This window comes from Castor canadensis, chromosome 3 (assembly GCF_047511655.1).
Source record: "Castor canadensis chromosome 3, mCasCan1.hap1v2, whole genome shotgun sequence".
Taxonomy (NCBI): domain Eukaryota; kingdom Metazoa; phylum Chordata; class Mammalia; order Rodentia; family Castoridae; genus Castor; species Castor canadensis.
The window spans coordinates 128,029,743-128,101,831 of NC_133388.1; positions in this window are offsets into that span (position 1 = coordinate 128,029,743).

A 72,089-nucleotide genomic window follows, 5' to 3' on the forward strand; every position below is an offset into this window, starting at 1 on the left:
TATATTTTGCCCAAATTATCTTCATTATATCCTAATGGGCTCATTTACTAGATGTCAACTATGAAAGTAGCACCTGAAGAAATATGATATGATAAATAGGCTGATTTAATCATACAAAAATGCTTTTCCATTCATGGTAAAAAAAAAGCTACGGTCAATTAAGCTGAGATTCAAATATTATTTTGTTATTACTCATGCATGTAATATCACATTATTATATTAATACATGTTAATGAATAAGAAGTTGATTGTATCTTTTTAATAATGAGCATACATAGATAGTTGGATTTTGAATTTACCTTTAGAAGAATTGAAAATAATATGAAGATTAAACTTTTAAGAAATAAGCTTATTGCCCATTTCTTATGCAAAGATAAATATTGTACAACCATTTCATGATGGGGAAACCTATATTAAATCATTTCATAAAAGTATCCATATAATGCATGAGTATTCTCTTATACTGAAATGAAGAATTCTATTAAATTGATTTAGATATTTTCTTTGTGTTTGCCTTAGGATCGGCTATTGATGAATTTTATGCTGATGATGAATAATGGAAACCTAAACATTTGAACCAATCACATTTCTGCTCTCCCCAACCTGATATAAAGATATAGCATTAAATTTATAACAAAATATCACAGATGATATGAGATTAGATTTTATTCATAGCCAAGATCAGGAATCTGCATTTTCTTATAGTATCTTATTATCTCATTATATAAGTCCTTTAAATTTCTACTGAATACTTATTTATTTTTTTTGAAAAAGCACACTTAAAGATGAATAAAATATTATAAATATAAATATTTGTATTTTGGATATATAGCTTAAATTAAGTATTGTCTCTTCAGGAATTGTCCTAACGAATTTGTTCTAAATGCTTGAATCTGAATGTGAACTTGGCATGTAAAAATAAAACATTGTGGCTGTGATTATTTTTCTCATCTCTGTATGCTGTAAGTTTCTAAATAGAATACATTGGACTTAAATGAGAAAAATAACTTGTTAGATATATTACTACAGGAGAAGAGTTACTTTATGATGCTTTTTTCCTAGAAGTGATGTAGATTTCATAATGAAAAGGCATCGGAAGACCTGGAATGTCATCAAAAGCAGGTAAAAGTGACAAGTTTCCACCAAGAAACAAAAGTAAATGAAGTGGAGTTCACCATTATTTGACATACTTTTAAAAAGTCAAATAACTCATACTGTTCACTACCATGTATCCCATAGAATATTCTCCCTGTTGAGAATATCTCCCTTTCCTTCCATTCTTCTTGTACTTATTAGTTATAAAAATATAAACTAACTTAAATGTTAATAAATTAAAACTCTAACATACTGCTTTTTGCATAACAGTTCTCAACAAGGGGAATAATGAATGATTGACATTAAGTAATAAACTCAAATATATTGTTTTGTATTACTGGTGACATTGTTCATTTTAAAACAGAAATCAAAAGATTATGATAGAGTCAAATCTGTATAAAGTCATGCTACAATATGTAATTATATGCCTCAACCCAGGAAAGATGGTAAAACATAAATATTGAAAACTGAGGGGTTATAGGTACTTGACAATGAAGATTCTTATGTGTGTGCCAAACATAGGGATGTCAAATGTCCTTAAATTATGATGGCACTCCAGTTGTCATGAGTTCACACCAATGTCCCCTGAAGCCTGTTATATATAACATCAAGAATCTATATAAAAAACAGCAGTTCTCATCACTGTAGCCTAATGCCTTTCTTTGTTATTCCTTGTGGGTTTGAGTAAAAATAACTAAATTTTCTGTTTGTCCTCACCCATTCATTCAATTCCCTTGCTTTTTCTCACAGGCATGAATCCTTCAACAGCAGTATAAATTCAATGGATTGGATAAATGTCTCTAAATATCACTGTGGTATAGCCAGAAAGCCTTGCTTCTCAGTGTGTCACTACTGAGAGGTAGTAGAAGGTGGGGCCTAGCAGCAGGTCTTCAGATAACTGAGGGAGTGCTCTTGAAGGGAATGTTAGGATTCCAGTGCCTTCCTCTTTTTTTTTTTTCTGGTGAGGACGTGAATAGTTTTATTCTATTATACATTTCTGCCATGATATGCTGAGACAAGCCCGAAGCAATGGGTTCAACGCATCATGGACTGAAACATCTAAAACTCTGAGCCAAACTTAACCTTTTCTCTTTATAAATTGATTATCTCAGGTATTTGTTATAGTGACACAAAGCTGATTAATACAATGGACACTAAACCAAATATTTCAAAATCACTAACTTTTCCTTTTGGGACCATAATTTTACTCCATCTTTCTTATTCTAGCAGTGCCTTGGTTTCTATATAAACAGAGCCCTTGATCTAGGTTCCCTAGACATCCAAGCAGATTTTGAGTTCTATAGTGAAACTAAGATCACACTTAATATACTTGTTGCAAAATGCTCTACCAAACCCTAAGCAATTTAAGAAATCTTCTATTGCCATTATTTACTATTATAAATTATCATTCTGTTCTAACTATAAAATATAATTCACTAAAAACATGATTGCATGTTTAAGTAATGCCTAGGCAGTAAAGTTAAGATCACAATTTTGCTTACTTTCATTCATAATCAATCCTATTAGTTTCCTTTTTCCATTTCCAAAGCTGCTGTGGCTAAGAGCAAATATCTTTACCAGGAAAGACTTATTAAAAATAGTTAATTAGGTTTTGGTAAGCACTAATTTTCTCAATGCAGATCTTTTTAGCTAAAAATTTTTTTGCCTTTATTCTGTCTATTCATCTTCACAGTATTTAAAAACATAGCTGTTAAATTCACATATGTGCTTCATTTTGACATAGGTAATGAGTGCAGATAATATCAGGGTAGATAGCCAATATTTGTCCCTCCAAACTTACTCTCTCCTCTGCTTGCTCCAGTACATGGTTGCATGGGAGAGGTGCTTTATTCTAGGTCTTCCTATTAGGTCCAACAATTAATGAAGCCCTGGCAGGAAATCAGGTAGAAGGAAGAAAGTGTAGTGAGGATATATAATTCCTCTGATTTGCTCCCTGTGAAGTTGCATCCTGCTTGCTGTGACCCTAGACTTAGGGGATTGCTTCTCTCAAGGCAGCCCTTTCTACTTAACTCTCTTCTTGTGGGTCCCAATACTTGTGCTCCCCTTGTCCCTTTGCACTTATGAGTGATTAAAAGCTGCTCCATTTCCAGCCTTGAATGACTGTACTTTTATAGTTCCTCTGTATTCTGGCTGCATTTGGTAAGTTGCCCCTGTATAAACAAACCCTTTTAAAATTATACTTGAAGGAGAAGTTTTTTCTTATCGAGCCCCTAACTAATATACTGAGTTTACTGGGCTGAGGCATAACATCTTAAAATTAGTAACAGATTTCAATCTTATAACTGTAAACAGCTTAATTTATAAATCCCTGGTTTATAACGATCCATATAATGAAGGCTGATCTTATACTAGAAGGAAATAAAGTAGTCATTGGAAAAGAAATGATACTGATATTTGGCTTTTTTGTCAGTGATTAAGGTTTTCTGGCCAGTCACAATCATACTGCAGCTATCTGATTTATCATTCTATTATGAGAGAGTTCATGTTTCATAAACCTCTAATAGTCACTCTGGTGCTTTTCTGAAGATATTTCCATTACCCATAATTAGAATTTCCTATTTCTCTTGCCTACCTGTGTAACAGAAATTTAGCACCATTCTGACGTCCCCTTCTTTCTTACTACAGATCAAACACAAAACCTTTGTGGGTCCATCTCCTACTCTGGAACATTCTCTCCATCCACTCTACTACTAAATTAGTTTAAGCTATGTTTATCCAAAATAAATCCTAAATTGAAACTCTGGACACCTATTTCCTCTTATTATCACTAATAACTTCTTTGCCCGTAGGATAAAATACAAATACCATTGCTAAATTACAAGACCCATTGTGATTTAGTTCATCCCAATGACATTTCTCAATGCATGTTTCAGGTGCCAGTCATGTTAATTTTCTTTCTTTTTTTTTTTTAGAATTACTCCATCCTGTACATTCTTTTAAGTGTGAGCCCTCACATTATCTCGTCATGTTGGGAAGAATTGATTTATTTATCATTAAATATCTAACAAATAATGGTGTATATCATAAGGATATTTATTGTTTACTAGTATGCTCCTAGGATAACATTTCCAGTTTGGTGGCAGGCTTGACCAAGAATACTGGCTCTTCATACTTTCTGTCTTGTCACATTCTCAGAAGATATCTTGAATTCATGTCAGAAAACTTCTCCCTAACTTCAGGTGGCTTTCTCTAGGGGCTTTCATCCAGAACTGGATGCTTTGTCTACATTTAACCAACCACTTGCCTAACATTACTGCAATTGGCTTGTATCAGGAATGATTCACATTCTAGAACTAGGCATTCTTTAGTCCTAGAGGAAGAGGAAGTGGCTGTAAATAAGCATTGTTAAAGTCTTCAGTCCCCGGATTCTTTTTGTAGCCTGCTTCTTGGTGCTCCAGGATTCTTGCCTTCCCATGCTCCCAGAGTCCTCAACCTCTTCCCACACAGACTCTATATTCTAGCTATATGAAACTTCTTAAATTCTAGAATATTGCATGTTCTCTAAGCCTCGTTGTCGTGTATGCCTGGAATATTTGTTTCCAAATGTCCTATGCCTAACTAACATCTATTATATTTCAGGTCTTAGCATCAACATTATTTGCCCTGCCATGACAGTCTCTGCCCACAAATCAAGGAAGTGACCTTCTGTGTACCTAGAATTTCTCCCAGTAATCAAGTCTGCTAGACAATGCTTTCTATGTGAATATTCAAGGTAACAGACATACCCCTCTTTCTCATTAATATTTCCTTAGGTCTATCATACCCTTCATATTTTGACAACAAATTCCTAGATTTTCTCAGGAAGAGGATGTTAGAAAGAAGCCTTTTGAAATTTAAAAGCTTAGGTCAAAGGAACTCAGAAGACTGGGAATTGGGGCAAGCCTTCTGGTATCTCCTGTTCCTAGTCCAAAAGTGGATTGGTATAGGTAAAGGATGTTTGGGGAAGTCCAGAGTGGCTATATGTTGATGTGTATCTACAAAAGGAGCCCCTGCATTATAGTGAGTAATGTGTACTAATTGATGTTTGGCCCCAACTGACATTGAAGCAGCAAAGTGAGTGCTGTGTCCCAGAGGGGACAGCAGATGCGTGAGAGCCTCATGGGGCTTTGTGGCTAGGAAGAAGATCCTCAGACAGACGGTGAGAATTAATGAAGAAATGCTTTATATGATAAGGATATTTCAGGGCATGCTGCTGTTTATACGGGACAGCTCATAACACAACTGCCTTGCGATCCCTGGGCACGTGAGCTCTTAAGAATAGACAGACTACAGGAAAAGCACAGAAGGAGGTAGAGAGTTGTTAGTAAACTGATTAAATTTCTATCAGTTAATATAGTGGTGTGATGGTTTTGGTTGCCAACCTGACTGAATTGAGGAATGCCTAGAGAATTGAAAAAAAATTAATCTGGTTGTATCTGTCAGGGTGTTTCTAGAAATGACTGGCATGAGGTTCTGCAAACTAGGTAGGAAACACCTGCCCTGAAAAGTGGCTACATCATCCAATAGGCTTGGCAAGATGGAATGAAATGGCAGGAGAAGGGAAACCTAGCTCTGGCTCTCACTCTTCTTTCCTTAGTAGGTGCATTTTCCCACTGCTGTTGCCCCCCACATGCCCCGCCCCCTGACATCAGGCTGAAGACTTCAGGTTCTTCAGCCTTTGAATGAGAGCTTGCACCAATGTCTTTCTTGGGAATTTTAGGTCTTTGGTCTTGTATTGGGACTGCATCATTGGCTTTTTTCTCTCATTCTGAGGTTTCTTATTTCTTAAGACTGAATAGCCACCAGTTTCTCTGGCTTTCCAGCTTATGGACAGCATTATAGGATTTTCAGTCCCTGTGATCATGTGAACCAATCTAATAAATTTCTTTTATAATTCTATATTTTATTGGCTCTGTTTTTCTGGGGAATCCTGGATAATACAAATGAAGACTTAGGAATTCAATCATTTTGAAAAAATTATATTTCTGTGTGTTGAAATTCCTTCCCATGATGTCTGAGTTTAGGTCCTTGGAGATGGGCATTTGTTTACCATTGGAAAACCAGAATATGGCATGGTGCAGAGCTGACACAAGCATGAGAGGTACTGATTTCATGAGTCGGTAAGAACACAGGATGGAGGCCACAATGTTCTAGGAGCCAGAGAGTATTGGATAAAAATAAATAAAATTATGTCTTAAATCTCTATTTATTGTGGAAACAAATGTTCAGATTCGTACCACTATAATTAATTTTAAAACCAAAATACCCTCCAGGAAGAAATTCACTAAAACATTAAGTGTGTTTTTGTATTTTTATGTAATTCACACTCCATGTTTTAAAGACTATCGCAAAACTTCTTCAGAAACTCCATAAATGTGTAATATGATGGGAGTCATATACTCAAGGTAAGCATTTATTCATATGTAGATGTATTTGCATTTTGTAAATATATATGTATATATGTATAATGGAAATCAGACAATTGCCATATATGTACTCAATTCTACTGAATTTAGACTACAGAAATAAAATTTCAATAGTTTAAACTCTATCAGAAATACCACCATGTTTCCAATAAAAACTGAACAAATTCAGTCTGAAAACAGCTCACTGTTAGAGAAAACTAGTAACCTAATAACCAAGAGCTTTCAGGATTCCAATAAAATAATTCCTTGTTATAGTCATTATGAACCAGGCTTTATGGTTACTCTTTCTTTACCTTTTACATGGGGGAAAATGAAAATTATAACTTCCTGTTCAAAGTATTCAGAAATAAAAATAACTCAGCAGCTTCGAGCAAACTTCTTTCCAACTTGAAAACATTATATATTTATATTGTTCTTCACAAAATGAAGAAAGTTAACTTAGAAATAGAAAGGGAAAAGCAAACAAATAAAATAGAGGAAGTAATCACACAACATATTACAACTTCCCATACGATGTTAGATTATTGTGGGAGAGCCAGCTGGTGAAATTATTGGTCTTTCACTCTTTCTCTGCTAGTTTCAAATTTGGTTTGTGTCTCTAGGGAAATGAGTTTGAATGTCTCATCTCATTCCTAGAAGCAACAAATCTCAGAAAAAAAATCGGTTCAATTCTCTGAAGGAGTTTGCACTGCATATGAAGCTGTGAAGGCCTATAGTGTGTGGAAGAATTGGCTCACATCTTACCTTGAGGTCTGGTGAGGCCGGGTAGGTGCCTGTGTAGATTTTTCTAGAAAAATTAATTGGCTCCTCAGAGTCTCTTCTCCTCCACCTGGATTTCGAGGGTGATTTTTTTCCAGTTATCCCAGAATATGCCCATTTGGTAATATAACTTTTCCCAAATAGCTTCTTTCCTTGGAAAGAATTAGTGATACTTGCTTAAATAAAATAAGACTGGGGACAGGCACTAAGAAAGAATGCTGTGAGCCAGTAAGCCAAGATAGCTAGTCTCATCTCCACCCTCCCAGTGGATGGACACTTAGTGTGCCCAGGTCTTCTCCAAGTGTCCCACATGCAAGAGGAATTAAGTAGCAGGTTATTAATTCTTCCTGCCACATGTCTAGTCATGTTTTATTAGTTTTATACCTGTACCTATTTAAGTCTATGCAAAGCATCCCTATGAAATAAGATCCTGCCTCACTTTTCAGTTGAAGAATCCTGACTTTTCCAGTTAATAGAATCAGATAGGAACTGGCTTCCTCACTCTTGGGTCAGCCTTCTCTCATGACACTGATATAAGCTAGTGTTATCTACCTTGATTCACAAGATAAATTAAAAAGTGTGTAATATCAGTTATAATACCCTTATATAAAACCCAATGTTGTGCAATAACGGTTTATAAGTCCTACGTTAATAAAAAGAATTAGATACTGAGAGATGTGAGGTGTGTTTGTTTGGAAGCTGGATTTTCAGCATCAGATTAGAGCCATCGCTCAGCTGGGGAATCAAATGCTCAGTGATGGTTGCGCCCTTATTTTCAATACAATTACAAAACAAAACAAAACCACACAGTGATGATATTTCTTTCTTCAATTATGTAGTTAAATTGTTTTTGAAGATTAGCTTCCAAATTCTAGGCTGTGGTCAATTATTTAAACAACAAAGGCACAAAGAAATTTATTTTTTTGTTAAAAGAATAAAATATTTCATGTAAGTGAGCTTTTGAAATGCATAAAATATGTGAGATATTCCATCATGACAGTCGTATTTGAGCCTTGTCACCATCCACATTCACATCCACATTTTTATTTTGGCCTATAAACTATTCCTCCATCCTAATGAAGAAATGGCTTTGGGTATATTGCTCTGTTTTGTGTTCTTTTTTTTCCTTAGTAATGAATACATGAGTTTGATATAAGAGAAAAATCTATTTTATATTCCTTTCCTGGCATAGAGTTATGAACAGATACTCTAGCATTACTTACAAAGTAAGGAACTTAGCAAAACTTTTGTGCTTTAATATTTTCAACATTTCCGAGTCATTGTATTCCATTTAACTTGTGTGAATGAGCATAAGAAGTATATTTTAGGCTCACAGCATATTTAAACAGCATGCATTCCCTTGGCCAGTTTTGACTTGATCACCCACAGTTTTACTTTTCCTAATAAGCACTGCCAAGAAGTTCGTGAGAACTATCAGTAGAGCACCATCCCTTGAAAAGTGGCTCATTCTCCACTGGCCATGTCTTAGTCTGTGTTCTACTGTTGCAACAGAATATCACAGACAAGGTTATGTATAAGCAACAGATGTTTATTTTGCCCACAAATCTGGAGGATGGAAAGTCTAATATCAAGGTTCTAACACCTGGTGAAGGCCTTCTTGCTGCTTTTTGACATAGTAGAGGACGTCACATGTGACAAAAGTGCACAAGGTCAGATGTCTCTTCTTATAAAGCCAGTAATCCCATCATGGATACCTTACTCTCAGTACCCCACCTAATACTAATGACCTCTATAAGACCCCACCTCTAAATGCCATCAGCGTTATGAATTTGGAGATTAGGTTTCCAATACATGAACTTTGGAGGCACATTGAAACTATAGCACTCTGGCAGCCAAAATAGCTTTCAATTCATCAGTTGTTCTTTGTTGGTAGTAGGTAAAGGCTTTCAGGGTAATGCATGGACAGAAGCACTTACAATAATCTGTTTGTGAAGAAACATTGTCACCAAGGCACATATATTTTCATTTCCTATTATCTTTGTTAATAACTCTTATAACTTCGGTCCATCTAGAATTGATCTGGAGTGGTGCTAGGTGTGAGAGGCTGGGACAGTGGAAGCCCCATCCTGCTAGGGGATAATGGAGGCACAAAGGAAACAGAGTCACAGTAATGATGTAAGCCAAACGCCATGACTAGCTCTGCTACAGTGAGAGTGGTTTAGGTACCTTGCTATGACATTCCTTCCTAGGAATCTGGAGTGTGGTCTGCCTGCAAATAAGGAAAACACTCTGTGAAGAGAAAAACTGTTTTGAGGGTGCTCCTTTCTGCCTCCTTAGACAAGACTCCTAAAGAAGAAAGAAAGATGGTGCCTTGTGACAGTTACTTTAGGTGAAATGAGGGGTGGTAAATCTGGCTCCATAGAGGGAATATCTGTGCCCCAGACTCAACTTGCAAGTCTAACACTTGCCACTTTCCATGGACACATTTCATTACACTTACCCAGGTGCTGTGACCCTGGGGAGCCCAAGAAAGGGAGGTATTAGAAAACTGGTACTAACCTAATGTGACTGACCCTCTTTCTGAAGTGTTTAGGACTAAGTTCATGCCTATCACAGGGAGAACTCTGCTAACTACACATCCATCCATTGTCCATTTCAGATACTTGGAGGCACATGACCAGGTATGTCACCAGGTGAGTATTATCAAGATACTCACCTTCAAGTCCTTGAAATCACATACAACAATTTGATAGCTTGGCAAGACAAATTTTATGATGATGACAGATGGCTTCACACCCCAAGATGTGTCATCACTTTATTTGCAAACAAGTGTATTCATAATTGTCAACATGATAGGATGAATCACATAGCTAAGGTTTTTTCATCTCATTACAATATGCAGAGAAAAAGCCAAAATTATTATTAACTTTCAAAATGCTAGAAACATCACATACCAAACATGTGTTCTAAGCAGCTTGCCCACCTACACCCAGGCTTACAACATTCTGTGTAGCAGGCCTAAGTTTCATTGTATTCTCTGGCCTTAAAACTTTCCAATGTATTTGTCTTATTCAATTTTGTGTACCTATAACATAATGTCTGGGGCTGGATGTTTTATAAGGGAAAGAGGTTCATTTAGTCCACAGTTCTGGAGGTTCAAAAGCATGCATAGCTTTGGTATCTGCTTAGCTCTGGTGTGGGCCTCAATGGTGGATGACATCACAATGGTGGCCATGCACATAGAAGAAATCACATAGTGAAACAGAAAGCAAGAGAATGAACTGGGTCCAGTCTACTACTTTTTATAACAATCAGCTCTAGGAACTAACTTAACTTCATGTCTTCAACATTAATTCCTTCCTAGAATAGTGCATTATGATCTCAGCACCTTATACTCTCCTCCTTCTTTCTTCCTTTTGTGGTACTGGGAATTGAGTTCAGGACTTTGTGCATGCTGGGCAAGTGCTTTACCACTATTATATACTCAGCGCTTGGGCCCCAATTTATAAATGTTTCACAACCTCGACATTGCCACTCTAGGGCCCAAGCTTCAAGCATATGAACCTTTGGAGGATAAACCATACCTAAACCACAGCAGTACTAAATTGAGAGGGAACCAGGTTATTCAATTCTAGTTTGAGTCTTGGTATAGCCCTGATCCACTGACTTACTGACCCTGGAGGTTGGCTGCTCAGCTACCTTCCAAGGGAATCTGCTGAGAGGAGCAGAGGTAGTGGAAGCCTCTAGCTGCTGTACCTTCAGCTCCACATCCATGTCTGTTCCAGGCCACATTCCTCTGAGCCAATGACTCAGGTCATAGTGCCTAAGTATTGTGTCTCAATTCGGGACCCCTTGGACTGGAAATCTTTGCTCTGTTTAGCATTCTTTTGGCCTAGTCTTTCTTTAATTTCTTTCTCTTTTTATAGCTCTTCAGACCCTGAGGAGTCTGTACACCTACTTGTGTTCTGTTTTCCCTTTATCCTTACTAGGTTTTCCCTTCAGTGTGTGTCTTGCAGGCTGCTTCTTAGAGAACCTTGATGATCACTCACCAGTTAATATTGGCTGAACTCTCTCTTGACCCTGCTTCCACTTATGGGTTGTTCTATTTGCCTCTCTCAGGGATCCTTGAAGCCATGGATCCTGGGGTCATATATTAGTGCATGTGGGATGATGTAATAATACCATAGAATGTGTGGATTAGCAATAGAAATGAGTTTCTTCACAGTTTCAGACACTGGAAATCCAATTAAGGTGTCAGCAGGGTTGGAGTCTGGTGAGGTCTCTTTCTTGCTTATAGACAGCCATAGCCATTCTCTCTATAATCTCACACAGCCTTTCCCTGTGTAAGTGCAGCCACAGCTCAAGCTCTGGTATCTTTTTCTTACATATCAGTTCTATCATATTAGGGCCCATATCTATGACATCATTTGGCCAAATTACCTCCATATCTTGTCTCCAAATATAATCATATTGGGTTCCAACATAAGAACTTTTGGGGGGACACAATTCTGTCCATACAAGTAGGTTTCACATAGTAAAAATTCTCTTATTAATTGAGTTTAAATGAACCTCTTTGGGCCTAGTAAAATAATAGGATTGAATAGTGTAATAAATCTATGATCAGTAGAAAGGAATATACTTCTGGAATTCAAATTTCTAGATGAGAACCGTAGAGTGGTTATTAACACAATTTTTTCCTTTTAAATAGGGCCAAAAATGGGAGAATATAAATAATTCCCCAAAACCAAGGCTCTTATAGAATTTCAAATCCATCTCCCTTTTAATTGCAAAGGATCAGTATGAGTTCCTTTGTGAAGAAACGATTTTGTTTCTTGTTTTCTATCCAGTGAGAACTGTCTTGTACAGTTGTGGAATGGACTATGAAAAACAAACTCTGTGTGTGTGTGTGCATGCGTGTGGGCACGCATCTGTGCACAAGCTCATCAAACAACGCTAACAATTGCTCAACAGCAAAGCGATACCAAGTGTTAGTGCAGGTGTCAGATTTAGCTGGCTACCATTGCCATGTTCTTCTTGAGACTGTGGGCAGCTAGACATGAATTCAGCATGAAGTAGGCACTCTGCAAGTGGTTATTGAATAGAAGTTGAATAGTGAGTGAACTATAGTGAGGTTTTTAGATTTAATAGCAAAGGTGATTCTAGCTCTTATATATGAGTAACTGTCACAAGGTTTAACACACACACACATACTGATTGCTTTCCAATCTTTCCTGCGGTTGGATGACGTCTTACTGTCAGTTTAATTCTATGCATTTGCTTGGATTTGTTAAACCCATGAATACAAAAAAAGTACTGCTCAATTAGAAATAGTGCTTTTGTGGTTCAAATTATGTTTTTAGCCATTTCAGTAGAAAATTCTCACAATATAAAATCTCAATAAATTGTCCTATTGATTAATGCAACATTAAAGTAATTATATTATTCCTGATTATAGGATTACATGTAATGTGAATATATATTCTAGTAATATATATGGGCATATATAGCGAGAATTCTGTAATAGCGAGAATTACAGAATCTAATGCTAGAAATGGTGTCTTGAAATGAGTAGTGAAAAGAAAATATCATTTTTCCCAGAAACTCTGAATCTTTTTCTTATTACATTCTCAACTGCTTATATTTTAGATAGAAAGTAAGAATGAGTAAAAGGGAATATGATATAGTTTTCAATAAAATCAAATTCACTGCTGAGAGTGGGCTCCACTCCTCTCGTTTAGGAGACCAATCACACAAAACAGTTCAAGTAAAGGTACTTAGAAAGCACCCTTGTTTTAAAATGGCATCTGAAGAAAGCTGATGATTTATATAAAGGAAAATCCTTAGGAAGCTGGACAACTCAACCCAAATGTTCCTTTTTGTCACTGGAAGCACTGTGAAAAGCATTCTCTAGTAGGACTAATGCCAAGAGAAAGAGAGTAAATGAAGCTATCTCTATCGTGCTTTGGTATTGTAAACATACATGCATTATTTTCAAACACTCAGGCTAACTTACTTACTGCACAAGGCAATTAGATCATCACCAATCACATGTGGAAAGAGCTCAGGCTAATCTAATCACTTCAGGGACGTTCCATTTATTTCTGTGTTTCTGATGCCTTTATGACATTATAACTGATCTGTAAACATGCTCTCCAGTGAGGAGGGCTGCTTTTAGGCATAGAAGTTCAGTAGATTATAGTTTAGGGAAAATGACAATATTTTATCATGATTCTCAGATTTGGGGAAAAATAAGCTCTCCAAATAAGAATGCTGCTTCTCCCTGGAAAGCACAATATTGGTTTATTATTTAACTGGAAATTTGAGCTTTGTTTTTCAGATTTCATTGAACTTTTCTGACTACATCATTCCTAAAGAAAATATGAAAGTGGTTATGGGGAGACAAAAAGAAGTTTAGGTTCTATGACTTTAGCAAACAGTGTAGAGGCTCTGTGTAGATCCATAGCTGTCCTATGGCTTCCTCACTAGGGAGGGCTAAGATTTGATGTGGGCAGGAGAAGTTTTCCCATTAAGAATAACTTTTATGGTAGCTCTCTGAGGCCCTCCTAAGTCTCCTGGACTTTCTTTAATCACAGGGGCAGAAGTGACAACTAATTGCGGGCCATTCTGAATAGAGTAATACTCACAGTTCAACTTCTCATTGGAACTGCTTTGTCATCACTTCCTTCTCATTGCTGCTAACCCTTTCTGTGATCTTAGGAACACACCCTAAAAACTACAAAGTCTATACTATGAGCCCATTTTCTTCAAGATCATGCTCTTTCATTTCCAGGCCTTGACACTTCAACTAGATAGCATTGGAAGTGATGCACAACTATTGGTTGGTGTATGAATAACTTGGAAATTAAATTTCCAGTTCCATAAATCTGACCTTTTTCATTTACTTGAAGGAAGGAGAGACAATTACCATGTAAGAATGAATTATGGAATTATGGTCTTGTTTTGCAACAGATTGTATATGACAAAATATTTAGTAATATTTATTAAGATTAAGCACTATAGGAATTGAAAAGAATATTCTCATTGTTTCATTAGTACTAAATTACTTACTGCTACTCTTTTTTGGCAGAATTATAGAATTTTTAATATATTTTCATAAAGTATATATATATATAAAATAAATATAGAGTCAGCATAAGGCTATGAGGTTAAACCCTAGTACCACCAAAATTAAATAAAAACAAAATCAAGTATTTTGAGCAATAATGAATAGATTTTTGTTATTTAGGAAAAGAAAACATTATATCTTTACAATTTTATAAAAACATTATATTTTTATATTACAAAAATATTATAACATTATATCTTGTCCATACTTGTATTAAAAACATCTCAGTAACAAGAAGAATATCATAAAGATTTCTTTATATAAGTGCTATTTAGTATGTAATGAAGTGCGGGTGCAGATTTAAGAAACTTTAATTACATAATAATAATAAAGACATAATTGTCTTTATTCTTCAAAGTGACACATCCAAGGTCAAAGGAAACAAAATTTGGTCTAAGACAAGAAGATACCTTGATGTATCAACTAAAGATAATTGTCATGAAACTCAATAGAAAATAAAATACTTTATAAAAGAGAGAGAGAGAGAGTAAGAAAGAGAGAGAGGCAGAGAGACAGAGAGAGAAAAGCTAATTTAAGGAGTAGTAAAGCCTGCAGTAATAACAGTAGAATCAGTTTCCTTAAATCCTGTTTTAATATGCTCTGTCACACAGTATTGATCAAACTCTTTCTTTGCCTCATATTACCACTAAAAGGAAAATTAGAATGGTTATACAGTAAAAATGATGGGAGTAACTTCAGAAGGCATTTAATATAAGACTTCATGTGATGCTTGTGCCTATTATATTGCATAATTCATTTATTCTTTTGCAAATTAAACAGTAATTGGCTATAATTGTATGTCTGAGTCAGCCTGGATCTAAGTTCTGGGGATTAAAGAGGAATAAGATTTTCAAGACATTTTGGACAAGTAGAAAAAAATATAAACATATATGTACAGTAACTGCTGTGAGTTGAATAAGGTTTAAGTGTGTCTCCCACACCCAGAGTTCACATGCTGGGAGCCTGGTCCCCAGTGTAATAATGTTGAAGCTGATTGAACCTTTAGGAGATGGGACCTAGTAGGAAGTTCAAGGGTTATTGGAACAACTGTCTTTAAAAGAGAATTCTGGTCTCTGGAGTGCATTCTTATGAGGGCCAGCTGCTATAGTAGCCTGAACCTGGCCCCTGAACTACTCCCTGGTTCTTTTTTGTGACATGATTTGTCTCTCGCATGCTCTCCTGTCATCCACTATGAGGTCCTTACCAGAGCCAAGCTGATGCTGGTATCAAACTCTTTGAATAATTACAAATATGAGCTAAATAAAACTCCTTTCTTTATAAAGTTAGCTTACTGTGGGTGTGCCATTCCAGTAGTGAAAAATGGACTATTTCACTCACCATATAATGATTTGTGGGCCTAATAAAAGTGGGAAGAGAAAATATAGGAAGAGTACAAGAGAAGGATAGAGTAGCACTCTTCACAATAGCCAAGCTATGGAAACAGCCAAGATTCCCCACTACTGACAAATGGATTAAGAAAATGTGGTATTTATGCACAATGGAATTTTATTCAGCCACAAAGAAGAATGAAATTTTGTCATTCTTAGGTAAATGGATGGAACTGGAGAACATCATATTAAGTGAAGTTAGCCAGGCTCAGAAGGTCAAAAGCCACATGTTCTCCCTCATATGTGGACTGTAGACCTAAAACAAATTCAGCAATATAATGAGACACGGGTCACACTAAGGGGAGGTCACACACTGGAGGCACAAGGCAAGAGAAGGAAACTGAAAACTTGAATGAGGTTGATGTGCTCACTGTACAGGAATGAATACAGAAATTTTAAACTGGCTGGAGCTACCATGGGAAGTGGACTAGGGAGGGTTGAAGAGGACTGGTAGAGATGAATCAACTGGGGTTGTAATACATATATGCATGGAAAAAACACAAGGAAACTAGCAAAACTGTCATGTTTCTCTTATTATCTTTTTGTTTTTCTTCTACAAAATTGGAGAGCAGGAGGGTGGAACAGGTTCTCCAGAAGGTTAGGGGATTGGTACAGGTGGGAAGGGAGATGAGGCAGGGAAAGGGGTAGGAGGATGAATATGGTGCAAACAATGATAAACATGTATGCAAAAATGACACCTGTTGAAACTGTTCCAGATATCAGAGGAGGGAGGATGGGAGAGAGCAGTGGAGGGGGTGAATTCAAGTATGATATATTTGATACATTGTAAGAACCTTTGTAAGTGCTACAATGTACCCTCACCCAGCACAACAATAAATTTAAAAAAGAAGGCTGAATTGTGCTACCAGTTAGTCCAATAAAAAAGGCAGGATCAGAAAAATAACAGTACTTTAATACCTCACGCAAAATTTTTAGTATTTATCCACAAAGATATTAATAAAGAATTTTCAGAAATGAAGCAACGTATCATATATGAGGATAGAAAAATAGATCAGGAACAATATTCAAGAGACATATTTAGAAGTCAAAAATCTGTTCACATTGTTTTTTTTCTTATTAACCCAGGTGTGAAATAATGAGAGTCTATGCCAGGACATGGATGTTTGAATGAAAACAAATGCACAAACTTAACAGACTTTACAAGGCTGGGTTGACAATCCCTGATAGTCAGTGGGATGCTGACAAGTCAAGGGTGAGGCTGAGGAGTCCATTTTGAATAAAAACTTTCAGGTCAAGTCTGTTATTCAAAAGAAAATTCCAAGAGTAGGACGTGTTTGTATTAGAGGAAGGAGGGATTGATAAGTGATATTGAAATCAGTTTAAATGCCTGCTGTAGAATCCTGTAATAGAATTCACTTACCTGTTGAGTGCAAGATTTATTAAAGGCATCTTAGGAAAAATGAAATAAATGAAAGGTTCATTCCAGCTCATATCTCATCATCAGCCCTCTCTATTCTCCTGTTTATAAGAAATGAAAATTCAAATGGCCAAAAAACACATGAAAAAATGCTCACCATCTCTAGCAATAAAGGAAATGCAAATTAAAACCACACTAAGATTCCACCTCACCCCTGTTAGAATAGCCATCATCCGCAACACCACCAACAACAGGTGTTGGCGAGAATGCGGGGAAAAAGGAACCCTCTTACACTGTTGGTGAGAATGTAAACTAGTACAACCACTCTGGAAAAAAGTTTGGAGGCTACTTAAAAAGCTAGACATTGATCTACCATTTGATCCAGCAATACCACTCTTGGGGATATACCCAAAAGACTATGACACAGGTTACTCCAGAGGCACCTGCACACCCATATTTATTGTGGCACTATTCACAATAGCCAAGTTATGGAAACAGTCGAGATGCCCCACCACTGACGAATGGATTAAGAAAATGTGGTATCTATACACAATGGAATTCTATGCAGCCATGAAGAAGAACGAAATGTTATCATTTGCTGGTAAATGGATGGAATTGGAGAACATCATTCTGAGTGAGGTTAGCCTGGCCCAAAAGACCAAAAATCGTATGTTCTCCCTCATATGCGGACATTAGATCAAGGGCAAATACAACAAGGGGATTAGACTTTGAGCACATGATAAAAGCCAGAGCACACAAGGGAGGGGTGAGGATAGGTAAGACACCTAAAAAACTAGCTAGCATTTGTTTCCCTTAACGCAGAGAAACTAAAAGCAGATACCTTAAAAGCAACTGAGGTCAATAGGAGAAGGGGACCAGGAACTACAGAAAAGATTAGTTTAAAAAGAATTAACCTAGAAGGTAACACACAAGCACAGGAAATTAATGTGAGTCAACTCCCTGTATAGCTATCCTTATCTCAACTAGCAAAAACCCTTGTTCCTTCCTATTGTTGCTTATATTCTCTCTTCATCAAAATTAGAGATAAGGGCAAAATAGTTTCTGCTGGGTATTGAGGGGGTGGGGGTAAGAGGGAGGGGGTGGAGTGGGTGGTAAGGGAGGGGGTGGGGGCATGGGGGAGAAATGACCCAACTCTTGTATGCACATATAAATATATGAATAATAAAACAATAAAAAAAAGAATTGGAGATTTCAGCTAAAATATTGTTTACAAAACTAATATATTTATAGTCCTAATGACTTAACACTTTATAACTGTTTTTAAAGAATTGGACCTCTTATCCCTTTTTCCTACTTATAGATTATTTGAAAATATTCAAAAGTTTAAAAAATTGTTATGGTTTTTATTATGTTAAATATACATAACAAAATTTACAAGTTTCACCATTTTAAGTGTACAGTTATGTGGCATTAAGTACTTTCAAAGGTTGTGCAGCCATTCCCATTTCCACAACGTTCTTACCATCCCAAGCAGAAACTTCCTGCAACTCAATATTTATACCCTTACAAATTGGATATGTGTTAGGTACTTCTAATATGACCTTCAGTTTTCTTCCCTATTATTGTATTCATGACATTGTGTTATTTTTCCTTCCCTTGAGCATAGATTGGGCCTAATGATGCATTTATAATGAATGTGGCAAAAGTGCTGGAATGTAACTTTGAGGTAAATGTGCAAAGAGATTGTGGTCTCTATCATAGATGACTTTTTTGTTCATTCTTTCTTAGATGTGAGCATTCCAATAAAAAATGCACCTAGGTTGTTGAGAAGCTGAGGACTCAGTCTAACAGACATGAGGAACAGAAACCTACCAAAATTGACTTGAGGGAGATCAGAAGCAGATCTTTGGGTTGATGTCAATTCTTGGTAACAGTCTAATCAACACCTTGACTGTCACCTCATGAAAGACCTTAAGCCAGAACCACCCAGCTAAACTGCCCTTGCAGTGCTCACACTCTGAAATTGTAAAGTGAGTATTTGCTGATATAAGACACTAAATTTTGGGGTAATTCACATTAAAATATTACCCTAATTTATTGTGCAGTTTTACTTTGCAAAAAATGCACAGCAATAGAATTTTTTAAGTTGAGGTAAAGAGCAAATAAACAATATTTTTACTTTGTAACTACCTTTTGTTATGACTAAAATATTATGTTAAAAAAATTTTATTGTTGTGCTGGGTGGGAGTACATTGTAGCATTTACAAAGGATCTTAAAAGCAATGTTTCAGATACATCATACTTGAATTCACCCCATTTACTGCTCTCTTTCATCCCCCCTTCCCTGATTCCTGGAACAGCTTTAACAGGTACCATTTTTTGCATTTATATTCATGTGTATACATTATTTGCTCATTTCCATCCATTAAGTAGTGTGGTTGAATATGAGCAATAAGTTTTTAAACTCTTAAACTTTTGCAATGCTGATTTGAAGTTCAGCTTGTTTTATTCTTGACTTTAATGTCTACCATACATTTAAAAATACTTCTAAGATAGGTAAAATGAAGGAGTATCATTGATTGTATTTACTAAACCAGGATTTTTATTTTTCAATATCACAAGTGTTTTTTTTTGAAAGTTCCATTAATTTTTCCTATCTTTCTGGATAAGAATTATTAATATCAAAATTCTATAAAGTTCTTCATTTTAATTTTTTTAGGATCTGTAGATTTATTAATAGTATTGCAATCATGTTAATTTCCTGGTTTTGATATAAGAAGTTAAAATCTGAGGGAGCTCTATGAATGGTATATGAGAATTCTGTTTTTTATTGTTGTGCTGGGAGGGGGAATATTGTGGCATTTACAAAAGTTCTTAAGATACTTCAATATATACTTGAGTTTACCCCCCTCTGCCATTTTCCTTTATCCTGGAATAGTTTCCTTTATCAACTCCTGGAATAGTTTCTGTACATTTTTTCCATTTATATGCATGTATACACAATATTTGCACTATATTCACACTACCATGTACTTTCCTGACCTCCTCCCCACTCACTGGTACCAACTCCTCCCCACTGAAAGGACCTGTTTCACCCTCCTGTTCTCTGATTTTATAAAAGAAGAAAGTATGACTTTTTTTTTTGCTTAAGATAGCTACACAGGGTGTTTCCTTGTGACATCCCCAAGTATATATGTATTTATTATAAACCAAATTGGTTCATCTCCTTTGTTTTTCTTCTTTCTACCTTAGTCTCCTTCTTACGGTGATTTTAAGAGGTTTAAAAATTCTATGTTCATTCTTGTATAGAGAGTATATCACCCATATTCACCTTCTTAACTTCCTCCTTTATCCCCTCCCCCTTGTATGTGACCTTCACTTAGTGTGACCTGTTTTTCATAATATTGCTATATTTGCATTAGCAAATTCTGTCTTCTGTTTGTTCTAGTCTGCTGGAGTAGCTTTCAACTGTATTTTTTATTTGACTTAAGGAACTTTTTTTTCCAGGATATCTGCTCAAATGTTTTTTTCTGAGACTTTCCATATCTTTGTTAAACTCCTCTTTCATATCTTGTGCTGTGTTCTTTATTTCATTTCTCTGTTTATATAATCTCTTTAGTTTCAGTTCAGAGTTTGTTAAGATTCTCTTTGAGTTCATTTAGTTGTTTCTGTGTGTTCGCAAGGTTTTTTTGTCAGTTTACTTTGTGCGCACCCTATGTATTGATGGTAGTTGGCAAAAAAAAATCCAGGTTACCTGATCCATGCTACCATAAATCTGAAGTATTTTTCTGGAATCATGGAGCTCAGAGCTCCAGGGTCCTTCAGATAGCCACCATCTTTGTCTCTCCTTTCATTTTTATTTTTTAAAAAAGCAATGATGTTTTAAAGTTTCTTAACAATATACTGATCAGAATATTTATAGTACTCACATATTGTTTTTGGCAATAAGTAATATAATGATAGAATTATTCAAAACATTGATTTTAAAATATTCTCCGTAGCATTTATTTCTTTTAAAAACAACACATTTTCTTATTTATTGTTAACCATTTTCTTTATTTTGAAAGGCTCTATAAAATGTGTTTATTTTTAAATTATATTTTTATTTGCTCTTTGACATCTATGCATCACTACCAAAGATATCAACAGAATTAAAACATTTGTTGATTTATTTTTAATTTTTTTTATTGTAGTGGGGGTATATGGTGGCATTTACAAAAGTTCTTACATTATGCCAAATATATTGTATTGAATTTGCCCCCCTCTATCATTCTCCTTTCTCCCTCCCCCCCATTGCTGGAGCAGTTTCAACAGGTATCATTTTTCCATTTACATACATGTATACACAGTATTTGCACCATATTCACCCTCCCATACCCTTTCTCCATATCCTCTCCCCTCCCACTGGTACCAACCTCCCCAGACAGTACAGCTTCCACTTTCCTGTTCTCCAGTTTTGTAAAAGAAAAAATGATATTCTTGTTTGTTTAAGATAGCTATACAGGAATTATCCTTGTGACATTTCCACATATATATGTATTACAACACAAATTGCTTCATTTCCTCTATTCTTCTTTTTACCTTAGTCCCTTTCTTATGATGATTTCAAAAGGCTTAAACATTCTATATTCATTATTGTATCCAGAGTACATGAACCATGTTCACCTTCTTAACTTCCTTCTTTTACCCTCCCTCTCTCGTATATGACTTCCCTTTATTGTGACCTAAGCTATCTACCTATTTTTATAAACAGCTTCAGCAAAGTAGCAGGATACAAAAGTAATTTACGAATATTAGTAGCCTTTCTATACACCAAAACAAACAGACTGAGAAAGAATGTAGGAAAATAATTCCATTTACAATAGCCTAAAAAAAGAAATAAAGATAAACTTAACAAAAGACCTCTACAAGGAAAACTACAAACCATTGACAAAAGAAATCAAAGAAGACTACAGAAGATGGAAAGATCTCCCATGCTCATGGATTGGGTAAAACTAATATTGTGAAGATGGCTATGTTACCAAAAGCAATCTCTATGTTTATTTAAAAAGAGAAAAAATGGGCTGATAGTGTGGTGGAGTGGTAGAGCACCTGCCTAGAAAGCATGAGACCCTGAGTTTAAAACCCTGTACTTCTCCTGCCCCAGGAAAGAGAGATAAAACAATATAACTTAACTTTAGCAATTCCTTTTTAATGCATTTTCCATGAAAAAACTAGAAAGAAGGCTAATTATTTCAAAAGAATATAGTGGCTATGCTCAATCTCATAAGTATCTAAAGACTTTTTTTGTATTTTAAAGCTCTGGATTTGATTAAATAGGTGTATTGACCTTTTTATAGCATCCTATCTGTCATTACTGCAATAACTCCTCTGTAATGTTATGGATAATTTCACTTATATCACTATGTCTATATACTTGTTCTAGAAGCAATAATGCTGCTATTTTTATTTTTGTCAGAAGTATTCCTCTATATTCTTTCTTGTTCTTTTAAATATCATTTCATTAATAAAAATTTTAATTTTTGGAAAATCTTCTTTCTGACCACTCACATTTGATAACTTAAAGTAATTATTTCTATATGCATATTTTATGGACACAGAGTTTAGAAAATAACATTATAAACCAGGTGCAGTAGCCATGCCTATAGTCCTAGCTATTCAAGAGGCAGAGATGGGAGAATAATTGGAGGAGGACAGGTGTAGCAAAAAATAAGTTTGAGACCCCATCTCAACCAATTAAAAAAATTGCTGGGTGTGGTGGTGTGCAACTTTCATCCCAGCTATACAAGAGGCATGATTTGAAGGACTGCAATCTGCCCAGGCATAAATGTGAGACTCATTGGAAAAATACCTAAAGCAAAAAAAGCTGGGGCATGGCTTAAGTGATTGATCACTTGCCTGGAAAGCAGAAGGCCTTGAGTACAAAGCCCAGTACTCAAGGAAAAAAAATAACCTTATATATGCTGAGACCGCTTTCTTGTTATTGAACTGTTTGGTATACTCCTTGGATTACATAATATTTTATAATTTTTTACAAATGTACTTTATGCTTTGTTCAACAGTATTTACTGACTAAAATTTATTTAGTTTATTACCACATTTTCTATTTATTATTGAAAATACTTTTACCATGTTGGAAAGAACAATTATTTTCCCAATGTGGGATAGCTTTTCCTCCTTTTAATTATTTATTTTAAAAATTCACCAGAAGCTTCCAAATATTTATTAAGTTTAATATAATTATGTAAGGTATTGAATCAAGGGATTTTCTAAATAATACCTGAAACAGTATAAGCATTGCTTTCATGTTCTGGATGCAAAGTGTTAAATGTCTTCTAAAGAATACTATAATCCTATTCATGTTAGCTAATTTAGGGTGTAAGGTTACAAATCCATATTGAAAACACTATTTTTAATAATTTTGTGATTTGGAGGATAACTTTTTTATCCAATTGAAATAAAAATATAATCAAGGATGTATGTATACGCACACATATATTTGGTCAGGATATCTGTATCTATACATCATATTAAAATATTTACATGCTACTTTTCTCTCACTATAATAAATACCTGAAATAATCAACTTAAAGAGAGAAAAGGGTCTTTTTGACCCACAGTTTTGGAGGCTCCCGTCCATAATTAAGTAGACCTGTTATTTTTAAGCCTCTTTGGGGGCAGTAGAAGGAGTGTTTGGTGGAACAAAACTGCTCACCTCACGGAGAGGTTGCAGATAGAGAAAATGAGAGGAAGTGGCCAGTGTCTCAGAACCCCCTTTGTGGGCACGCACCATCAGGACATAAAGAAATCCCACTAGGCCCTACCTCTTAAGGTTCTACTGCCTCACAATAGTATCACAGACTGGAAACCATGCCATGAACACTGGACCTTTTGGGGAGAATCCAGACACAAACCATAGCACTGTATCTCCTTTTATCAAAACAATCTTAGTATGTCTGAAAGAGTTCATATCATGACAAAAAAGTCAAATTTACTATTTTCTTACTTTCCAGTGCTGGCATTATTCACTTTTGGTCTAGAGATTGTAAATTGACATTCGGTAACCATTCCATTTCCTACCAGACTTTCCTTTGTATTGAAAAGCCTGTAAGATTTTGCTAGACCCCTTTGCCTATGTCCGGGGCTCTGGATATGTTTTGGTTCTCCCAAAAACATGCATGTCAGAAGACTTGGAAGGTGGATGTGTGCTCCAAGTCATTCTTTCTGCCCCCAAGTGCTGGTGAGCTTTGACTTGACTCAGATAATGGAGAGTCATGGCAAGGACTGATTAAATGCCATCCTCTCATCACTGTCATCTCAGGGACATGGGGCAGTGGTGACTGTGATATTCGTTAGTTCCTATACTTCCTGATCTTTGGAGGGCATTGGCCATTTCCTAATTTTCCTCAACTGATGAAAACTAGTATTGGTCCATTGATTCTAATCTTTCAACCATTCTAGGAGTTTTGAGATTTAGTCTATTTCTGCTTGAAATACTTAAAATGATGTATTTTCCTCCTCTAACCTGGGATTATTTAAAGTCGCTGGTCCATTTTTGAGAGATTTTATTTCATAAAATTAGAAACAACAACGTAAACATAAACCCATAAAAGACATAACAGAATGCCTACAAAAAGACACACTAAGGGGTTAGTGTACTCCCAAAAATAGATACCAGAAAGGGTTAAAGAGAAGGTTAGGTGAGTGCACAGTGAGAAGGCATCCATCTACAAGCCAGGAAGAGAGTCCTCACTAGAATCCAACCATGCTGACCCCTGATCATGGCTCTAGAACTGTGAGAAAATAAACCTGCTGGTTCTGTCACATGGTCTATGGTATTTTGTTATGACATTCTGAGGAGGGTAAGAAAATGAAGAATCCACAGAAAATCAAATATTTTCTGACTTCAGTGAATTTAAACTCTAATAAGAAATAAATAATACAAGTTAGAACAGTCCACTAATATTATAGAAAGTTAGAAAAGAGATATCATTTTGGCTTATGCCAAGGGTAAAAAGGTATTACAAGAAAAATTGTACTCCTTGTGTATTGTGCTATTACCCAGCTGATGACAAGAGGCATAGGGCTTGAATTTATTCCAAAGTGAGGACTTTACCCTGCAAAATCCATACCGCTCTTATTTTTTTATTTCTCTTTCTTTTACATTCTCATTTCTCTGCTGACCTTTTTGTACTCACCAATGTATTTCCACATGCTGCTGTAATGTGACTGATAGTGTGATGGAAAAAAGATCCACTAAGAAAAACTGTGCTTACTTTTTTATTTTAATGATGAATCTGGAAAGCTTCCCAGATGAAACATTTATTATACTAAATGTATTCTGCTAAGGAGGAAATTGACCAGAGAAGCATCAGGCAACTACATGTATTTACAGTATGTTGACCTCTCTTCTTTCCATTTCTGTGAAACATCTGTGAGTGATCTTGCCAACATTTTTGGCCTATGACTGGTTATTTAAAATCAGACATTTGAATTTCAGATATGTGCATTTATATTTATGCCACTAATGAGCTATCTTCATAAGACATTTTGAAACCAAAATGCCAGTTGCCTTGTTTAATGGAGATTGACAGAAAGTTAGATTTTTGTTTATTTGTTTGTTTTTTGACATGTGCTAAAGTGACATTCTTTTGTGCAAAAGCCTTAAATTTTATACAAGTGATGGTAACAGTGCATTTCTTTACTTATCAGTTATGCAGAAGGGAAAGTCCTCACTATGCTATTAGACATTGGCAAAGAACACTTGGTCGTTTCCCTGAGGCTCTAGGGTTGCTGTGGTTGTGGAGAAAAGACTATTTCATTAACCCAGGGGGAAGTCTGTGGTCTGGGAACAATGAAAGAGACTATGATACAGGTTAAAAGTGTCCCTAATTCAAAAGTCCAAAGTATGAAATGCTCTAAAGTCTGAAACTTTTTGAACACCAACACTACACAAATGGAAAATGCCACCTGACCTCATGTGACAGGTTGCCACATGATGGTGCCACCAAAAGGTAGATACATTAAAAATATTATACACATGTAAGCAAATATAGAAATGATAAAATAAAATTTAAAAAAGAATTTAAAAAATAAAAATAGTGCATAAAATTACCTTCAGTCAATGAGTATTAAGCGTTTATAAAACATAAATGAATTCCATGCTTAGACATAGGTCCAACCATCAAGATGTCACATTGTGTATATGTAAATATTCTAAACTCCAAAAAAATCTGAAACCTGAAACATTTCTGGTCACAAGCATTTTCATAGCCATACTCAACTGGTATTGGGCAGATGAGCTCTCAATAAAACAGACTGTGAAAGAATGTTATTTAGGGTTTTACACAAAACTTTGAAATGATGGCTCTCCTTGAATCATTTAGAAAGGTAGGCATATTCCAACCAGGTACAATGCAGTAGTTCTGAATCCAGTTCCATTTTCTGTAGACTTCTTTCGTTGACCAAGAGTGAAACTAATCATATAATGTACTGATTCATTGCTCAATCAAATTAGATTTTAAGTGGGTAAAAGGAAAAAAGCATAACTGTTAGGAACCAAATATGAACTCCAGCTACGAAACTTGATGGTCCCGTAGTTATTCCTAAGGCAAAATGCTGTGCTTTGAATATCCCTGGTTTGTCAGATGCACCTGGAACTGAGACCTGGATGTCACATGGATGGCCATGTTTCTTATGGGTATTTATTATTATTCTATAAAATTATCTAAATAATCAACTATGTATCTATAATAAATATGGCATTGACAACAACATGAAGAGTCTAAGATGCTATTCTGGTAGTGTATTTTTTTTAATTCCATATTTCTAAAGGCAATGAGATCTTTTGGTCAGCAATATTCACTAAAGTATGATCTTCTTCCCTTATGCAGGTCTTAAAGCAACAGTTGGAGCTGTAGCAAATATCTCCAATAAAATACCTCAGCTCCCTGAAGGAAAGCATAGCATTTAAGTCTGTTTTCTAGATGAAATGTAATGATCTGGACTTATAGTATGTTAAAATCTTTTGTCATTGAGTAAATTCCACAGTAGGCAAGGTACACTGTATGTCACAGAACATTAAAATGATCATTCAACCAAAAGAAAATAATAAACTGGATAGGCCATAAATCTCATGCACCCTTGGTGACTATTAAAATATGCCCAAATTCACTGTCTAATGATGTGATTCCAATCAACTCAATTTATCAACCTTATGGGCTGATTAAAACTATATTACTCCATTAGGATTAACTCTTTCCTTTTGGGAATTAGGATTCTGTGAAGTAAAACACCAGGCTGATAGCTTGGGATCTAGTAGTGACGGATTGTTAATAGAAATTGTGATTCTTAAACTTTCACCCAATTCAGGAACATAAGTTTTTACATTTTAATGCTCAAAATACCCTGTTATATTTCTTCTGTGGTTTAAAAGCAGGCATTTATCTTGAAATCAGTACCTTTCTCATTATTCATTTTCAGAAAGGATTCAATTCAGTCCAGAAATATCCCATCAACCCTGCTCACTATGTCTGCAGTCTTTGAGCTCCTCAGGTATATAATCAGAAGGTGTCTACTTACATATTGGACAGGGAGGGGGATCCATTAATCACATAAGAGCATTTTTTATGTAGGCAAAAAAGGGCTCACTCTACGGTTTTTCCACATAAAGATGTGACATTCAAGTAGAAATGGATGGAATTTGTTTTTATGAATAGGGCCCTTGCTGACTAATTCTTTTCTGGTGAGGGTAATGGGCAAATGTTATCCAGATGCATTCCTCTGGAACTATTCCCAGTTTGGAGAAGTGAAAACTACTGTACTTGCAGTATAATAAAGGGCAGTAAGAGAAACATGATATCTACATAAATAGTGCAGTACTGTTCCTCTCCCTCCAGTCTGGTGTCATAAAGTCAGAGCTGTTACAGAGACCTTCCATGTCACACTGATAACTTAGATTCATCTACCATTATTTATTCCTTCTTATACTCATCTTCGAACAGCAGTAGAACTGCATTAAAATGGAATTAAAGCCATGTGAATTTTCTGAAAGCAAAAAACGAGAACTATAGCAACATCTATTGGGTGTTTGACCGATTCAAATCTAGACAAAGGAAGACAACTTATCCTCCCTCTCCTTAGAAACATTGTCACTTATTATAAATTTCTGTCAAATTATATTCTTTCTCCTTTGATCTTCAATTTTCTGCCTAGATCTCATTCCTTGCCTACCTACTGAATTAAAGGCAGCTCATGGTTCTTTTGAGTTTTCATCTCATTCTTTTGCCCTTTACTGGCCATCTTTTTCATACTTATTTCTAATTGAATATTTATAACCTTGCTTTTTTTTGTATTATTTATATATGGGTTTGTATATGGGTTTAAATATTTGAGCAGTATTTTTTTTTTTTTTGGTAATTTAACCGTACAAAGGCTCTTGTGAGTTCTTTCTTTTTCCCATTTTTATACTGGGGGAACTCATTGTGACATTTGTGGATAGCTTTAAACTAAACATTGGTTAGGTTTGCCCCCACCATCTCTTCCCCTCACTCACTTTTCCCCACCTAAAACAATTGCAAAAGGTTCCACTGTTCTATATAATATATGCATACAAACATAACAACCATGTTCACACTCCTTCATTTCCTCCATTCCCCGACACCCTCCTAAAATTACCCCCAGGACCCATGTTACACACCCGTCCTTCATTTTCAATTCCAAAGTCAGTGTTCCAAGGGGTTTCCTGATGTATCCCAGCTGTGAATGTACTGTACTTTGGTTAGTTCAGCCCCTTCTGTTACTCTCCTTACCCCTTTCCTCCTATCCCCTACTAATCCACAGCTTTTACTATGTATTATTATGTCGTCTATCTGCACAGATGCAATATATTTCGATATTATTGACTCTTCTTCTTTTTTCCTTTCCCACCCACCCCAAGTTCCATAGAGTAGGTCCTCTATTATAAACATGTTCTATATGTAAATACATATATGATCATGTTTGTTTTTGCGTGTACATTTATCTTTTGAGTCCATCTTCTATATGAGAGAAAACATGTGGCCTTTACCTTTCAGAACTTGCTTGTTTAACATGATGTCCTCCAATTCCTTCCATTTACTTGCAAATAACATAAATTCATTCTTCTTTATGACTGAGCAGTACTCCACTGTGTGTATATACCACATTAATGAGTTCTAACAGCAATTTCCAGACCCTCCTCACTGTAACTGTTGATCACCCTAACTTAGTGGGGCAAAGGAAATAGTTCTGGTTGAGAGTGGAGTCATACTGTTTGGATCTGGATCCCTGATCTATAGCTCTTCATGTCATGTAACAATTCTGCCTTAGTTTCTACTTGGGGAAAATAAGTAAGGATTTAAAATACATTAAAAACTACTCAGAGTATATCTAGGAGATTTGATATAGAAGAACAATTCTAACACATATCTTATTGTATTAGTTAGTTCAGGCTGCCATTACAAAGTACCATAGACTGGGTGACTTAAGCAACAGAAAAGTAATTCCTCACAGTTCAGAAAGCTGGAAGGGCTGGAAGTCAAGGATGAAGAGATCAGTATGGTTGGTTTCTAATGGAGACTCTGCCTGGCTTGCCCATGGTGCCTTCTCACTACATTTTAAGAGTATTATGGTGACTCTTTCTCTTCCTATAAAGACACCATTCCTATTGGAGTCTCTACCTCCAAATACAGTCATATTGGGTATTGGGGCTTCAACTTATGAATTATAGTGGGGCAAAATTTAGTCTACAATACCTAATAAGATTATTAAACTTCAAGATAAGGATGTAGGAGGGTGAATATGGTGGAAATATGCACTGATGTATGAAAGTGGAAAAATGAAACCTGTTGAATTGTTCCAGGAATGGGGACAGGATGGATAAAGAAGAATGATGGAGGAGGTGAATTCAACAATGATATATTGTAAGAACTTTTGTAAATGTCACAATATACCCCCAGTACAACAGTAGTGTGATAATAAAAAAGGGAACAAGAATAGAATATATATCATAGTACCATTGGTGGGAATTATATAAATTAATATATTTTGGTAGTCTCTCAAGTTATATTGTAACTTCAAAGTCTACTGCTAGCTAAGTACTGGTGGCTCATGCCTGTAATCCTAGGTACTTGGCAGGCTGAGATCAGGGCAATCATGTTTCAAGGTCAGTTTGGGGAAATAGGAAGTCTATTTTACAATTCAATAATTTAACTTTGGCAATTCCTCCTGAATTACCAAAGGAGACTCATTATTGGTCTTCTTTTTTCCTATTTTGTTTCTTATTTATCCAAAAGTCATTTGGTAGTCAGGTTCACAAAATTCATGAAAGTCTTTTTTAGATTTGAGGACACAGTACAAGTTTTCTAGTATGATACATAATTCAGTGGAGAAAGGATAGGTGAGATGGATGAAGCCATTCTTGTTCTGCCCAGCTTCTCTAAATTCATGGTGCAACAACACTAAATCATTTGTTATTTAATGAGCACATTAAGGACTGCATATATTGGGTCTTTTGTTCATGCATTTTCCCCTAAATTGAGTATTGTTTTCCACAGTATCGTCTCAGAAAGTTTCTAACTCTTCAACGTTATTCTGGACCTCATTTCCACCCATCCCTATCACACTCATGGTCCTTACTTGAATTCAGTGCTATATTCCTGTTACCAAAACAGTCTCACATGTCATGTTACTTTTGCATTTGTTTATCTCTCCTGCCTCTTATTTTGCCATTATATAGTTTCTCTTCATTTCTTAAGCTAGCAGAATGTCTAATTTATAAGAAGCAATCAAATGTTTGCCAAAATGTTATTAAGTTGATTTCTAAGTAATTGTGGAGGGTTTTTAAACTCATTCTTCATGGAGGGTAAGGATAGATTGCCAGAGTGAAACTTTTATTTTCTTTCACATGGTTAAAACTAAAATATATCTTTCTTCTCAGTCTTGTGAAACTCCATAACTACCCCTTCTTTAATAAATTCTAAATATGCATTTGTTCTGTGGCTGAAAACTATGCTTAAGAGAAGTGTAATACTGTATACTTCCAGTCTGAGACTCACAATTTCCTCATGATAGTGTACACCTTGTCTTGAGGGAACATAGAATATTTTTTATACCCAGGATTTCACTGAGGCATTGGAAATTCATCATGCAACCAATATTTCCTCAAAATCTGTATGTTATTATAAATACTATACTTATAGCATCATCTACCTAGCTATGATCCTGTGGAAATAGGAAAAACTCTCCTGTGAACTCCACTGCAAAATCTTAAGTTATAATATGCCCCCATGAAAAAAGTTTCTCATTAAGTCATTTTATCACCATCTTGGCTTATAAGCAATCTGACATAAAAGGAACAAAATTAAATTGGGTTTATTCCTTAAATCTTGTTTGTCATTTTTCTTAGAATATATAATGAGTGTTATTGAGAGAAGGCTTGTAAGGGCTTGTTACACCTCTATGTTATATGTCACTAGAACAACAAAAAATGGTCATTACTTTGGACCAGTGATATGAAAAGTGGGAGGAACACCTTTGCATATATTTGGACCCATGCAAGCTTCCTTTATGCCCAAAGAGGAGACATACTCCACTCCAGTGTTTATAACAAAAACCTTAGCAGATTGCAATATTTTGGAGAAAGAGAAAAACAATGCTCCAACTGGAACCATATCCCAGCTTTTTAGGGGAAGAGAATACCAACTTTTTCAAAGACAGAAGCATGAAACCAGGTATAAAATCAAACTCCTAGGAAGGTGGGGCTAAATCAGTAAGTAACAATAAGCAGAATTCCATAGTATTTTCTGAGTCTTGATTCAATTTTGTGTTGAGGTTTGTTTATTTAAGTAAAATGTATAAACTCAAGTTGAATAAAGGCACAGGAACAAAGTAAAAAGAAAGAATAGTTCTGAGATATGGGATTAATTGGAATGAATGAAGCAGTGTAAAACCATGCATATGTCTAGAAAAATATTTAAGGAATAAGACACTAGTGACTGATGAGCAAAATAAGAGATCTTTGGAATTTTTGTGACAAATAAACTAATACACAATTTACATTATTGAACCATCTATTCTTGACACCAAATTTTGAAAGTACAGAGTATTTCAAATATAGGAATGCATCCTTGTAAGCAACACATTTCTCCTAAATAACTAAAAACGATTTTCCTCTTCCATATCTTGATGTTTGGACACCTGTATTCCCACCATTGGAAAATAGAAAAAAAATAGTGAATGATTCAAAGTATATAATTGATCACCCTGTACAAAAATCAATTCAAAATGGATCAAAGATCTTAATGTAAAATCTGGAACTTTGAAACCACTGCAGGAAAACATGGGGAAAACTCTGGATGACATAAGCATAGTTAATTATTTTCTGAAGAAGATTTAAATCACCCAGGAAATAAGAATAATAATGACAAGTGGGACTGCATCAAATTTAAAAGCTTCTGCATAACAAAGGAAACAATTACAAGAATGAAGAGACACCTCACAGAATGGGAGAAAATTTTTGCCAGCTATTCATTGGATGAAGATGTAATATTCAGAATATAGAAATAGCTTAAAAAATTAAACACCAAAAGAACAAATAATCCAATTAATAAATGGGAAAATGAATTAAACAGACAGTTCTCAGAAGACAAACTATGAATGGATAATAAACTCATGAAGAAATATGCTCAACATCTTTAGCCATAAAGGAAATGCAAATCAAAACTACATTGTGATCCCATCTCACCCCAGTCAGAATGGCAATCAAGAAAAACAACAAATGCTAGAGAAGATATGGGGGGAAAAGAAATCTTCATACATGATTGGTGGGAATGTAAACTAGTACAACCACTATGGAAATCAGGATGAAGTTTCATCAAAAAGCTAAAACTGGACTTACCTTATGGCCCTGCAATCTGACTCTTGAGCTTATATATGAGTGTAAATCAACACACAAGAGGAATGCCTGCACACCAATGTTTACCACAGTATTATTCATAATAGCCAAGCTGTGGAATTAACTTAGTGCCCTATATATACACAGTAGCGTATACATACTCTATGACTATTACTCAGCCATAAAAAAGAATGAAATTATACCACTTGCAGGAAAATGAATGATGCTGGAGATCACCAAATTGAGTGAAATAAGCCAAGCTCAACAAGTCAAATATTGCATATTTTTACTTACACGTTGAATCTAAACCTAAAATAATAATAATAATGGGGTTTGAGTGTAAAAGGGACACTTTCAGAGGGATGAGACATGTAGACATAATAGGGGGTTAAGAGGATCAAAGTTATATATATGACCAAACCAAAAAATGTTGTTTTTCAAAGGAGGGTTTGAGGAAGGTAGGTTAAGGGAACATAATACATAATACAGGGGTTAACTTGCTCAAAATGCACTATTGGCATTTATAGAATTTTCACATAAAACCTCCCTTTACTATTAATGAATCATAAAACAAAAAATAAGGTGTATTCTTGAAAACTCCTCACAAGATATGGTGTAGATTGAGGAGATAGGCAATGCAACATACAATCCTAGAGAGTCTGAAACATTTCTCACACTAATTGTACCCAGGAACATTTATTTCATAGTGTGAAGTTCATTTGTTGTGCCATAATTATGGATTCAGTCTCTTCAAAAGGCCAGTGGCAAGTTAGATACTTCTCCAAAGAAGAAAAGAGTTATCTATGGAAGAGAGTATGAATTTATTCCAAATTCTTAAGTGCCAGTATATGACCCTATGAGAGCCCATTATATGCTGTATATAATGTCCTTATTTGCTGCTCACGTACCAGGTGTCTGAGAGTCTGAAGACCCAAATGCAAGAGTAGTTTGCATTGTGTCTCGGACTTGCTGTGAATACCTATTTTCTACCACTCAAAACCAGTAGTTTTAAAGATTACTCAGTAAATAGATGGTGTATGTTTCCTCTAAAATCTACAGTAGAAGGTGTAAGATGCAAAAAATAGTACTTTCCTCTAGAAAGAATATCCTTTCATGCTCGAATTTATATTTTCAATGGTAGAATCCCTAATTTCATAGTAGACTTTCCATTCTCTGGCATAATCATGTTTGACTAAGGTACCATGGTGCTTATTGCATGCTACTTTTTTTTTTTTTGGCAGTACTGGGGCTTGAACTCAGGACCTCACACTTGTTAGGCAGGTACCCTATCACTTGAGCCACTCTTCCAGCCCTGCATACTACTTCTTGATTATCATATTTAATCAGTATGATGTCATCAGTATAGTAGGCCAGTGTGTCATTCTTTGGGATACCAAGAAAATCAACATCTTTGTTGTCTAATTTGTGTCAAAGAGTCAAATAACTGGCATTATACCAAGGCAAAGAAGAGGAATATGGTGTTGTCTCTACTAAGTGAACACTATCAGATTTTGGTGGTGTTTTGCAGAGATCTGATAGAAAATAAATTCAGGATGCTATGAGATCAATTACACATACTTCACAGGGAAATGTTATAATATTTTATTTGTTCTTTATACATTAGCACCAATATTATGCCCATTCAATAAGCACATTGATCAAGTGGGATTTATTACATTACATTATTCGAGGAAAACTGGATTTATGGAGAATCCAAAATACGAACACAAAGCACAGTGGTAAGAAAAAGAAAGTAGTCTTTGGCAGACTTAGAGGAAAGAATTTTTCTGTTACTTCATCCTGTACTCCAAATTACTCTGCCTATTTTTCTTCAGCTACTTTTCTACTACTGTCCTATCAGAAAGACTTTTAGAGAAGACAGCTGTCTTCTTTTCTTTTGTCTCTGATTTCCAATAATAGTGTGTGGTTGGTGTTTTAGTGTTAGAAGCACTAACATCATTAAGTCCCCCAAATTTAGGAATTAGTTATATATGCTCATAACAGGTCCACTTGACAAATAATCATAGAGATCTTCTGTGCTTACTTTACATTACCACTTGGACACAACTGCTGTCTTTGTATTTGAGGTACTGGTATTATTATTTGCAGTCCGGTGCACAAGTTGAATGAAGAAATCAATGAATCAATTGCAGTAGTAATTAAAATCAGAAGGATACAACTATCAAACCTTGAGAATTATTATAACAAACAGTTTGGTAAGTATAAGTAATACTGATAACACACACACTAGCCTACCTTGAATTGTCACTTTAACAACTTGGCAATTGGTAATCAGAGCAATCCTAATTTAATTAGCCATCTTTCTTTGTATGTCTCTATCAGGCAAACAGTACACTAATGGTCTATTCAAGATTAGAAATTCCTGTCCTTAAGGAATATCCAGGACATGGCTTAGTACTCAGAGCTACATTTTGTTTCTGGGACTTTTAAGAAGTTTGTTCATTTTCTAGGTTCATTTAATCTCTGGCCTCTCAACTGAAACTGTTAATTCTATGGAAATATTCCCAGTGACCCCATTACTGCATCATGTAGGACTTAGGGACATATATGTTGAGGATTCCATCATGGATATCTGGCTATGAAATAAGGACAGATACTATTAACTACCACTTGTGAGTACCATTGAATTTGAAAAAACTTGTTAAATGATAATGGCTTCATAATCCATCATCAATCTCCTCAGCCATCCTATTCCCTTCTGTTTAGCTACTAAAATAAGTTTACCATTGATTCATGGCAGAGAAGGGTGAAATGGTTAGCAGTTTCAGTTTTATTTAGTTGACTGTGCATAGAAAATTATTTTAATGAAGTCTTCAAATTAGAAATGGGTGATTTTATAGTTTAGACTATTGTAGAGTATAAAAGACATATAAATCCAATATTTATACAATATTATTGTCTGTGATAGCATATGGATTGCAACTTAGAATGTGTTTTCCAATTTCTTTATAAATTCCTTAAAGGAGACTATGAGTGATCTTGCCCATTTCCAATGTACAGCTGAGCCCAGAGAAATGGGATCCTCTGATTGCCTATTTATGTGGATGCCTGTTTTGTAGGAGAAAGTTGTGCTTTTTGATTGACAGTCTTCCTCCCTTTCTCCCCTCTATTGTGTAAAGGTAAATATCAAAAAGAGGGTGGTGGATATCTGCCATAACTCTCAATCCTAGCAACATTTGGTTTGCTACAACCTGGCCAGTGAATACAAAACGACTATGAGTTTGTTTTTTTGTTTTTAAATAAAACACTAAGGTGAGTTTCATTTGTACTTACTTCCTATTTTGAGAAATGATACAGATGAAGAATTCTATGTCCCCAAATGAGCAGTGGCCAGAATTTTTATTAGGGAGTACACAGGCTTCAGCATGGATTATTTCAAGAGCTGGAATGAGAAAGCCCTACTTTCTGTAGATATACTTAGAGTAAAATAACATTTAAAGTAGATGGGTAAGTTAAATCCTAATTTATGAACTGTGACTATGTAGGTAGTCAACATTTATATTTTCTGCCATTGATAGTGAATTTGGGGAGGTAAAAAAAATCTATTATTAGCAGTCTTCAACTACGAGAATTTCCATTAGCCAGTCATGTTGTATTCTCATTTAAAGCAGAATTCATGGAAAGAACTTATACAATGTTTGAATCTTATTCATTGCTCTATAGTAAATATCATCCCACACTAAAAATAGAAAGTTCTTTTATTTATAAATAGGGGTGTACTCTGATCTATAGCTTTTACATATTTTGACTATTAATTATATTTGCCTATGAAATATATTATGCAACTTTAACTTTTCTTTGTAAAAAGTATGTATAAGAAGCTATGATCAGAATCCACAGGCAATAGGTTCTTCCAATGTCATCTGCAATAAAACTATAATTTCAATAGTTTATATCTTATCAATTTTTAAAGGCTAATTATTGTAATTAATTGAACCACACACACATTTATTTATAGCTTAAGTGATGATATTATTCTAGTCCTGTCTTCCTGGCCTTGTACATGAATCTCTGCCCATTTATTTGGATATTCTTTGTTTTCTTTCATCAAAAGTTTGCTATTTTCTCATATTTCTTATCACATCATATGTTAGATTTATAATTAAGTGTTTCTGTTTGGGGTACCAATGTGAATTATAACATTTTCATAATTTCAACTCCTTATTGCTTGTTGATGATATAGAGGAAAGTGACTGGCTTCTGTAGGTTCACCTTTTATCTTATGACTTTGCTATACTTGCTTATTGGTCCCTAGAATTTTTGTGTTGAATCTTTGGAATTTTTTTTTTTTACATAGACAATGATTTCATCCTCATGAATGAAAGGAAAGTTTTAATTCTTCTTTCCTTTCTCTGTCTTATTGAAGCAAGGACTTCCAGTCCAGTAAGAAGGAGCATCCTTTCCTTGTTACTGATCTTAATCAGAAAGTATTTTTTGACAATTAAGTACAATGGTAACTATTGATTTTTAAAATATACATCCTATGTGAAATGGTTAATCTTGATTGTCAACTTTATTGGATAGAGAATCACCTGGGAGCTTAGTAAAGCATATATCTGTGTGTGTCTGTGATGGTGTCTCCAGAGAGGATTAACTAAGGGGGGAAGGCCTGCCCTCAATGTGGGCAGCATTACCGCGTCAGCTGGGAGTGTGGATAGATAAGAGGGGGACAGAGAGAAAGCCTTTTAGTTAGTGCAGGTATTCCCTTTCTCTGCTTCCTGACTGCCACGAAGTGAACAGCTGCAGCCACACGCTCTCACTACGATGATGTTCATCCTCACCAAAGGCAGGCACATAATCAATGGAGTTAAAGATACGGAAAACCTGGAGCCAAAATAAATCTTTCCTCCCTAATGTTTCCATCATGTATTTTTCACGATGATTTGAAGTGTGACTAATATACTATGTCATGTTCAGGAATCTCCCCTCAATTTCTCATTTGCTAAGATTTTTGTTTTGCTTTCTTTTGCTTTTTCAAATAATGAATGGATGTTAAATTTGTTCAAGTGCTCTTTCTGCACCTGTAAATCTTTAACTTGTTGATGTGATGGATTGCATTAATTGCTTTCCAAATTATTTAATACATACCTAGAAGAAATCTACTTGTTTGTGGAACACAATTATTTTAACATATTATTGGATTCAATTTCATGATATTTTATTGCAAATTTTTGCATCCATTCTTGTGACAGCTCTTGATCAGTAGTTTTCTTTTCTGATAATACCTTTGCTGTTTTAGATATTAGGATAATATCTATATATGGCCTCATAGAATGAAGTAGGATTTTTTTGTCTAAGAAAATTATTATACAAAAATGATATGATTTTTGAGTGTTTGGTAAAGCTGACCCCTGATTTCATCTGGACCTGGTGCTTTCTGGCTTTTTGTTTGTTTTGTCTTTTTGGGTGGGACTGGGGTTTGAACTCAGGGCTTCTCAAAGCATGTGCTCTACTGCTTGAGTCAGCTCCAATCCATTTTCCTCTGGTTCTTTTGGAGATGGGGTCTTGTGAACTAGGGCTAGCCCCAAACTGTGATCCTCCTGATCTCAGCTTCCCAAGTAGCTAGGATTACAGGTATGAGCCACCAGCACCCAGCTTGGTGTTTTCTGTTTTTGAAGAATATTAATTATTGATTTGATTTTTTCATAGATGTAGACCTCATCAGATTATATATTTCTTCATTTGTGAGTTTTGGCAGATTTTATCTTTCAAGAAATTGGTTAATCTCATCTAGCTTATCAAATATGTGGGCACAGTGTTTTTCATAATATTCTTTTCTTTGTTTTTTGTTTTTTATACTGGGGATTGAAGTCAGTGCTTGAAGCACTTTACCACTTGAGCCATGCCCTTCTGATGTTTTTGCTTTTAGTTGTTTTTCAGGATTTCAGTAACTTTGCCCAGGCTGGCCTTGAACTATGATCTTCCTACCTCTACCTCTTGGATAGCTGGCACCACGTACCACCCCACCCAGCTTGTTTTGGAGATAGTGTCACCAGCTTTTGCCTAGGCTGGCTTCAAACCACAGTCCTCCTGCCTTTACCTTCTGAGTAGCTTGGATTATCAGAGTATGCTTTTAGTTGGCATGGAATCAGTAGTGATAAAGTGTCTCTTATTTCTGGCATTAGTAATTTCTGTCTTTTCTTTTATTAGCCTAGATAGAGGTTTATCAATTTCATCGATCTTTAAAATAGCAGTATCACATTTTGTTGATTTTCTCTATTGATTTCCTGTTTTCATTTTAATTAATTTTTCCCTGTGCTTACTGTAGAATTAATTTTCTCTTCTTTTGTTATGTTATTGAGGTGAAAGATTAGCTTAATAATTAAGAGCTTTCTTCTTTGCTAATAAATGAATTCAATGTTAGAAATTTCCTTCTAAGCAGTGCTTGCACAAATTTTGATAAATTGTGTTTCATTTTAACTTAGTTTGAAAATATTTTAAAACTTCTCTTGAGACTTCTTGGACCTATTTGCTATTTAGGTGTGCAATTTAATATTCAAGCATTTTAGGATTTTTCAGTTATCCTCCTGTTATTGATTTCCTTTTTAATTCCATTGTGGTCTAACAACATACCTCTGGCCCAAACTGAGGTCTATCTTGGTGAATGTTCTCTGTAAATATGCATTCTACTGGTATTGGATGTCATATTCCATAAATGTCAAACAGGTCCTGTTGATTGATGTGTTTCAGGTCAACTATGTCTGCTTTTCTACCTACTGTATCTGTCAATAACTAATAAAGTTTTGTTGCAGACTAGAATGATGTGTATTTATCTGTTCTTTCTTAATGTTCTATCTGTTTTAGCCTTAAGTATTTTGTTATTCTATAGTTAGGCATAAACACATAAGTACTGCTATGTGTTTTTGGAGAATTGCGACTCCTTTATCCTTATGATTACGTGCTTGCCTTTGTTCCTAATCATTTTTCTTGCTCTTAAATTAGCTTTGTCTGAAATTACTATGGCTATTTTAGTTTTCTTTTTTTTCTTTTTTGGCAGTAGTGGGGATTGAACTCAGCCTTGTGCTAGCTAGGGAGGTGCGGTGGCACTTGGGTCACTTCATTAGCCCTTTTTACATTGGTTATTTTTGAGATAGGGTCATGTTTAATACCAGGGTCAGCATCGGACCCTGTGACGGTCCGATTTGTGTTTCTCCTCATAGTTGAGATGTTAGGTTTGCACTACCATGCTCAGCCATTGGTTGATTTGGTGCCCCTGAAGTTTTCAATAGACATTCAATCAATCCAAGTCCATTTGTCGCAGCACTATTGTGTTTCACAGGTGTGACTTCATTGCAGAGTGTTCTCAAATCCTCTCTGTAAGTTAAAGTTGCTGCACACAGTGTTACTATTATTATTTTGAGCCCACTGTTATCTATTAGATCAGTTAAGAATAAGAAAATTTTTTAAAAATTTAACTTCACTGTTTTTTCCTTTCTTTATGGAGATCTGAGTTTCTAACCTGTATCATTTTCTTCTCTCCGAAAAATTCCTTTTAACATTTCTTTCAAGTCCACTGGTGACAAATTCCCTCTAGTTTTGTTTGTGTGATGAAGTCTTATTTCTACTTCAGTTGTGAAGGATAATTTCATTGGTTATGGAAATGTAAGTTGGTGTCTTTTTTCCCTTCAACTCTTATTTCATTGCATTATTCTGGGCATGATTTCTACAGAGAAAGCTGATGTAATTCTTACTCTTATGACTCTATAAAATAGTTTTCTTTATATTCTCTTAAGATTTGCTTTGTCTTTTATTTTCTGCAATTTGAATACCACATGCCTATAAGTAGATTTTTTTCTAATATTTATTTTGCTTTTTGCTCTCTGAATTCACTAAATCTGTAGTTTGTTAATTTGGGGAAATTCTGTCATTTTAATCTAAAATACCTTGCACTTTTACTCTCTTCCTAGTATTTTTCACTTTCTCTCCTCTCCATATATGTATATATATTCTCTCTGATTATATTATCTGTCTTTTCTTGTTTGTTCATTATTTTTTATTAGAACTCAGCATATTAATCACAGTTACTTTAAATTACTGGTCTGATAGACCTATTATACATGCCATGTATGAATCTAGTTCTGATGTTTGTTTTGTCTCTTCAAATCTTTTTTTCTTTTTTGCTTTTTAGTATGCCTTGTAATTTTGCTGTTGTTGTTTTTGGAAAGTGAGTATGAAGCTATGAGTAAAAGTAATTGAGGTTATTAGGGCCTTAGTGTGAGGGTTAGGTATGTATGAATAGAAGTTAGGAAGTTAGATAGATTACTATTTACTCTAGCTGTGTCAGAGGCTCAGTTTCCTTTGGTATCTTTTTCTGTCTGCTTTGTTGTCTTTAAATTTCCCTAGATAATTTATTTTATTTTTTGTTGGTACTGAGGTTTGAATTCAGGGCCTTGTATTACCTAGGCAGGTGCTTGAGCCATACCTCTAACTCTCCTTAGAGAATTTACATTAGATCTTAGGCTGGGAATTCTTCCAGTTGTCATACCTTATTATTTAGGAGCTCTGTTGGTATAGTGATAAGGTATGGGATGAAAGATATTTTTCTATAGTCCTAGGATTGCGTTCAGTCTTTTTGTGAGTCTGTGCCTCTTGGCTATGGCATTCATAAATAATTCTGGTTTTTTTCCCTTCTTTAGGTAAGACAGGAAGTTAGGGAGACTGGTTTGCCTTCTTTCTGTGTTGGTTAGGTTCTTTTAAAATAAGTTGCCTTCATAGTAGGCATTTTCCAAGATGAATAGAGTTATTTGGGCATATTTAATTTGTTTTTTGAACAGTATCCATTTTTTGGCTTCTTTCTCTTCTTGCTGTTAGAAGCTCAAGGAGATTTTAATCCAATCTATACCTTGCAATCACAGTGGAAATCTTTTAGGGAAGTCTTTGGTGATGCTTTTATGACTGGGTTTCCCCTGTAGTACAAGTTTCATGACTGTCCACACTGAGACTCCAACAATTCATCAAAGGCAAATGACCAGTGGTTTGTTTTCTCACCTCAGTACTGACTCCACTGGCTAGCTTCTGCCCAGGGAGACTGTGAGTTTTTCTTTGTATTCTTCCATGTTTCCACTTTGGGGATTGCCTATCTGTCCCATGACTGCAATTCTCTGAAGGACCTAAGAAAAATTGTTGATTTTCAGTTTGTTTAGTGAAATGTGTGCCCAAATATTTGATCAAGCATTATTCTAGGTGTTTGCAGATAAGATCAAGATTTGATCAAGAATGAGGAAAATTGATTGCTTCCCAAAACCCCTGTGGGTGGGTCCTATAAACAAATTGAAGACATGAATATAACAAAAAATCTGGCTCTTTTCTTATGAGTAAATATGAGAGTTTCTATAATCTTTTGTCTTACATGTTACCTATTATAGCTATGTATTTGGAATAGAGTGCATTGTCTAAGTGTGAAGTCTATGTGGCATCTTCAGCTGATAAAAATATTACCTTATACTTTCCATATTTTAATGTACGATTTAAAATTTTTTAACAACATGCATATTTTTAAAATTAATTTTTACAGTCTAGTAGACTATTAAATGGTGTTCTTGGTAAATAAGTCCAGGTAAATACAGAAACAATCAAAGATTTTTATTTACTGACTTCATCAAGTTTTGGTGCTCTAATAATTTGATTTGTTGTATATGGCAATATTTTTCTATAATTGACTTTATCCAAATATACATTAATATTTTTTCTTTGTATACTCTTTTAACCTTGTCATTGTTGGAAGATTTAAGGAGCTTCATATCTTGTGCTAGTTACCTTCCTGTTGCTATAACAAAATACTTGCGATAATTAACTTATAAGGAGAAAAGGTTTATTTTGCCTCCTAGTTTTGGAGGTTCCTGTCCATGATGATTGACTCCATTGCACTTAGGACTGTGACAAGGAAGCACATTGTGGCAGGAGCACGTAGTGTAGCAAAACGACTTATATCACAAGCTAGGGAAGAAAAGGAAGAGGAAGAGACCAGGGTTCCACAATTCCCTTCCAAAGCATGCTCTAATGACCTGAGAGCTTCCCACATGGCCTTACCTTCTAAAGGTTCCACCACCCCAATAACACCACATTGAGTGCCAAGCCATCAGCCTACAGCCCTTTGGTAGACATTAAGGAACTAAACAGCATATCCTACTTTGAGCTTTGTGAATTAAAAATAATTTCCTCATCATTGTTTGTACCATAAGAGTGTCCTTCTACCACTAGTTATGGGAACTTTTCTCGTCTTAATTCTTTCAAACTGTTAGAAGCCAAGTATATACATTTTAGGAACAAATGTTAAACACATGTCTAATAAAAAGAGAGAAAAAAATGAAAAGAATGGATACATTTTAAGCAAATCATTTACCAATAAGCATTTAATATCAGAATTGAATCAAATCTGCATATTTCAGAAGGAAACTAACGTGCAGTATTTGTCATACCGATGACATACCACATAAATGGACAATTTCAACATTGGAAACTATACCACAAAGCATCATAAGAAAAGCTTTTTGTACACTGAGCCAAATCTAAATGATTATATTCAATACTTCTAATTTTAGATTAAGAAGTATGCTTAGGTAAAGATGACCATGTAATGCTAGAAAGAGCATGTTACTCTTCATAAGAGTATCACTTTTAAAGAAGAAAAACCAGCTCAAATCCTCTGAAATGTTTGTGAAGCAGCCAGATAGCTATTTCTTTGCCTGTGCCAACATATTTTTCCTAAAATGAGGTGTCCGCATGTTCAGCCAATCAAATAAACTGTCTGGCTGAACATCCTAAGGTGTTTTAAAATTCAGTAAATAGTACTAATCACTTCCATTTCAGTATTGATATTAAAGGCCCTATTCATGCCAAAAAAGAGTGGAATGCAGCTGTTCTGTGCTTTGCTTTAGAATTTGTATGTGGGAGTTTGCTTGCATAATGAGAAATATGCCTGTATTTTGTGTTCATCTGCAATGAAGAGGTTTAGAGTAGGACTGCATAAAGACATAGCAGTGGTGCAGGAGCTTGAAGGACTGCACCTCTTCTGGGTCAGAAGGAGAGTGGCATGGAAGGGGGTGCTGAGGGATAGTCAGAAGTAGATAGTTGCCATTTTCATTAGGACACCTCAAATATTTAATTGGTCAATGCTGTCAAGTGCATCTTTGCAAAATTTTCAAAAATATTCTTAAATGAACACTGAGCTTTAAGTGCCTGATGCACTCAAGAATTTTTAGATATGTATAGCACCTTTTTTTTTTTACTGGGATTGGAACTCAGGGCCTCATGCTTGCTAGGAAGATGCTCAACCACTTGAGCCACACTTCCAGCCAAGCACAGCACATTTTTAATGGCAGAAACCTTATATCTATATTGAACCTATAATAGTGGTAAAGTATGCCCAACATTAAGAATTTTTTGTTAAGAAATCACACTTTAATTTTTGTTCTGTATATTCACCTCCTATTTTGTGCTATCCATTGATTGCAGTTATATTCTTTTAAAAATTCCAATTCTATTTATAACATATAATTTGGTAGGATGCATACTTATCCTTTTGGTGTTTTGAATAAAAGAGTATAATTTCTCACAAACATAACTGTCAAAATACAAATTTCGATTTCTTTAAACTTTGTTTACTTATAGGCAAGAATTACTCATGCAAATTTGCATTTGAAAAGCACAGACCAAAGTTTCATTTGACTTTACTGGAACAAAGATTCAATACAATGAGAATGAATGAAAATTCTTTCAAAATTATTCTTGCTTTTTAATATACCCTTTTGCCCTTTGGCATAAGGTATAGGAGGAATATTTGCTCAATGTCACTTGCTCATTAAAATTCTTCTTTTTATAATACTCTGCTATAGCTTGATTTTTAATGCACCCCAAAGGCTCATGTGTTAAAGGACTAGTTGCTAGCATGACACCATTGGGAGATGGCTTAAAACTTTAAGAGTGGGGCCTAGTAGGAGGTCTTATGGTACCTGAGTACCTTCTCTTCTTTTCTTTGCATGTGACCTTGAAGTGATTGGCTTTACTTCACCATGTTCTTCCTGCCATGATATGCTGCCTTACCACAGGCCCCAAAGCAATCGCCTGATTGACTGTCACAGTCTGAAATCTCTCAAACTGTGAGCCAAAACAAAACTCTCCTTTTTTTAAATGATTTTCTCAGGTATTTTGTTAATAGCAACAGAAAGCTGACTAATCCAGAGTCTAAGCCTTCTCTTCAACTTAGATGACAAAAAAATGATTTTCTGAAAAAAATAAGTTTTGACAATGCTCTTAGAAGTTACTTTTGATGAATTAGAGAGGGAGTGAAACATGCATCACATTTCACCTTTTCTTCAACTCTACATCTGAACCTCAAATACTTCATTTTTCTCCATACTTCTGGGTTCCTTCACCCACTCACCCTGCCCTGCCATCTGCTCCCCAGTGACATATCCTTTTCTCAATATATAATGCTGGTACTAAAGCAAATTGCATATTTTATTTTTAATTCACAAGTCTTTAGCCTTCTGGCAAAACGAGTCCACCCTTTACTTTAAAATCGAAAGAAAATCCTCAAATTTCTATTACATGCCCTGGAGAAAGACCAGCATGTAGCTAAGTCTTGAGGGCACTGTATGTTCTGTCATCATCTTTTTCTATTTTACCCCTCAGCCAATTAGTAATCCCATATGCTATTTTACTTCCTGCATCTGTTATTTCTTCCTTAGATTGTTCTGAGAGTGGACAATCTTCCCCTTTTGTCATTCCCCACAACACCATTGACACAAAGTTGTTTGTCTAACAGATTTTCAGTACATGCTTGCTAATAATAAAATATTATTCTAGATCAAAAGAGGAAACAATTTTCTCTTTTTGCATATTTGCTATCAATTTTCCCAGCAACCAAGTTAACTTTTCTTAAACTCTTAGGAGTCAATCCTTCATGTCACTGAGTCTTGCTTCACTACCTTGACATTTTTCTCACCTCTAAGGATCAAGAAACCTCCAAAATTCTGATTTATTATTTCATTTCTTTCATCAAAGTAATTCCTTATCTAGCCCAGTCAATGGCTTGTCTAACAATTTTAACTGAAAAGACCATCAGATATTTCTGCCTAGGACAGTTGTCAATGAGGGTCTTCATAGACTCACTAACACAAAGAACTGCAAGTCATCTGAGATTAGATTTGCTTCATAAGGAGGGTAAAAGAAGGAAATTAAGAGGGTGAATATGGTTGATATGCTTTCTATATAGGAATGAATATAGAATTTTTTAAACCTTTTGAAATCCCATAAGAAGGGACTAAGAAAAGAGAAAAATAGAGGGGATGAACCAATCTGGGTTATAATACATGGAAATGTCACAATGAAACTCTCTGTGTCATCTTAAACAAACAAAAATGCCTTTTTTTTCAAAAAATGGAGAACAGGATGGTAAAACAGATCCTATCTGGGGGTGGTACCAGTGGGAGGGGAGAGGATATAAGGAAAAGCTGTAAGATGTTTAATGTACTGGAAATATTATGTATTCATGTATGAAAATGGAAAAATGAGACCTGTTGAAACTATTCCACGAATGGGGGGGGAGAGGGATAAAGGAGAATGATGGAAAGGGTAAATCCAACTATGACATATCATAAGAACTTTTGTAAATGTCACAATGTACCCCCAATACAACAATAATATTCTAATAAAAAATTAATAAAACCCAACATACATAAGGAATCATAAAAAAAAATCCTAGACTGAAGTGAATGTCGAAGTATGTGTGTACTCTTTCAATACCAATGGTTTAAGTGAACGGAGAATAACTAAAAAAAGAAAGTGGTGCTTTGTTTTTGTTTTCAGAAGATTTAAGTAGTTTGGGTTATTTACCTTCATATTTCATATTTTTCCCAACAGGTTTGCCCTGGGAAATATGTAAAAGTAGCTTAACTTTTTGAGTACGAGGATTTCTCCTCATATCAGAACTTTTGTGTACATTCACATGACAGTAAATGTGTTTCTAGAAGTACTAAAATATAAGGAATTCTATGAATTCAGTAACAGTAAACAAAAAGTTGGTTTTGTTGTCCTCAGAAGGTTTCCATACAAATGTATGTGACTATCAACCATTTATTCGTCTACAATGTGTGGGTTATGTTCAGAAGTCTTATGATAATTTTGATACAGCTGAGACCTGAGGTCCATAGATGGGGAAAATTGTCCCTGATTCATCCACCTGGTTCAGTTTTCTTACATCACTAAGCTACCTGCATGTAGGTCTCTTATGTAGCAAAAGAACACAAGTCAGCATGTTGGACTCTTTTGCCTTTTCCTCTCCTCCTTGTGCACCAGAAAGCATGAGCATTTTAATATTGGCCTTTGGGCATGATGCCTTAACTGAAAATTAAATTTCTAGAGACTGAGATGATAATTCCTGGTAGTGTTAGCTCTATTGTACTGCTCTAATCATGGCAGTAGGGAGGATATATGTCCAGGAAACCTTTGGTATTATTTATCCCAAGTTTGTTTTATGCAGGCTGCCAGCTACCTGTAGAGAAAGTACTGTGGCTTTTCAACCTGTATACAGCACACAACAGAGCCTCTGTAAACAAAGCTATTAAAGGAAGCTTTTAATAATATATCATTGCAATTGGAAATGTCCTGTTTTAAAATGTAGATACTTTATGAGTTGGCTAAGTAATAATAATTACCTAATCTTCCAACACATGGCCAAATTAATATGGCTTATTATATTCATTAAATGTGGTATATAATTTCATGCCAATATGTATAAATACAGAAAATCTCCCTTAGGGTGATTAAATACAAAGTGAAAGAACTTTTAGACACATGGAAAAAGCAGAGTAATACATCAAACATCATCTTTATTGACTTTTTTGTAAGATTTCTTTTTTGCATTCTGTAAGATCTTCTTAAATATGACACAGTACTTCTGAGGTTGTAGCACATACTATTTTGTGTGTATTGCAGTCATAGCTTTAGGTTCACTCCTGCTATGAGTTTTTGAAACATTTAACTGGAAAAGTCCAATAAGGCTAATCTAATGGCTAGATTAGCGTGAGTGAAGAGCAGTGATTATGTTACACATAGAGAGAATCTGTCCCACTTGCAGAAATAAGAAAGAATTGAACTGCTTTTCACAAGCAATTAAATGATTCTTTCAAAACTACAATGCAGATATATGAAATTTTTATAGATGTTATCATTAGGATGTCTAGTCCAGCAATTAACACTCTTTGCTTCATGGAAAAGGACTTTTTTATGTTTTATGCTATTCTGAACATCTTAAATCTTTGTGAACACCAATCTTTGATCTATAAAAAATGATAGACATTTTAAGATACAGCAGAGAAAAAGTAGGGCATTTTAGAAGAATTGTAATCTTCCAAATGTCTCTTTTTGTTAAAGCAACTATGAATGTTTTAGAAAGCAAATGTTTTAGAAACCCTTTGTAAGGGTTGCTGGGTATCTTCATGTCTTCACTCTAAAAGAAAAGAAAAAATCAATGATATATAAAAATAACTTGAAAAAGTTTCAAGAGAAAATTGACTTAAATTAAGCATTTTATAACTTCTCCTAAAGAAAGTCAAGTCTACATAGTTTTATTTTGAGAATAAATGAGACAGAAACATCAATTTAAGAAACACATTTTGATCACAGTCCTCACACACTATAAAAATAAGTTTTACATTGTTTTTGTGTCCTGACAAATAATTCTGATTCTCAAACTCATCCCTGTCTAAGAGGCAAAGAGATCTCTCTAAAGGGTTATGCTCAACCTGACTCTTTGGGGATATATACACAGCTTTCCAAAGCAACCAAGGAGGCATTCAGATGAACATTTGGAAATCATGGAACATTATCCTTTCTTCAAAATTAAAAACAAATTTTACTGATGCAGCATTGAAGGTGGTCTGTGTGGTGTTTTAGTGTATAACTTGCTAAATATCACTAGGCTGTTGTCCTTCCTGAAAAAGAACATCAGTAATTAATGAGTTAGATACTTTGTGTGCAGAGGTATGTTTTTATACTAGGTAAATATAAATCAGGTCTATTATGAACAATTTTTTCTATAGAGTCATAAGAGATTGAAAAGTACAAAAATATCACACAAAAGATAGATCTATAGTTAATAATAGGGCCTCATAGGACAGTGAACACATAAATAGATCTAAGGCAGAGAAAGAAGAGAGGCAGAAACTGGGGAGAGGTAGACATAAGGGAAAAAGAACTTGGTATCTGTTCTATGGGCAGCTATTCAGTACCTGTCCCTGGCGAGCTATCATAGTGGGTGCTGGTATAAACCATAAATAACGCATTCTTCCTACCCTCAGGAAGCTCACAGGCCACCACAGTGCAAGAAAGCAAGCTCCATGATAAGATTATACACACAACACTATAGGAACACAGGAAGGGAACAACTGGTAATTGCCCACTGACTTAGCATAGAGTCACAGTCCTTTTCTATTTTTGGCCCTTATATTTGTTTTTCTTTTGACTATTCTTAAAGCAGGGAAAGAAAAGGAACTGATGAATTTAACCTTATTGTAAATTGTTGGATAAAACCAACAACACGTTAATAAGAAATTTCTCCTTCTGATGTCATTGACTTCTAAGAAGAGACGTTTTTACTTACTCAATTCTTGTAGTAATCCTAGAAAAAAGTAAGAGGAAATATAGTCAGTCACTAGGGGGAGAAAACTAATTTTTCAGCTTCTTCTATGTGTCAGGTGGTATGTGGGACAATTTATATACAATGTTTCATTTAACATTATAACAAAGACTGCTCTGAAACCCTCCAGGTTGGCAGAGGACTCCTATTCTCTGGCAGCCGAAAGATTTAGATTTATCCTTTTCTAAAACAATAACAAAAAAGAAAGAAACTGGACTGAGAAGAATGGAAGTTCTCCTGTTTAGCACCGGGCCAGTGTCAACTCTTCAGGTTGTCAGGCATCAATCAGCTCACTAAGCAGCTCAAATGCCATATCCTTGAGGAAATCTAAGTTACCCCTATTCCTTGCAAGTTCGAATTTTTAGATTGATCTTATGTTCTCGTTTTAAACAGCTTTTCTTTGGAGAGAAACTGGGTACCATCCTCAAGGAATTTTTGGAACCTGGTTTCATGGTCCTTCCTACCCTTCATCATCCTTCTTAGGCTTCCTGAAGCCAAAGATTGTGTCAAAAATGATGTGTACTTCCTATTGCAAAATCTCATGTTTGTCCTGTTACTGGCAAGGTTAAGTTTGATCTGCTGTTCAACATAATGAATGCCAGCTCTTTCTAGTGTAATGGTACACTTTTTCTTTTATAATAAGTAGGCAATTGGTTGAGGGTTATATTGAGAAAGTGTGACTGTTCTGTTCCCAACAAAAGTCCACCTAGTGAATTTAGTGTTTGCTAATAATGCTGACTAGTTGTACTGTATACTGCAAAACCAGTGCTCCTTAATCTTTTATTCCTTCTGTATTTAATCTTTGTCATTCTTCAGTGTAGAAAAGATATAGACCATTACCCAAATACAAGTCCTGTGAATATCATTCTGAACAGATGGATTCTTTTGTATTCAGTATATTCCCTATACCACTATTATTTTGATTCTTACATTGTTCCAAATTTGACCGGTGGGAGTTCTAGCAGGACACCTCCTAAATCCTCCAGACATGTCCCCATTAATTGTTAACTATTTTATTCTATTTCACTTTATATTTTCTCTGTCCAAAACAGGAACCAGCTATTATTCTAATAAAACTTAAGCCTTTACTATGTTGAATTTTGTTATTTATTTTCTAATATAACCATCTTTTCACTTTTAGAATAAATCTCACACTATTATTTATTAGTCTGTTATTTGTTTATATTTTATATAGAATTTTACTTCACTATTCATGAGAAAATTTGATGTGTGGTCACCCTTTTATATTACAATTATTAAGTTTTTTGAATAAAGGTTGTACTTGCTCCATATGAAGAACTTGAGTGCTTCCCGTAGCTCCTCTGTAGCCCAGAAAACTTAAATATCATTGGGATTGTCTGTTATGTGTTATTAGAATATAGTGTAAAACAATCTGGGGCTAATGTTTTCTTTCTTTTAAATTTTTATTTATTTTGGGAAAGTTCAGGTGTTACATATTTGTTTGATAACTTTCAATGAATATTGGTCTATTGAATTGTTGTATATATAATGGTCAATTTTAGTAAACTTTATTTTCCTATAAAATTACCTAATATTTCTGTTATACAATTTATTTATATACCATCCAAAGCATATTTCTATGAAATGTCAATATCTGTTTCAATGATAGTTTTCATTTTTGTGTTCTTATGTTTTCTTTTTGTATGTATTTTTATTGATTAATTTAGTTGTTGGCTTCATTATTTTGTTGTTTTTTCCAAAGAAATAACATTAAGATTTATGAAAAGTAGTAGTTAGTGCCCTCTGAAATAATTTTCTCTACCCCAGTAAGTTGCAATATGCATTTTGAAAAGAAGTGTTCTGAGATCTATTCATTAGTCTAAAAAGCTAGAAAGTTAATACATGCCTGAGACAGTGTTTTAAAGCAACACTTTTGGAGAATAAACTCATTAGGTACAAAATTTCTATCTGTTCCATGTCAGTTATTTTATGAAGTCTAAGGATGGGCTCTTGTGGTGACTGAGCCGTATGCATGTGTGTGTGTGTGTGTGTCCATAGGGTATATGAATTCTTGCTCCAAGCATATCTTAATGAATCTTTTCTATTTCTGAATGCCTTCAAAGGAAAAGATTTCACTAGGTCATCATTTTTCAAGTGCATCAGTAACTTTTTGATAATTGGCCTTGTATCCATCCTCTACTTAGTTATAGATATATGTCTTTTTTCCTCCTGTTAAATCATCTACAATTATAGATTGGGAAGTTTGGGGAAGAAAAAAATGTGAATCTGTGTGTAATAACTGTGGTTTTCACTTTCACTAATCACTTTGCCGTTATTCACTGAATCCAAATACCTCCTTCCAAAACAGCCCTCACTGAAGTTCAGATATCAATAGAGCAAAATATATTCTTAAAAGGTAACTTTTACTAATGATGAAACTGAAATTAAATATACCTGAACGTTTTTGTAATTTGGCTGACAAGGCAAGAACATGCAGTCAATTGATGTTTGTGCTATCAATCTCCATAATATACTAAGTATATAATGAATCTCAGTGGTTGTCCTCATAAAGAAAGTCAGAAGAAGTGAAAAAGGATCTAAGGGTCAGCAGCAATGATTACCCATTAGCAAGCATTTACCATCCAGAACCACAGCCATCTCTGTAGGAATCCAGAATTAAACATCTTTTCAGTGCTTCTCACAGATAATTAGACTTTTTTTTCCTGTAAAATCACTCTTCTACTACTACAGGAACATATCTATTAATTTTTTCATTTCTATTGCTTTTTTTAATCTATTTTTTTCACCTCTTACCTACCTGGCAAATAACAGAAACTATGCTCCTGAATGGGAAATTGAATGCATGAGTAAATGTTAAATTTTTTGCCTTTTACATTCTTAAAACTATTATTTAACATTAAGAAGTCCCCTGAAGTGAATGAATTTGATTTAATTTGGTAAGATTTAAACTCTGTGAAATTAAGCATTTTTTTAATTACCCCATATCCTTAGCTTATTTCCATTCTGTTATGGCATTAATATATATTTGTACTGTGGCATGCCTTGAATAGGACTATATCAAAAATTTTAACACTTTAATTTTTATTTTCTTTCTGATTTTCCACTAATGCTTGATTTGTAATGCTATTTTTATAACTATATAATATCAAAATTAAAATAGTTAATTTTAATGCCCCAAGATAATTTGGTTAGTATATCTCAGAGAAAAAAACAGATCTATTTTATTCAAAGTAAATAATATTCTTAAAAATAATAACTTTATTTAAGATCTAGGCTTAATTTCCAGTTTTAATAAAGATATCAGAATATGATGAACTTCTTTCTAAGAAACATGAAAATTTTTTACATATGCACATTCCTTACAAATTGACTTCTATGATTTTATAATTAAAGTAATTATTAACCCTTCTTTTGATATATATACCTTTTCTTCTGCATCAATGTTTTTTAACGTAAGTAAATCATTACTTTCTAGATAATTGACATTTTTCTAATAAGTTTTAGTGGAAAAGACAAGACACTAATTTATAAGTAATTATATGGGGAAAATAGTTCAAATGGAAAATTGTTCAAAATAACATGACTTTTTCAGTTTACATAAATGAGATCTGCAGAAAACAGGAAGAAATCACTAAAACAAAACAGAAGCCAATCTTGCAGGTATAATTCTTCCTTAGTTCTGCCAAATGCAGTTGATCTTAGTAAAAATCGTGTGATGTGCTATATTTCACTATCATTCATAAAAGAATCACATACAATGTATAGTCTTTCAAAAATACAAAATTAAATATGTATAAAAGTATGACTACGTACCTGTGTCTATATGTATGTGTGTGAATGATGCCAGGCCAACTTAAAGGTGAGAAAAATCCAGTATGGAACACATGTAAATGATTCAATTATGCATTTTTTTCTGTCTCCATTATATATAAGTGTACTATATTGAGATGTAAAGGTTCCTAGTGATCTAATGGGCCAACTTCCCTTTATAGATGAGAATTTCAAGGGTACACAATGTAAAAGGTGTCATTGAGAGTGCCCAGATGTGAACCCTGGGCTACTATGACAGAGGAGGAGCCAGTGGGGAGATGTTTTCTAGGGTTTTAGAGTAAACCTCTGGGGTCTCAACACATCTCAAAGGAAACACTCTGGCCTGGGTAGGAGTGCTAATGACTGAGATGGGGAAGATGCCAGGAGGTAGATTACAATGGGTTTAGGATATAAAGCTTAAGAATTATGAATTCAATTTGGAAACAATAGGGAAATCATTAAATTGTTTAAGGCAATAATGTGATGTGGCCGAATTTGTGAGGTTTAATAGTATATTGAATTACATTTTCTAAATTTGAGAGAAAAAATATATTTGCACAAAATATGATGTTAACAGTAGATATTTTATAAATAATTTTGTTTAAATTGAGCTAGAGGCTTTCTCCTTTATTATGGTCTGATGAGGATTTTTTGATTGTTTGAAAATTATGAGACGTTAAGAAGGTGAATGAATATGGTTGATGTACTTTCTACACAATAATAAATACAGAATTTTTAAACCTGTTGAAATCACCATAAGAAGGAGGCTATGGTAAAAAGGAGAAAAAATTGGAAGTAAACCAATTTGGTTATAATATATAAATGTATTATATAAATAATATATATGTTATAAATATTATATATATACATGGAAATGTTGCAGTGAAACTACCTGTATAGCTATACAAAAATGTCTTCAAAAACAGAGTACAGGAAAGTAAAACAAGTCTTGTCTGAGTATTATTACCAGTGGGAGGGGGGAGTATATAAGGAAAGGGTGTAGGAGGGTGAATATGGTGGAAATAATATGTACTTATATATAAAACTGCAAAAATGAGGCCTGTTGAAACTACTCCAGGAAAGGGGAGGGGGGAGAAAGGAGAATGATGGAGAGAGTGAATGCAGCCATGATTTATTGTAAGCATTTTTGTAAATGTTGCAGTGTACCCCCAGTACAATAATAATATGATAATAATAATAAAAAGAAAAGAAAACCTTGAATGGAGGTATAGATTTTGTCAAATGTCTTTTCTTTGTCAATTGACAGGATCATGTGTTCTTTTTCTTCCTTAGCTTGTAGGTATGGTGAATTACATTGATCAATGTTTAAATATTGAACCAGTCTGTATACCTGAAATAAATTATCATTTGGTCATGGCAAATAATTATTTTCATGGCTAGGTTGGATTTGCTAGGCATCCAGGGTCTAATTCATGATAGGTACTCATTTGTAGTTTTCTTTTTTGTAGTGATTTTGTCTGTGGTATGTGTTTAATACTGGTCCCATAAAATGAATTCGATAATGTTTTTTCTATCTATTTGTAGAAGATGCTTTGGGTAGAATTCTGAAGGTAAATCATCCAGACATGGAAATTTCTGAGAGATTTTATTTTAAAATATAAGTTCATTTTTTAAAATGCCAGACTGTTGAGGTTGTCTAATTCATCTTTGCTGAGTTTTTATAGACTGTTCTTTTCAGGGACTGAAGGATCTGTAGTGTTATCTCCTTTTCATCCTTACATTGGTGCTTCATCCTGTGTTTTGTCGATCTTCTCTTTTTTTGTCATCATTGTCTTTTGTCAATCTTATTAAAAGTTTGTCAATTTTATTGACTTTTTTGAAGAAATACCTTTTAGACTCATTAATACTCCCCTATTGGAACTGTTTTGACTTTTATTGATTTCTGTTCTTATTTTCTTCCTTCTTTTTGGCCTTTGCATTTATTTTGCTCTACTTTTTCCAGTTCTTGAGGCAGGAGCTGATATTTTTGTTTAGAGATATTTCCTATTTTCTAAGTAAGCTTAGTGCTACAAATTTTCTGCTTACCATTACCTTAGCTGTGTACCTCATATTTTAATATATTTATTCCCACTTCTTTCAATGCAATTTACTTTTAATAAATTCCAAGGCTTTTCTTTGATTTCCAGGTTATTTAGTTGTTCTCTGTTTGATGTCCAAATGTTTAGAGATTTTCCTATTGTTCTATTATTAGTTGATAGTTTGATTCCAAAATGGACAGAGAATATACTTTGTATGATTTTGATTTTTTTATTTATTAAGGTTTGTTTTATAACTATGGAAACATGAAAAAATTTCTACTGATACAGTATAGATGTCATGATACACATCAGTTAGATCTTGTTATTTGTTTCTTTTGTTCATATCTTTTATATCTCTGCTAAAATTCTATCTACTAGTATTATCAGGTGTTGAGAGAGGGGTATTAAAAATATCCAATTCTAACTTTGGATTTGTCTATTTTTCATTCCTTTTAGCTCTTGCTAAGCATAATTTGAGATTCTCTATTTTTGTGTTCTTTCGTCTTGCTAGAGCATTGATTCTTTATATTATTATGTAATGTCATCATTTATCTGTAGCAATTTTCTTTGACCCAAAATCCACTTTATCTGATATTTACATAGCCAGTCCTGATTTTTTTAAATTAATGTTCACATTAATGTTTCTACTTTTTTGCTTTCAACCTATATTATACTTGAAGTGACTTTGCAATTTACCCATCATAGATCTTTTTTTTTAAAGTCTGTTTTGTGAATCTTTGACTCTTAATATGTTTAGACCATTTATTTCTAAAGTAATTATCTAATGTTAGGGCTTAAATCCATCATTTTATTATCTATTTCTTTTTTATTTCTTCTGTTTCTCATTCCTTCCTTTCTCTTTTTAATTAATTAATTTTGGTGATACTGGGATTTGAACTCAAGACTTTGCACAGCACTCTATTACTTGAGCCATTCCTTCAACCCTCTTTGCTTCAGGTTATTTTTCAGATAGGGTCTCCCTTTTTGCCTAGATCCACCTCAGCCTCCTACCTATGGCTTCCCATGTGCTAGGATGACAAGTCTGTACAACCATGACTTGCTTGTTTTGTTCAGATAAAGTGTCACTAATTCCTCTCCACACACACTCCCCTTAACACTCACTGCCTGAGGCTGGGCTCAAACCACAGTCTTTCTAATCTCCACTTTCTAAGTAGATAGGGTTATGGGTATGAGTCCCCATGCCGAATTTTTAAAGGAAGTTTTGGGGGATTTTTTTTCAGCCACACTGGGGTTTAAACTTAGGGCCTCACACTTGCTAGGTAGGTGCTTTACCACTTGAGCCACTCCACCAGCTCAAAAGGAAAATTTTAATGACAGAGTCTATACACTCTTTGTCAAATTATTTTCTTGCATTCTCTTATCTCTCACTGAGAATAAAATTATGAGAACTATCCATTCAAAATAGATGTAGATTGATTTCTGAAATATACAAAAGTAGTTTGTAGAGATCCTTATATTTAAGGAAAGTATATTTGCCTTAAGATGCTGAAAATAGGAATTTATATCTATTTCAGAATCAAATAAGAGTTTATGTAGAATATTTGCATACATACACAAAAAATATATAACCAAATATATATGCCAAAATAATTTAGTGATTGATAAGGATTTGCTGAATGTGTTTTGGGAGGTAGACAGCTGGAGAACACAATGTTTTATTATTTTACTTTTTTCTCAAATGAATGCTACATATTTCTATGCTTGAATCTCAATTATTACCTTTCAGAAAGACTTTTCTTAATGATATTTAATTTTCCTGTTTTATGGTTGTTGAGCAGTGGTTTATCTGGCTGTAATAGCACTGTGGTAGTGAATGATTGAAAAGCACATATAGGCACATTGGATCTTTAGTTGGGAATGCAGACCAGGGTTTATACTTCAGGTATTTTTCTTTTGGTGAAATGCAGTCTGGATTCTCATGATTCCTTTGGTTTATTATTGCAAGTTTGTATGAGCTGCTTTAAAGCCAAGAATTCCACTGTGTCCCTGATACAACTCTCTATATTTTCTTACTCATATTTTTTCCCATAGAATGGGAGCTAGATTTTTGTCTGAAAGAAAACAAATTTAAATTCTCTGATGCTGAAAGCAAGTTAAAACCTTTAAAAACCAAACTGTGTAACCAATAAAAGACTAATATATAACTGACCTTGCCATCTCAGGTGTATTATGTCAACCCCTTTAAATGAATAATTTTCACATAAGCATTTTTATGTACCTTGTTTTCTCCACTCCGACTGATATGTTATCATGGTAAATATAACTCTGCTTCTTTGTCTCTATTTTCATTTCAGGAAATAGCAGTCCCTTTAATTTAACCTATAGTCATTGTGATGATAAGCCTAAGTAAATTATGGCTAATGTAATAAGCTGTATCACTGTAGGCATTAATAAAACTTAAAAAAATTATTAATGTTAGGAATAGATACAATGAACATAGTTCCTATAGTCATCACATTATCAATACTCAGACAGCATTTAGAATTGTTATTTTCCATTTATATTTTCACCCAGGTAATCAAGTGCAGGCATTTTTAATAATCTATTTCTCAGAACAGGCTGATTGATTATAGCAAATGTGATTTCCCATCCTACTTGAGATTCAGTCTCAAATTACACAAAGCATTTGAACACTGAGCTAGTGCAGAACGGTAATAGCATGAAGATAATGTTTCTCTATAAGAGGGAAGAATGCAACCTTTTCTATGCTTCTGATTTTCTCTAGAGGTCATATATGAGTCCTTAAATTATTTGTCTTTCCTGACGAATGTCACAATGCCATTGCATGGTGCTTTTATTATAGTGTTTCTTATTAATAGGCCAGGGAAATGGGAAACTTGTATTCATTTGCTAGGGCTGTTATAACCATGTATCACAAACTGGGTGGTATAAACAATGGAAATTTATTGTCTCATAGTTCTGGAGGCCTAAAATCTGAGATCATGGTGTTGGCAGGCTTTATCCCTACTGAAGGCTGTGAGGGAAGGACCTATTCCAAGTCCCTTTTCCTGGCTTAGAGATGGCTGCTCTTTCTCTGGTTCATCCTCCCTCTTGTCTAACTCTGTGTTTAAACTTTACCTTCTTTAAGGACACAGACAAATGCATATTAGTTAGGAAGCACACTAAACTTGTATTAACTTGATTTCCTCTGTAAAGAACTTACCTCCAAATGAAGTAGGCTTTCAAACTTCAACACATTAGTTGTTTGTTTATTTGTTTCTGGAATGGTGAGGGTGCACAGTACAGCCCACAATAGCAGCTTTCACTTTATTTTGTCATATCTCCTCATAACTAAATTTAGCTCTGCTGGGATAGAACTCTCCAAAAACTGTTAGGTTTGGCATCTTCAATCTATGTAATAGAAATTTTTTTGAGTATTTGCTCAGGACTAGAGACATGATGGTTTTTAAAATCAAATGATTGAAAGACAAGTAAGGAAAAGAGCCTGTAGACCACAAATGTGGTTAGAGACAAACAGAATTTCTAAAATATAAATTAATAATTGCTATATTAAAGTTATGTACAGGTACTATGGCAAAACAGAGGAGAGAATGTGTGATCCATTTTTAGGGTGCAGACTGTTACCAAGGAAGAGCTCACAGAAGTATGAATATGCAGGATAATGTAGGGAGTACACAGAAGTGAGAAGATGGGTTTTAGAGTGAGCTAGTTAAGATTGTCCTACCAACTATACATTTTAGGAAACTTTCTTAGAGACATTTAGTTAGCCAGACTCCCAGGAGGTAGTCTACAAAAAGGTTGCTTGTTAAAAAATATTTGTAGAAATCTTTACTGCAAACTGCAGAAATACAGGGATGCTCCTGTTCTGAAGAAGGGGATAATTTGTCCACATACTCAGGATTCTCAGAGCTCTGTTGTGCCTCCATGGAGCCTCTGATGATGGTGCCTACCTTAAGTCCTGGAATAGTATAAGAAGTATAATTTTCTCTCAAAAATTGCCAATTTCCCTCCCCTTCCCATGTGGTTATTAATCAGTCAAGCTTTACTGTTAAGAGGAAAACATTTATTTCTTGGGTCAGCCAATAGTAAAGTGATTTAATGATATTATTGTATTTGGATACCATTGTCAATTTTTCTGGAGGCATAATTTGCTCTCACATGCTAAAATTTGTTAAGTCAAGAGCTTTTAAATCACTGGACTTTCTCTGATAAAGTCTGTTAGATTTTAGAAAAGCTCTTTTAGAACGTGGGAAAGGGCTAGTGACTTGGCGATATGGTGAAGTGGCTTTTCTTTGTCAAACATAGTTGGTTTCATTTATGACTCAATGTGAAAAGACAGGTTCCTACAGAAAGTTCCCACATTTTCATACTATTCATAAATATTTTAACTTGATTTTACTTCATGACCAAATGAATAACCCATGAAAGGATTTGATTTTAAACCATTAATTGTCACAGATTTTAAGCCCTCTGTAAAGGCTGACAGATGCAGTATTATTATGAATCATAAGGAATGCATCTTACTAAGATGCATCCCCATTGTCACTGAACTAGTTAAAGCCAGTGAGGCAGGACTAAATTGTTGTGACATTTTCCCAGCCTCACTATTACCTGTCAAATTGGAAAAGAATCAAGGCATTGGGACAAGCTTATGTATTGATGTGCTCACTCTTGTTATTAATTGGAGTAAATGGATAAGCTTGTCCATCAACAGTAACAAACACATCTGCTCATTGTTTAAAAAAATTTCCTTAACCTTCTGTTTCTTACTGGTCCCTGGGATTTGAAAAATGCTTCGTTTTCTATTCAAGAACCATGATGACTGTGGTGTTTGTTCTACACTTTTTTTAATTTGCTGACAAAGTGAAATATGGAATACTGTATTCGCTTATTTCATGTTTGGCTCACAATGGATTGAGTTATATAAAGTAGGACATGGACAAATTACAAAAACCAGAACAAGCAGGGTCCCTAATAGTCTTATATAACTGCAAACACTGTACATCTGCTTTAATCCATCATCTTCTTTGCTTCTCACATAAAGAATTGTGTGCTTTTCTTTCTCTGATTTTCAAGTACAAAGAAGAAAGTTTTCCATACTGTAAACTGAAAAAGTTTTGATGAGAAAGTACCTCAGAAATGCGAAGGGGAAATCTCTTTGGTTATTTCATTTGTGGGAGTCTATTAACTCCAAAAGTACATTGTAAGCTGTGATAAAGCAGAGCTATTCTAAATTTTCTTTTGCCTGAACAAGGTGTTTGTGACAAAATTTCACTGGCATGAAAATAAAAGAATTCATCCCCAATGCCATGCAACGTGCTAGAATTTTCTTCTAAGTTGATAATAGAAAGACTAACAGCAATGTAGGAAAAAAAATAAAGGCAGAATGATTTAATTATGTTCATCTGAGAATTTGAGGTTCATCAAGAATATATTTGTTAGAACTGGAAAAAAGAATACATCAAACATCAGAGCTTGTTATTTTCTTTATTGAAGTCACATTAAAGAGACAACTGTTTTTCTCCTGCCTCCTGCCTATATTTAGAATTTCTATTGAAGGTTAGGAAATTATTATTCAATGTTTGCAAAATATTTGCTATTAAACGTTATAAAGCCACAGACAGTTAAAAAGGCAATTAAGATTTACTAATAGAACATGTCTTGTTTCATAGAAGAAAGTAAGACAATTGAAAGAAAATTAGTCACCCTCAAGAAAGAGTCTGGAAATCTGTACATACAGAAGTGAAAGCAGCAATAGTTGGTAGTTCTCTGCATCTGTTTTTATGTGTTATATTAGTGACACATTTTTCCAGTTTGGTTAAACTCAGAGTTCTATTGATGCTTGAGCAGACGTAGGTACAGTATTGATGAATATGGCAGATATAACGAATTAAACCTAGTCTTTCTTCATTCCACGTCCCCTTTTGTGTAATCTGTGTTGGCATTTTTTCCTCCTCCAGAAGGATCTCCTGATTTTCCCAAGGCTTTGCCTGGAACTCCAGATTGTGGCCTTTGTAAATAACGTACATAAAGAAGGGCTGTTAAACTCTTGTTGAGTTATTTTTGTTTTGCACTTTGCACCTTCAGTGCATATGAGAACTACTCCCACACCATTTCCTGACAAACCAAATCTTGCTGTGAAGGCTGAAAACGTTAGTCAGTTGCACCCTATTTTTAGGACTTGTAATGAAGAGAAAATGTAGTGTTATAACACCCATCCAAATGCTGGCACCCCAGTAGACAACTGCAGAGTTTTAAGAGCTAATGTAGACAATTTATACAAAAAGGACTAAATTATGACCAATTCTGCAAATAAACAGACAACAGATCACTAGGAGTTGTGACGGGATCTTGCTGGGGTTTGGAAACGCCAAACTTGGTGCTACTGAAGATCACAGATGGCCTGTAATATCAGCAGCAGTTACCCAGGAACTGGACTTGGAAGGATGCTAATTTTAGTGTTAAAAGAGGAGAGTGGAAATAACTCCAAAAATCTTTGCTACAGCTTCAAAAAAATCACATTTTAAAATACCTTTTACTTTCCAAATAATAATGGCTAACTTTTATTGAGTGGTTACTGTATGCCAGGCATGGTTGTACATGCTTTGCATATATTAACTCATTTAGTCCTTCGGACAACCTTATGAAGGAGGTGCTATTATTATTCCCATTTTACAGTTGACTAAGTATAGAAAGGACTTGCAGCTGTTAAAGAGCAAAAATCCAAAGCCAGGAAATCTGATTCCATGGGCTGCCCTCCTCTGACCTACCTAGTGCCATGGAGCTTACTTTCAGAAGCTTCTTTTTCATTCACAGAATCTTTATGCTCCTTCCTATCCCCTCCTCACACACATCCAGAGAAGAAGCCAGGTGTGGAAGAGAAAGGAGATGTGGGAACGTATCTCAGTTACATGATACCAAAGGCTGCTTGGATTTTTACCAATTTAGGCAGGTGAAGCTTAGTAATTAATGTAGGCTGTGCTACTGATGAAATTTACTTTGGTGAATCTACAGTGGTCAGACTCCAAATCTCACTCTTATAAACACAGCCACTGGAAATCCTTAGGGTTCTACACCTGATTGGATTCTGATCTTTCTTTTCTCTTTTTCTCCCCATAGATTTTTTGGGAATCTAAGTAAGTTCAAGCTTTGGGGTTCCTAAATGACATGGATAATTATAAGTACATGTGAGGTCATGGAATAATGGGTTCACAAGATCACACATTTGATTTGTAATTAGTTAAGTTTATCGTCTCTTCCACTTAAAATTCCCCAATGTCATTGGAGGGGCGTGGAATGGTTCAGCCATTTGGGAGAATGGAGTTTGTAATATTTAGTTTGAATGGAGTATGAATATATTGAGGTGGTTTATAATAGCTTCCATACTGTTATTGTTAGCTGTCCAAGTAGCTTCTAGTGAAATTCCCTGCCCCCTTGCATTGACTCACATGGCTTCATGATAAAAGTTGAGAGGCTGTGTCTGCACCTGAATGTGCTATGGCACCTGGCACCAGGAGTATGAGGCTAGCATAGAGAGAGAATATATACTGGCAGAAGATAGATCATGCATTTTCTGGATGTCATGATGCTTGTGGGATTTGTAAGCTTTATTAAATTATAATTCATTTTGATTTATTTTATAGATAAATGCATTCCTATCTGAAATATTATTTGAAATTTTTCTTCTTTTCCATATAGATTCCCCCTCAACACCACACACATATATGCACACATATTGTATAAATTCAGGCCTAATAAAACCTAGATATGCACCTGCTCTCAGGGGACTGATGTATAAAACCAAAAAAACAGTCAACTTACAATGTCTAACATAAATGTCCCAAGAAGATTCACATTGCCCCCCCCCCACCATAATTTCTTTCTTCTGGAGAAGGTGTATTCTTTAGATTTGCAAGGAATAGGAATGAACACATTCAGAAATATTTACTACATTTAGTTCAATGCATTCATTCTGAAAGTGGAGTTCTGGTATCAGGAATATCTAGCATCAACCGGGAAATTGATGAAAATGTAAATTCTCAGGCCACAATCCAGACCTACTGAGTCGGGAACAATAGCGATGGCATCCAGCAGATTCACAAGTTTGGATGTCTGCTGAATTCTAAGAAACCATGATCTAATGCATCTTTTTTTCCCCAATGGCAAAAGTGGACGCCACACTGCCAACTATTCTTCCCTAGAAAACATTCATCTGAGCCTTACCAATATGTGTTTACCTGATTCTGGATTTTCTGTGTTTTCATTAAAGAGTCACTCTTCTTCTTGGTATTAAATCTCACATGTCAGGGCTAAGTTTTCATATTTCTGTTGTAATCTGTCAGGCTAAGGTCCCATCTGATTCTCAGAATGCCAACCCACTTTCTTCCTTTCCAGGTTCATGGGATGCCCCAGCCTGCTGACTTCATATAGGGCACCTGTAGGGAGTGTGGTCAGAGGTATTTGTAAGTATCCAAGTAGCACTCTAACACAGGGCACTCTTGAAACTGTTACACAAAGCATCGCGCATGACTACAATTTTTCAACCAAGTTGTCTCTTGGTGACCTGGGATTTATAGGAGGGAAAGCATGGGTTGATTTATGTTGAAGCTCCCTCCATTTTTACAAATAAGAGGAATGAGTAGACCCTTTCAATTCTCCTTTGATATATATGACAATGAAAGTACTTTCTTCCCATATAAGCAGATTTCATCTGTGTTAAATGCATTTTCTTATCAAAAACTCATCTTGTCTATTAACTGTTCCAGTGTGTAAACATCACAATATGAAAATAAAACCATAAACTTTAGAGTCTCAAAACAAAATTCGTGTCAATGGTTATGAGTGTTTATTGCTTTATACAAGTTTTGCAAGGGTTCTTAACATGTGATGGAATTATGTTTTCTGCCAAGTTCATATACTCTTTCAGATATTTCTATAACATAAGTTAGCATTTCATTTTTCAAAAATATTTCTAGGTTGTTTCATGATTAATTTTCACATTCATTGAAATATAACCTTTTCCTAACACTGGGAACCCATCAACGTTAAGATTCATTCACAACATCACTCAAGGCTACATAGGTAGAAGGTATCCATTAGCATTATTAAATTATAGGGGAAAGGTGAGCATACAGATTTTTCTATTTCTTCATGATTCAGTCTTGGTAGGCTATATGTGTCTAGTAATTTTTCTGTATCTTCTAGGTCATCCAATTTGTTGGCATATAATTAACTTTTTGTGGTCCTTTGTTACATCTCCTTTCCCTCTGCAACCTGAATCAATTTCCAACCTGGGCCACTCATACGGCAGCTGAGGGGCTGTGAAGGGCTGGAAGCCTTTCCTGAAAAGATGGTAAAAGATGTACAGAATGCAGACGGGGGAAATCAGAAAGATTGAGGAAGAGTTTGTTACCTCTTCTTCATAACTTAAGAGTGTTGGCAAGACTCACTGCCTGACCCTGTACCCAGTCAATGGGCAAAAGTTGAAGGGGCCATCATCATGTGAGTTCTATGAAATCAGAACATCACTCTTGAGCATAAAATAAAGTCTGCACCTCCCTTCATTCATAATGTGGAGGATCATGAGTCACAATGCACAAATGCAAACTTTTCAATCTATACATTTCACGGGCAGCTAAGGAGCTTAAAGATTGCATTGATCCCCAAACTTTTACATTTTGAAGACTTTTTATATATTGTGCTCTGCAGTCATAGTCAGTCATTTCTTTCTTTCTGGTAGAAGGGATTATGTAAAAACTTGAGCCAAAGTCCTATCTCCCCGCTGTAAGAGTATACCTTAAGGCATAAATTATGCTGAAATTGAAAATTTTGTTGCAAAAAACGTTCTTAGGAAACAACATAAGTAAATCAATCTGAAAGTACTTGTTTGGTGTTCTATCACCAACACTGATAAAACAATTGCTGGAAAACACATCTGGGGAGAATTTTTCCCCAAGTAATGCATTATAACTGATGACTTTGTTTCCAGTTCTTAATGCAATTGTAAGACACAATAACAAAAAATCCTGGTACACAACTTCCTGTCTAGCATAACATCTAGCTAGCAGCTAGAACATCTTCGGAAGAAAACATTGTGTGTTTTGTAATTTTGATAAACTCTATGTGTCAGCTCAAAAACCAATTTAAACTGGCCATGGTGGCACATGCCTATAATCCCAGCCCTCATGAGTCTGAGGAAGGAGGACTGTAAATTTGAAGGCAGCCTGGGCTACATGGAGAGATCCTGTTTCAAGAACAAGCAATTAAACAAAATTTAGTAAAGTCCCATTACAATCCAGATCTCCATACTTCCCACTAACCAAGATATTCATTGAAAACTTCCAAAAGAGATTTTTGTTCCCCTTTAATCTCTATAGATCCCTTATTGAAGCTAAGCATTTTTATAATCAACAGGAATGTCATATGAGGCATGGAAAGTAATCAGATTGGCAAACTAAGCTCAGGGAAAACTATTGTTTCTATAAACTTCATTTCATTATTTCCATGTTAGACCATAGTCAACTTGATCCTTTGAGAAGAGCAATAAAGGCTAAGCATACTATCAATGTTGTTTCAAATGTTGCAGCAGACACACACACACACACACACATCCAGTTATAAAAAAATGAAACTTTAATTAAGTAATCTTGTCTAACCAAGCATGGAAAAATAATTATTAGGAAATGTCATATGGAGAACTCATGCTTCATAAAAATGTTTAGAAATATTTTCAGAATACTTCATTTATGGTAAAAATGTGGGAAGAAAAAGATTAATAAATTCAGTTATTTAATTCAGGGACATATGTAAATAAACATGACTTCTTCCAATTAAAAAAGAATGAAGAGCAAAGGTCAAATGGCCCTAATATTTTGAAATGCCTGCAGCATGGCAGAAACACTCTTATTCTCTTTACCAACAATACTTTATTATGCCACGGAAAACCCTACAAAGAACGTATGGTCACTTTCATTTTATAGTTAAGAACACCAAAACCTCAGAGAGTAAAAGAAATGTATAAAATTCTGGGACAAAAATTATGTGATTAAGAAAAATTAGGATCCTTGCTTCTTATCAACACACATCTGTATCCTTGTAGATGGCATGGGCTTACAAAAAGCTACCGTATCATCCAAGCCAACTTCATCCGATGATTCCTGAGAATCATTATTGTGAATTTATGAGTCATGAGAGCCACTATAAAACAATATTAAAGATTGGAGCTGTAGAGATTATGCAGTTTCAGAAGAAAAAATAAGGAAGACTCTGCGAGAAATAGGAACAGAAAAGTGTGATCATGGAAGCTTTCTCATTGATTCTCTTGTTTCAAAGTGTTTTTTTCACCACACAATTACTCAAATTTTTTTTGTCCTAAAATATTTCATGGATGTAAGTATAGTTGGCATCTGTGTCTATGGGTTGCATATCACAAATTGCAGATTGGGAATATTCATTAAATTTGTGTCTGTACTAAACGTCATCATTCCCTAAACAATATTGATTAGTAGTAATTTATTTAACATTTGCATTGTACTAGATATTACAAGCAATCTAGAGATAATTTAAACTTCACAGGAGGATGCATGTTGTTTATATGAAAAGACTGTGCCACTTTGTATGAGGCACTTGAGCACCTAGGGATTTTGGTGCCAGAGAGGTTCTCAGAACCAATCTCCACAGATACTGAAAGATGATTGCATATATAAATGTAGATACTACATCAGAAATTCCTGGATCAGTAAAGATATTTTTAAATTGAAATAAATTAAACTGGAAGAATTCGAGTTTTGTTTTTCGGAAGCAGAGAAGTAATTTTTGGGCATGGGGCACCCTGTGGAGATTAGAATTGTTGTGAGGTGCCTGCTATAAGAGAATATCAGAGAACAGAGAACATGGGACTATCAGATATTGGAAGAAGCCTAAAGAGGTCAATATGGATCCCAGAGAACATTCTTCAAATAATGTTTTATGAAAGTGACTCACACATTAAGAGGATTTGGAGGTGGGTGCCCCAAATAGCATGGTGACAGAGTCATTTACCTTTCCTTCATGTTCATGAAGGACCTGAAGTTTATTCTTTGGATATCATAATCTATCTTTGACCTTTATTGACTTCTGAGGGCATCAGACAAACACCCTTTCTCATGTTTTTCTCTTATGAGCAATGCTGCTTTTTACTCGGGAGCAGACCTTACGATGCTGTGACCCAGTTATATTATACGTTAAAAATGACATTTTTTGAGCCAGTTTGAGAGGTAGACCAGCAATTAAAACAATACCTCTTCATAGAAATATGTTCTATGATGTAAACAATTAACCAAGAAATTAAATTTTGGAGTAAACATTATTTATTTATATTACAAATGCTTTTGGTAAAGAGGACTTATATATATATATATGCATATATCATGAATATGTGCATTCATAATCTATGTCCATGAAACAAATTCTTGGCCAAAAAAGTTTAGGTCTTACAGCTTAGATTGTTCAAAGTTTCAAAGGTAAAGAAATACATGAGACAGGGATGACCATAATTATTTGTCTTTCATTATGCTCACTGTTCACTCCAGAAAACATTTGAAGAATGGTTATCAGGTAGGAATGTGAAAGTTTTTTTAATTAGTTTTCTTTTACTTTCCTTCACTTGAGGAAAGTTTTGTTCAGAAGCAGAATCCCTAAAACATGTCAAGGATAGAACATAGGAAGATTGAACTTATTTTCCTGAATCTTATAATGAAGTTCTTAAAAGAAGTCACCCAGGATGTATTAGAGAAAGCAGTCCAGAAAAGGAAACCTATTTTCACTCACTCTCACTTCAATACCAATCAGTCCAGAAAATTTCTCTTAAGTTCCTTAACTCTCTGTTTCCAAGAGGATTAGATTGTGAATCATAAATGTTTTAAAAAAGGACATTGTGGCAAAATTGATTGTTTTATACATTACACAATAGACCAGTTTAAAAACAAAACCTGTCATCTTCTGCACTATAATCTTTGTAACATGAAGACTTTGACGTAAAGTAAAAATAATGCAAAAAAGTTTAAATAGGTAAGTTTAACTTCAAAATGCATTATTAAAAAAGCTTCTTGTTTTTCCATGGACCAATGAAAATTTGTCCTGGTCCTTCATTGTTCTTCAGAATGACATGTGACATCATTGTCTTCATCCTGCTCATTACTGTGAGACCAAGTAATCTCACAGGTAGATGCTGATTCTAAAATGTAATGTTATGACTAATTTGTAAAAACTATCTCCCTTTTTTGTTTACAACTTTACTGAATAAGACACACAGTCCTCATTTTGTCCTTTCTCACTTTAAGCATGGATACTATAATCAAAGTTCACCATGAATGGCGTCAATGAAGTTCCAAGCTTTAGTGATTATGGTCATAATTTGCACCTAGCCATTTATTATATGGGACCTATACCAATCCTTAAATGGTTTTTATAAAGTTCAACATTGGGGAAAATATCTTCTATGTCCTTTTCATTTCAAGAAAGAATTTGTGCTTAGAAAAATCAAAGGGTAGCTGAAATTATACCATTACCTAGAACAAAGAAGCCATTAATTGTTTTTTGAGCTTTTAATTTGAAACTAGGTGTTATACACTCTCCCCTCACAACAATTCTGTGATGAAGATGACATTACATCTAAGTTATAAATTTAGCTTCGAGGCATTAAAAATAAGCCCAAAGACTCAAAGTTCAAGGTAGAACAAAGGTTCTAATTTTTCTTCATGTCAAAACTATCTCTATTGTATTTTGCAGTTGCCAAATTTCTTACATTGAACTTCCTCTGTCATGCTCTTGCTTATGCTTGCTTCTCTCCCTAGAATGGTTTATTTTCTATTACTTTTGCTGCTAAGTTTTGTCTATTCCATTTCAAATGCCAAACTCTTTCTACCCTTTCTGAGCCCCTGTATACTGTATTCATATCATTCCTATAATATTTACATATTCTAGCATTCTCCACTATCTTTCTATCTCTCCCTAATGGATGATAAGTACTTTGAACAGTAGTGGAGTCAGCTTTATAAACTCTATGAGCTCAGTAGCAATGTAATCATCTTGCATGTCTCAGAAACATCTGAACATAAAGGAAAAAAAATTGTAAAAATAGAAAAAACTCCAAGGACAAAAGACACCACCAGAGCTATGTTTTGACTTTACCAGGTTCATCACTATTGAGTCATTCATTGTTCCTGTCTCCCAGTCCAATGTTACAGCTTTCCAGTGCCCATGTGGGAAGGAAGCTAACTTCCACCATACTTTCTCAAATTCCCCTGTTTCTGAAGGCTCTTATGGAAGGCTATCAGCACTCAGCATCCAGTATAAAGGAAAACCTCAAGATCAAGAATTAGTAATATTTTTCATTCTAGATAATCTGTGCTTTCTTCCAAAATTTATCAACCCAGATATGGAATGCTCCTGTGAGAAAATATCTCAAAGGATCAAGAAGAGACACAAAAGCTTTTCAGCACACATGGGAGGCAGATGTAGTTAGCCTAAGGAAAATAGTAGTACATTAAATTTAAACCAAAGAAATGAAACACAGGTGGGGTAGATGTGGTGGTGCACACTTATAATCCTAACTACTTGGGAGAAAGAGATAAGGAGGACAGTGGTTTGAGGTCTGCCCTGGCAAAAACTTAGCAGGACTCTATCTCAACAAACAAGTTAACACAATGGCACACGTGCATGTAATCCCAGCTGCACAGAAGGCATTGGTAGAAAGATCAGGATCCCAGGCCAGTCCCAGACAAGAACATAACACTTTATCTGAAAAGTCACTGAAGCAAAAAAGGGCTGGGGGTGTTACTCAAGTGGTAGAATGCCTTGCCTCAGTACTGCAAAAGAAACAAAAACAAAACAGAAGAACTAAAAAACGAAACACAGAACACACATACACACAGGGAATCATCTAGACTCACAAATGGGAAATAGGAACATTTGAAAACTCACATGTGAATTGATGTACTATTTTGGTATGCCTCTAAACAATTCATTAGGTTCATGACAAAAGCTGTCCCTTGCTACAGTTCTCTTTTCACTGGTTGTTTTTTTTTTTTTTAAGTAATTCCAAGGTTGTATGAAGCAGTGTATGGATGAGAAAAGCTTCATTTGAAGCATTTTAATGGGAAATAAACTATATAGCTACATATATAGTGACTGGAAGTGATTGGATGGCAGTGGCTCCTTTTTTCCTTCCTAATTATGAAAAGTTTTATAGGGGTGTGGTTTTCTGCCTCATTTCATTAAAACTATGAGTGCCGATGGGAGGTTACCATCATCCAGGAGCCAGAGAAACATCTTTGTGCCTAAATATAGGATGATGTCTGAATTAATGCATGGAGAAGAGTCTTGGTTGTAAATCATGCAAGCAGGGTGTTAAGAACTAGAAATAAGAAAAGAAATTGGAATTGCACCATACATGTTGAAGTTTCCAATCTTCTCTGTGACTCAGAAGACTCTAGCATGTTATAGGAGGGGAGAGCATAAGGCTGTAAGGTCTGCCTCATGTTCAACTTCCTGAAAACCTTGGCTCACTTATTCTTCTTTGAGATCATTAAAATTCTCACTGTGAATATTCACTACCAATGAACCAATGTATAGAGGTGAAGGTTGTGGGCTTTTTAGGATTAGAGAAAAAAGTTAATAATTATAAGGAAGAAATGTATTAAGAAAGAATATTCACTACTAAGAAAGATACATTTACATCATTTTCATACATTTGTAACTTAATTTATTTGAAGGATTCTAAGTTGCCAATAAAAATATGAAAATGCTAAAAATATTTTAATAAATATGATATGCACTGAAACATACTCATGTTTCTCATATGCTTTCCATAAAACTTTGCCCCTGGGATAAGTACCAACCTGAAATAACACTTACTTGGCTCAGGTTTTTATAGGTGTTAGCCATTTCTTGAGTAGCCTTCATTTAGTTTGAAACCTAGAAGTTAGTATTGCTTTTAAATGAGTTGAAATGTGACTTGATGAAGAAGGAAGTTCCCAACTTAACTACTATCTAGTTGAAATTTAATAGTGTATTTTATTAATAACTTCCTTGTAAAGCAGGCTCAATTGTTAAAAAAAAAAAGGAAGCTTGAGTCCTTAATTGGATAGTTAATCCTATTTTTTGCATGGCTAGTCAATTTAGTACAGCAGGAATCAGAGCAAGTGCTCACTGAGTGAATTAGTTGAGGTATTTGCTTTTAGTTTTCTCTGTTGAGCTCAGATATTCAGACATGTACATTGTCAGATCAGTGTCATGGACTAGGAGAGTGGACAGTTATTTTGGGATATTCAGAAAGTTGACTTTTTCTAAAGCTTTTTGATGATGATACATACAATAATATCTTTAGAGGCATATTTTTTCCTCCTTTCAGTTGCCTTTGAGAAAGTAAGGCTTTTCTGTAAATTCTATAAATCATTATTTATACCTACTGTGAATTGGGCTTTCAGGTGGCATTATGAATAAGCAGTTCCTGTAGATGAAAAGCAAGGTAAGTTACACTAAGAAGGAATGGGAAATTGTGGGGGACAAGACTGCCAGCTTCAGAACTTAACACAAGTCTGCCTCTAGGAGTCAAAATCCTCTAGGCAGA